General features: G+C 43.2%; 1 protein-coding gene across 1 annotated transcript; it reads right to left on the minus strand.

Moving 5' to 3' along the window:
• Nucleotides 1-19,123: 19,123 nt before the first annotated feature.
• Nucleotides 19,124-38,735, minus strand: LOC126459557 (prostaglandin reductase 1-like). Its single transcript, XM_050095868.1, has 3 exons — nucleotides 38,535-38,735; nucleotides 23,973-24,320; nucleotides 19,124-19,576 (listed from the first exon to the last, which is right to left on the minus strand). Exons 1-3 carry the CDS (start codon nucleotides 38,733-38,735, stop codon nucleotides 19,124-19,126), a joined length of 1,002 nt encoding a protein of 333 aa, XP_049951825.1.
• Nucleotides 38,736-72,089: the final 33,354 nt, after the last annotated feature.

Genomic DNA, 72,089 nt, shown 5'->3' on the forward strand with positions numbered 1-72,089 from the left:
CAGAAATTTTTATGGTGCACAAAAGACTATCACATCATAATTGAAGGAAGGTTGCTCCGCTCGCTCTGCGAGAGAAGGGAAATGTGAAAGCGAAAATGGGAAAGAAAAAATGCCTTCTGCATTGGTGAGCATCTGAATAGTATCGTAAAATTCCGACAAGTACTAAAGTCCCAGGAAGCAAATGGGACTCATACATACAGGTCACTGGCAACCTCTGCGATCCGAAAGATTGTATTTGAAGCATTTAACCGTTAATTATGATGTTCAGCATATTTCCAAATATACTCCTGTAGTCACAGTGTTGTCTCATTTTAAAGTGTTCAATTTCTATGTAAGAATAATAGTCGAGGAAAGTAGCATGCCTATTCTGCACAATAAACGATGCTGTGTGGCCCATGATCCACGTTGCAGCGTTGTTTTTTGCTCGTGGATATCTCAGTTTTTGTGGCTGAATGATCTCTAAAAGATCGACACCACAGGGCGTTGTACGGTCTATCACCGACAATCGTTGACGAAGAAATGTAGTAATTTCTTCTGCATGTCCGCACGTGAACCTATGAAGAAGCGTATCGACCCTTCCTTCCGCATGTGTCACAGTTGGGCGTTGGATGAAGGCCAATTTTATGTAGCTTTTCATTCGTTGCTACTTTATCGTTGACTGTTAGATACCAGTCGGCTATGACGCGTGACGGTAACACGTCGCTGTGCACATTCCGCCATACTATACTCCAATGTGTATGTGGATGTTTTTCGTCGAGACGATTCCTGTGGTTTGTTGTCGTGAGAAGGCCATAAAGCTTCCTGTTCGTCAGGCTTCCGTTATCGACGATGTTGTGTCGAATGTAGCTCATTTCCATGTAGTACAGTCGCACATGTCGGTAAGAAAGTGGAATGCCGGCGATATTAACGGGTGGGTCAAGGCTATGAGGCTTCCACCGCTGAATGAGGTTTGTGATGATACTGGTCCTCCGGGTACGGAACTCCTTCCTGATGCGATTTAGGAGCAGGGTGACACATTTTTTGTGTACTTTTATGAGGTTAAGGCCACCTTTGAACGAAGGTAAGGTTAAGGTATCGAATTTGAAAATGTGCCCCCTAAAAAGAAACCAACATAACGCTTGTTGTATACTCTTGGCTAGATGGTCGAAGATTGGAAGAATTTGCGCCAAATAAGTCATCTTGCTCGTAATGGCGATCTCGATGGTCTTAACTTTCTGTAGTATGTTCAAGTCACGGTCGGAGTGAAGTATCAAAGCAGCACGTAATTTATTAAGCATGTGTGACCAGTTCTTCGTGAGGAATTTGTCTGGTTTGGCCTCAAAAGTAACACCGAGGGTTGTGTGAGAATCCTTGACCTTGCACCAGGTAACATGGGATATGTCTCCGATACCGCCACCGATCTGCAAAGCTGTGGTTTTAGTTCTATTGAGTATTGCTCCTGAAAGAAACGTGAATGTTTGTAAAAGAGTTTCCGCTGACAGAAGTTGTTGCGATGATGACACAGTAACGCATACATCGTCAGCATACGCAATGCATGGGATAGTGATAGACTCGGCGCTAAGTCCGATCCCGCTATGCGCCAAGTTGTTCAGGAGCGGCTCCACTGCAATGGCGTACAAAATCATTGACAGAGGACATCCTTGGCGGACGGATTGCTCAATGGAAACTTCTTTTAAAATGGCCATTAATGAGAATCCGTGAAGAGGCGTTTGGAGTAAGTTTGCGAATTAATTCTATGAGATGAAGTCCAAAACCTAGTTTCTTCATGCTTTTAAAGAGGAAGTCATGACGTACACGGTCATAAGCCTTCTCAAAATCTAGAAAGATCAGAGCGCCCTGTCCTTTGGTTTCAGCATACGAACAGATGATGTCCCTCAAATCGCAGGCTGCTGAGATTGCACTTCGGCCTTGCACTGCACTGTACTGGTAACTGCCCAAAACCTTGTACATAACGGTTTGCATCCTTAGCTTAATCGATCTGGTGATGATTTTGAAATCGGCATTCAGGAGTGTGATGGGTCGCATGTTTTCGACCTTCCTGCTGTTCCCTTTTTTCGGTAAGGGCAGGATGATACCTTCCGTAAATGCCTTGGGTATAACTTCCAGGTGCCAGAGTTTATTCGCTATCTCGAGGAGCGTCGGACCGAGGAGGTTCCAGTAACGCTGGTAAAACTCAGCGCTGAGACCGTCGGGTCCTGGTGACTTCCCTTTCTTTGTACTGTGGACCGCCAGTCGGATTTCGTCCTCTGTGAAAAGAGATTCCAGATTTGCAGTATCCTGTTGCGACAAGCGACAGCTCAAGGCCCTAAGAAAATCGTCGCACGAGTGTTCATCAACGGCTTGCTTCTTGTAAAGTTGACTATAATAGTCGTAGACGTGCGAGATGATGTCACGTTGCTTCGTGATGGCATTCTCAGCGTCATCAACGACGGCTTCAATCAACATGGCTTTACACCGTTTCGTCGTTCTCAGGATGTGGTACAGAGAGGCCCGTTCTTCGGCGGCAACGTCCTTGGGGTGGGCTCGCACGATGATGCCTTGCATTCGTTGGCGTTGTATCGCCGTGATTTTCGCTTTATATCGTTTGATCTTTATGTCGATATCGCCAGAAGGATTGTTAGCTCGACTGTACAGTTCTCTCAAACAGCGATAATAAAACTCAATAGTCTGTTTCTGCCAAAAGCTTTTTTGTCGGGCGTAACTCATGAGGGTGAGGCGTAATTTAGGCTTAGCACACTGAGTCCACCACTGGAGAGCGCCATCGTAGCGACGTCGTTGCCGCTGGAGCTGTTGCCACGTTATGTTCACCTCCTCTTCAAGTTGGGCATCCTGCAGAAGGCTGACGTTCAATTTCCAGTAGCCTTTCCCGCGGTATATTTGCTGGCGTTGTAGGTTAAGGTAACACTGATACGCACAATGGTCGTAGATGTTGACAGGAGCTATGTCACAGTTCACAGCGTGTCGCTGGAGGGCCTCGGACACATAGATCCTATCCAACCGACTGGCAGGAATGACTGGTTACGAAGGTGTACGCTACCCGTTCACCGTGCAGTTGTTGCCATGTATCGTGAAGTCGCATGCCATGAATTAAATGTTCAAGTTCGATACATCTGTTCGTGTTAGGAGTTTGGCCTCTGTCGTTAAGCACACAATTAAAGTCACCACCGAGGATGAGATGTGCACGATAAGCGCTAAGAAGAATGGGAACCTCGTTTTTATGAAATGTTGAGCGATCTCTCTTATGAGTGCTACCTGAGGGAGCGTACACGTTAACAATCTGCACACCATTCACTCGAAGAGAAATGCCACGACCACTAGGCAGCCGCTGCACATCCGTAAATGGTATACCGTCGCGCAGAAGTATGGCAGTGCCTACAGCATCCTGGAGATTGATGTTATCAATGAGAACGTAACCGGGCACTTCTAAGACTGTGACTACCTCCTGTAGGAGGGCAATGTCAACGCTGGTACCATACAAGAAATCAGTTAGTGAAGGGAGTTTCACCGCACTTTGAATTCTATTGACGTTAAGTGTGGTAACGTTGTAGGTTTGGCTATCGCACATGATGGTTCAGAGGACAATGAGCTCTGTGTTGGATCGTTCTTCTCGACGTCTTTGAATCAAACTCGTTGGGAACGTCTGGAGTACTCAGAGAGTGGAAATGTCGCAGCGCGATGATCATGCGCGAGAGCAGCTACTGCTGCATCTCTTCGTCCTGCTGCCACCACGGCTCATTGCTGTCGGGGTGCTCTGCGGTGCGCGCGCCGCCCTGCCCGCCACCGCCGGCTGAGTCTGTCAATGTGGTCGCGTCCGCCTGACCACCACGCGGGGCTGCGACTGACGTCATCGAGTTCCTGCGGGAGCGCTGCTGCAGCTGCTCGCTACTCTGTTCGCTCTTCCTCTTAGCCGTTACGGTACTCTGTTCCCTCTCAGCGCTCAGTAGTGCCTTCAGGTGTTTGGTCTGTTCACGAATGCGTTCTTGCCTCGCGGTGTCCTCGCAGCGCACGGAGCAAGAAGATTGAGGTTCAGTCTCGCTGCCACTTTCTGACTTGTGTACGGGTCTCAAATCATCCGACTTTTCCTCTTTGCTACTATTCCCTTTGCTTCTCCTTCGGCGGCCTTTCTTCGTTTCTGCTGCAGTCTCTACCGATAGGGGCGGTTCAGGCAAACTGATCTGCACCCGCTCCTGTATCTCACACGGCTTAGTTTCAGAGGTGGCTGGCGCATCGTTGTTATCCAGCGGTAACTGCCCCGGTGAGGATGACGGTGCCGGATCGACGTCCGTCCTACCACAAATATCTTGGGCACTGCATTCCACCTGAACTGGCATCTCCGCCTCGCTAACACGTTCCGGCTGCCGAGGTGGTGGTACCGTCCCCGCGACTACCTCACTCAATAGCGGAACAAGCTTTTCACTACCGTCTGCAGGACGTTCCCGTGGAAGTTGAAATGGACGTCGACGTGTACAGTTCATCCGCAGATGTTCTGTTGAATGGCAGATCGAACAGGTAGGGGGTTGTCCAATGTAAGTTACCTGTGCACGACAACCGCCAATGGCAACATACGAAGGTATATGCTTTTTTAAGTCCACACGTACACTTCGCACCCCGCTGTTAACTTGGTAGCGATATGCACTCGACCATTTTTCATTGGTAACCGACAAAACAACGCCGTACAGTGACAGAGAACGTGCTATCAGGTCATTAGGGCACTCAGGTGGCACATTAAATACCTTGACGGTTCTCACTCCGTATCCCGAAGGCACGATTTGGACATTGCTAATACTGCCATCATTATGACGAAATGGTCTCACACCAGCGTGCTCCTCAACGAATTTCTCATAAGTGTCACTCGAAATAAACTTGATAAATAACGAGTACTGCACAAAGTCCAACTGGAACGTGTCGACTATATCTTCCGGCAATTTCAGATCCTCAAAAATCCACTCATGGATTTCGAAAGCCGTCGGTCGCAAGGCAGCACGATCGAAAACACACTGAACGCTGTTCGCTCTGTTAATTGCCGACATCTTACTTACAACAGTGGTACAGAAACAAACGTTAACAGCGCTCGCACACGCTGCGCAGCTCTCCACCGCAGCACTGCTCGCGACGTAAACATTGGCCCGCGCTACCGCCCGTCACCGCGCGATGTGCACTGGCCGAGTGCCTGAGCACGACTGTGTCGATAACGCAGGCTTAGAAATCTGAAGCTAAGACCGTCCCAGAGTCGACGAAGCCTTTGGTTGAGACCGTCCAGTCGGCTCCAAACCAAAGGACCCCGATCAACTCTGGGAAAGATGGTTCAAATTGCGTGCTCTGCTTGCACCCCGCACGCAAAGCCAGCAGTCTGCACCACCTGATCCAGCCGTCTGTACGAAATGACGATCGCATCATGACCTATGGTACAGGCGTCTCTGGGGCCGACGTGACTTTCTTCCCAGCCCTGAACATTATCTGCCCAAGGAGCCCCATACCTTGCGTAACATTGGAGCTGCCGATAACAAGTAAACTCCTCCCTTCGTGTGCCTGCTCTGAACCTGCAGAAGGAGCAGCCACCTTTCTACTCACAGGGTGAATGGGTGAGGCCAGGCGGCCAGTCTTCTCATTGGCCCTGCGACTCGAGCAACGCGACCCTGCTGTTGGAGCGGATCCACCTTATCGTGTACAATAGGAGGTGCCTCGGAAGGTGAGCCCGTTGGCAAACCAAGTGAAACCTGAGGTGTCCCAAGGGATGCGCCAAATTCTCCGCCACCGGTATACCCCGAGGCAGCAGCTTGAAGGTGACTGACCGTAGCCAAAATAGCATTCAGCTGTTGACGAAATGCGGCCAGTTCCTCCTGCATCCGCACATATCATGCACACATCATAGCCATCCCGAAGAAGTAAATTGTAAGGAAAGACGGAATCCTATATGCAACTTGCCCCCCCCCCCCCCCCCCCTCCTGAGGTGTCACCAATGCACGCTGATGCGTTGGTGAGCTATGTAGCTAGCTGTTCAGTGAGCAACTACTGCACAACAGACTCAGTGAATTTACACTTATAAGAACGCGAAATTAAAACGCTTAAACATACGAAATGTAATAAATATACTACGAGGAAAACAAAAAAGAAGATAAACACTTAACTTGCCGCTCTGTAGTTGTGTAACAGCCGAGAGCTGGAGTCTGACAGACTGGCTTACTAACGAAAGGACGGTTGCTATCAAACCTAAACAAAGCAGCAGCAACTGCGCTACACACAGAATAAATTTACACTTAAGAAATGGGAGATTAAACCTCCTGAACAGAAAGACACGCACGAAATTGAATAAATATGCTACGAGGAATATATAGAACACATAAACACTTAACTTGCTGAATGACATTTTCACTCTGCAGCGCAGTGTGCGCTGATATGAAACTTCCTGGCAGATTGAAAGTCTGTGCCGGACCGAGAATCGAACTCGGGACCGATGCCTTTCGCGGGCCAGTGCTCTATCAACTGAGCTAACCAGGCACGACTCACGCCCGCTCGTCACAGCTTTACTTCTGCCAGTACCTCGCCTCCTACCTTCCAAAATTAACAGAAGCTCTCCTGCGAACCTTGCAGAACTGCTGCTCTATAGACGCGTATCAGCCGAGAGCTGGAGCCTGGCTGATTGACTTTCAGTAACGGCCAGAAGAAATTTCAATTATTAAATTGAATTTCGTGTTCTTCCTTCTTTTCGACTGAAATTTTGGAAAATGAGAAAAATGTAAGAGCAAAGTTTGATGAAGGATGCATGAAAATGGCTGTGAGCAAAGTTATGTCTAACAAACTGGCTGTGAATTAGGCGGCTTAAGGTTTTCAACAGTCTGAAAAGAGAAAGATCGCCATCGAAGAGAAGAGAATGAAAGTAGAAAAAAGTAAAATTAGAATGAGAGTTAATGAAAGCTCATCTTATGTCGGGTGCTCCAAAATAAAATAAACACGCAAAAGGTGGCCGTGGAAGTTCAATTACAAAGCGTCGAAGGTGACTGAAATGTACTGGAAATAATGAATCAGTAGAAGAGACTGAAATGTGCATTATGTGCTTGGAGTCATGAAGAGACTGAAACATGCTTTATATGGATGTAGTCATTTGAGGAAGACCGAGTGCTGTATACCAATTGTAGAGGCTGGGCACATTTTGGATTTTCTATTTCATTTGCGATCTCTGGAGAACAGTGAGGTAAACATTGGTGAACTGAACTGAAATAGTAATTTACGTGTTCTATTACTATTCAATATACGGGGTGATCAAAAAGTCAGTATAAATTTGAAACCCTAATAAACCACAGAATAATGTAGATAGAGAGGTAAAAATTGACACACATGCTTGGAATGATATGGGGTTTTATTAAAACAAAGTTCACAAAATGTCCGACAGATGGCGCTGGACAGCAAAACTGCTGCCGTGACGGGTGAGAGGTACGCCGATATGTTACAGAATCGCACCATCCCCAGCCTGGCTGATAAACACCTGCTGGAACGTACGATGTTTATGCAGGATGGCGCTCCACTCCATATTGCTAGACGCGTGAAAGATCTCTTGTGCGCGTCGTTTGATGATGATCGTGTGCTCAGCCGCCACTTTCGTCATGCTTGGCCTCCCAGGTCCCCAGACCTCAGTCCGTGCGATTATTGGCTTTCGGGTTACCTGAAGTCGCACGTGTATAATGATCGACCGACGTCTCTAGGGATGCTGAAAGACAACATCCGACGCCAGTGCCTTACCATAACTCCGGACATGCTTTACATTGCTGTTCACAACATTATTTCTCGACTACAGCTATTGTTGAGAAATGATGGTGGACATATTAAGCATTTCCTGTAAAGAACATCATCTTTGCTTTGTCTTATTTTGTTATGCTAATTATTGCTTTCTGATCAGATGAAGCGCCATCTGTCGGACATTTTTTGAACGTTTGTATTTTTTTGGTTCTAATAAAACCCCATGTCATTCCAAGCATGTGTGTCAATTTGTACCTCTCTATCTACATTATTTCGTGATTTACTCAGTTTTCAAATTTGTACTGACTTCCTGATCACCCGGTATGTCAGTGCAGTATACCATTAGGAACCGATGTTACCACAGAAAACGTAATGCCCAATACAGCAAGAGACTTTTCACTTTCCATGGAAGTAAGTGGTGTAAATAAAAAATGAAAATCATTTCACAGTGCTATTTATAGAATATATCTTGAGGTAAGAGACAGCAAGACACTTTCTACAGGCTTTGTAATTCTGGCTCTTTTATTTTCGATGTAATTAAGTGCTATAAATAAAAAATAATAATCTTTGCACGGTAATCCTTATAGAATGTCTTTTGAGGGAGGAGAACCGTATATTAACACCTCGATTAACCACCACAGTTACACAGAAAATTCAAAAAACCCAAGCCGACCGATACTGCATAAGTCTCCCCTATTGCACGAAAAGATCTGTAATGGTAACCGGACAGCTCTCCAGTGTCAGAAAATCGGCACCAAGAAACTGTGCCGGCCGGGGTGGCCGAGCGGTTCTAGGCGCTACAGTCCGGAACCGCGCGACCGCTACGGTCGCAGGTTCGAATCCTGCCTCGGGCATGGATGTGTGTGATGTCCTTAGGTTAGTTAGGTTTAAGTAGTTCTAAGTTCTAGGGGACTGATGACCTCAGAAGTTAAGTCCCATAGTACTCAGAGCCATTTGAACCATTTTTTGAACCAAGAAACTGTTCAGGTGCGAACTTAGCAAGAATATAACGTAAAATCGACTGTTCCAAATATTTTTTCCCTGCACTCTATAGCGCAGAACCAATATCTTCTTGCGAACAGCACTGAGAGAATAGAAAAAATTACTGTTGAGATACGGAAAAGCGCGAGTATAAGGAAGAACGATGGATGTATTCAAAAGACAGAGGAACACACACCGGAGGGCGAGATGAAATCGTTTGCATTTCGTGTTTGCCACATGTACAGCCCCAACAGTGCAGCCGTTTTTTAAAAGGGGAAGCCTGAGGCCTACTTATGTTTATGCATTCACCACAGGTAGTGTACTGCCATTAAGCGCGTTTCGAAGTGCGGTGGTGGTTGTTGGTGCAAGGGACGGCTACGTCGTTGTCATCACGGCTGGGAGGCTCTCGGTGTAATTAAACTGGCAGATCCGCCTTAAGCACCAGGTGCAGGCTGGCTGTTAGCAGGGACTTAGTCAGCATGGCCTGCGATTATCTCGCTGTTACTGCCGTAATGAGAGGCGGGGTTCGTACGCAAACGGAGTGCCCCCAACTTCAACCGTTCACTTCATTAATCTGATTAAAGGAACTCTTCAGAGTATCGTCTTCGGCCTATTATGTTTCTCTAGTCACGTACGGACCCTGTGCTTTCATTGTTGAAAGCAACCGATGGACTAAATAGAACTAATTTAGCAAATGAATTTACTTATTTATTCAAACAAATGTCTTTCCATCTCCTCTCAGAGATTGCTTCCAGTTTTCTGTCCACGTTTGTTTTGGTTCAGTGGTCCATTTAATTACAAATAAACAGCTATTTACTATTGCTTAGAACACTAATTTTTCCCAGTCACCGCTCTTCATCCGGATTAATCACGTTTCTGCCTTTTATTCACGTCTTTCCTGCACGATATTTCAACTGCGTGAGTCGCAGTCTTCTTCAGGTGCTGTCCGATACTGATTGCACTGTGGAACGAGTCCGGTATTTATGCCTATGCTGTGCTAGGCGTTCCCTCTGCGGTCCGCGCCGTGTCTGGAGCTCTGTCCGTGGTGTGCGCCGACCAATAGCAACGGCTATAGTGTTTTCTTCTAGCCGCGGTTGTTCCTAACGCTGTGTGCGAATTTTGTGGTTATTATCCGTTGTCAGTACAGCTGAATTAAGTTGTGAATGGCGTCCAAGCTGTGCTAGACGTTTTATCTTTCGATTATCGTCATTTGAGTCCTTCCGTGAATTAGGACGTTCTGTTACCGTGCTGTGTCGTGTTAGGCGTCCCGTCCGGAGTTCTTACCCGCCAGGTGCGGCTGCAGTGTTATTTTCAGGCCGATTGTGTTCATTGTCGCTCCAGACTCGGAAGAGGGTCCTCAGATACTTTATCTGTTGTCTGGGGTGCCATTTCACGTACGTCCTTAGTTACATGCACTGGGCTTTTATCTCTCATTCCATCTTCATACTTGTGTTCCTTGGAGACTCGATGTTGCCTACGTTGCATCTTCAGGAGATCGAGTGCTAGGTTCCAAGCTGAACTCAGCTGGAAACCGATGTCCCGGTTAATGAGATTCTCCGTAGCCTTGATCTCAATAGATTCTTTGATGACGCTGTCCCAGTATCTCGATGTTTGTGTTAAAGTCTTGGGGTCATTATACTTCATGGAATGACTGAGTTGTAAGAAATGCTCGGCAATCGCTGACTTGGCTGCCTGCCTCAGTGTTGTGTGCCTTTGGTACCCTTTGCACCTGATGTCAACGGTCCTGGTCGTCTAGTCGATGTATGCCGTACCACATTCATATGGTACGTGGTAAACGCCCGGTTTCTGTAGACGCAGGTCACCCTTCACGCTCCCTAGCAGAGTCATAATCTTGGTAGCTGCATGGAACAGGCTTTTAACATTATGTTTGCGGAGAACTATGCTGATTTTGGCAGATATCGGTCCAACATATGGCAAATGTGCAACCTTTTGCGTTTCTTCTTCACCTCTCGTGGGGAAACAGGGCGCAGCGCCTTTTGAAGCTCTCGAGACTGGTTACTCTTCTCGGCAGAAACTCGACTAATCAAGATGATAACGCCTCGCCGGGAAAGCTTGAAGAATTCTAACGCTCTTGATCTGCGTTCCGAGTGTATCAAGAAATACTGTGGTGCTGCTAAGACTGGTATGAAAACTGCATTTCCGTAGTATCTTCTTGCAGGTGTAATTGTTCCACATTACTTACGCAATTAACGCTATTTTGTTTTATTTTACGTTCCAGAGACTTTCATTTTTACATTATTAGCTTATGTAGCTCAAGAGGATGAGAATTTCCATGTCTTATCATGCTCTGAGGTTCAAATGGCTCTGAGCACTATGGGACTCAACATCTTAGGTCATAAGTCCCCTAGAACTTAGAACTACTTAAACCTAACTAACCTAAGGACATCACACACACCCATGCCCGAGGCAGGATACTCTTCAGCTGCCAACGGTTTCTCCAGTCAGACTTCATCGAACCATCAATCGTCATTGTGAATGAATTTTGATGGAAGTCTCATCTCTGTAGGCACTTAAACCTACCGCTGTTCCAACTGTTTAATACTGAACAGGTGTTACATGCAGTTGTCTTCACAAAATTTGAGACAAATCTGTCCAGGCCACTGACATAAGGTAATGTAGACTTCAAACTGTGCAACTACTCATTGTTCACATACGCAGAACATTACAAGAATTACAGGAAAGGTGAATACAAGGAAAAAACTCCTAACCACTACTGAGGATTAAGCGTCAGAGATATGGAGTTTTAGGCTTACAATTACTCATTTAATCCTGTATTAAGCTATCAGTCATCAACTAACTTGGAAATAATTATATGTGGTGTCTGTGAGCCCTTACTTCTAGTGTTTGGTAACCACGGTTCGTCAGTAACATTACCTGACGTTATGATGCATTACTACACAAGTAGTGCAATAAATAGCTAATCAAGTATTGCTTTAGAAATGTCTGACCCTGATGATAACATAGTCTTTAATAAATTGTTTCCAACCAATTCTTTGTCTCTAAACATCGGAAGGACACACTACTCGCAAGTTCAGAACTTTTACATTTCCACTCATCACATGTCTGAAATATGATTACAACCAGATAGAAGCGAGTCGCTGTATTAAATTTTTGGAATTACAACTTGATCAGAAGTTCAGTTGGGGTAAGCATGTCACAGAACTTCTGAAATGCCTAAGGAAATTATGATTAGTAGTGCATATTCTGTCAGACATAAGTCACATAAAAATTAAAAATAGACTCTTGGCCTCTGCTATCTTTCATTCCATAACGTCATAGGACATCATATTTTGAGATAATCATCCAGTCAACCGAAAATTCTTCGACTCTTACAGCATGTAAAGCGAATTGTTTGTGGTGTGAATTATGAAACGTACTGAAAGATACTTACACGACACACGGAATACTGCTTCTTCCAAGTGTATTTCTTACCGTCTTAGTGAAACTTTCGATAACTAATATATCTCTTTTTCAAATCAACATCTCAGCTAGTGGAAGCGACAATAGAAATAAGAACAAACTACTTAAAGGTTTAAAGTCACTTACTTCGGTTGAGAATGTGGCCTTTATTCAGAAACACAGATGCTCATTAACTAGCCAGCAGTCGCGGAAAGCTTTGCTACTAAAAAATTCAATATAGCATGGGGCGTAAAAGATTTATTGGCGGCTATTTCCTTCTAGTCCATTGACGAACTGATCAATTCATTGTTATTAATTTAAAAATGTAAAGTGAGTAACACTTTGATCTTACGCTGCCACATGTTCAGTGCAGTAAAGTGGTCTCTTTAAGAAAGTGTTGTAAAATTATGTTATGCACTTGAGTGTGTAAGCTCGTATACATTTGTAGCAGTTTAGTATTATCTTGTAAACGCAAACAGGTTCCAAATATTTGTGTTATTCTACTTTATTGACTGTTGAGTGTCATTTAAATCATGCACACACACACACACACACACACAGACAAACCACACCTGTTTGTAGTATTTATGCGAAATGTTCCTCTCCAGACTTAAACAAGCCGTAGCACTGTATTTACATATCTCAGGATGATGACTTCCGTTTCCCTGAGCGCTCTGTTTCATTTTAAAAAGAAATTTCCACTTTCTGATTCTGCGCTATTTATATACAGGGTGTAACAGGTGTAAATGCACACATTTCTGTTGCTGAATGAGGACGGTTTATTGGACAACACTACATAATTATCGCTAGTAAAACTCGTTTTTGTTTAGGTCGGTTAATACCTCCAAGTATATGTGGCGAGTGCAAGATATTAATGTCTTTTTTCCCTCTGGACAGCCGGTCGGGCGTGGAGAGTGGACTGGTTGACGCAAAGCGTAGTCCACTTACTGGTGGAGCTACGACTGTGCAGGAAACAACAGGTCGTAAAGTTTGTGACGTGTTTGTGGGAATATTGTTCAATGTGGAGAAAAAACAACCATCACACTTATATGTGTACACCTGGAGATACCACCTACAAACATGTATCCACTTGCACTCATTACACCCTACATGTATGTGGTGAACCAGAACTCATTGGCAAATTGCCAGAGGTCGTTTAGGGACAGTCTTACGTTCTGAGTATTTTCTTATGAGAGACAGATGGTCTGCTGTGGCTCGTTATGGTATAAATGTATGTACCAAAAAGAAAAACGAAATAAGAAGAAAGGTAGGATGCTGTGAGCACCCACTTGGGTATGCGTAGATTCGAGGATTGCCGAGGCACACACGTATCAATGTGGATGATGTAGAATATGTTTAGATGTAGATGCAGTTGTAGTCAGTCGGTAAACCAAGAGCTGTTCTGAGGCTGCCAGTGACATATCTCGTAATTTAATGTGGATGTAATCACTTAGAACTTGAGTTAATTCCTTTCATTTTATATTGTTATTACTGCTTTGTCCGCCCCCGGTAGCTGAGTGGTCAGCGCGACAGAATGTCAGTCCTAAGGGCCTGGGTTCGATTTCCGGCTGGGTCTGAGATTTTCTCTGCTCAGAGACTAGGTGTTGTGTTGTCCTATTCATCATTACTTCAACTTCATCGACGCGCAAGTCGCCTAAGAGGCGTCAAATCGAAAGACTTGCACCCGGCGTACGGTCTACCTGACGGGAGGCCCTAGTCACACGACATTGACGTAACTTCTTTTCTGTGCCATCCATATTTTTCAACTGTTCTGTTTTATTTCCAGATTAATATTGCCAATGATTGCTGTTAACATGATTGACTACCACATACGTAATGAAAAACATTGTATGTCACCATGATAAACACGTATGTACGACCTGTTTAGAGTTTCCAGGTAACAGGTCTAAAATTCGTAGAAGTAAATAAATTGAACTGAAGAAAAAAAGATGGGTTTACCAAATGTAACGGAATAGCGGTACAACGGCGCTACGCTGAGATGTTCCCAGACCGACGGCACCCACATCACAGTTCTTCTACACCTGTACATGGGCGTCTGCGAGGAAATGAGTTCTTCACTGCTACAATGGAAGTTACTACCTATGTGAGATACGCCAAAACCTGATGTGGAAGAGAATGTGTTACACGAGATTGATGACAGCCGGCCCTGGTGGCCGAGCGGTTCTGGGCGCTTCAGTCAGGAACCACGTGACTGCTACGGTCGCAAGTTCGAATCCTGCCTCGGGCATGGATGTGTGTGATGTCCTTAGGTTAGTTAGGTTTAAGTAGTTCTAAGTTCTAGGGGACTTATGACCTCCGATGTTAAGTCCTATAGTGCTCAGAGCCATTTGACCCATTTTTTGATTGATGACAATCCCGTGTCTCGTATTAGGAGGGTTGTGCGAACTCTGAACCCAACCCAGTCAGCTGTTTCGAGAGCCTTACATGAAATGAAACAGTACCTGTATTATCCACAGAAGGAGTAATCATTGCAGCCAGCGGACTTGCCATTTCTAGTGGCACCTACAAAAGGTCCCTACAGCACTGTAAAGGAAACCCCCGTTTTCCTGCTTTCGTGTTGTTTATAGGAGAGTCCATGTTTAGAAGAGAGGGTAAGTTCAGCCATAGGAATATTCATGCACGATATGATGGAAATCCACACGCTCTGCTGTGTCGATCCTATCAGCAGATGTTTGCTGTGAATCTTTGGTCTATTATTATCAACGATTTTGTGATTGGATCTCGCCTACTTCCTGGTACAATGAACGGAGTCATGTGCAAAGCGTTCCTCCAACAAATCCTCTGATATTTCGTAGACGATGTGACGCTGGGAATTCATCAGATTTCAGCATCACTGGGCGCAGGCACACTTTTCAATCCACGTTACATATAACAGTGAAGTATAGTTTGGATGACAATGGATTGGTCACGGTGTTCCATGACAATTTAAGTCAAGAGACATGACAGCAACGGACGTGTTCTTCTCAGGGTATGTGAAGATCCTCCTGGTTTACGAGACTGAGGCTGATACTCAAACGGATGGATTATCGCAGCCGCGGAAGTAGCGAACGAGGCTTCTAGGATTATTGAGCTTGTAATACAGTCGAGGAAGCGTCGCAGTACACTCTGCCGTGATCATGGTGGTCGACATTTTGAACAACATCTGTAAAGAAAAAGTTCTGCATTTGCTACTAGCGTTACTGAACAATGACAGAATAGACTGAACACGCTGTGATTAAAATGTACATGTTTCGTCTGTGTGTTGTTGAATTACTCCATGTTTTGGGTTGTAAGTTTTGATTATTGCATGTTATAGGCCTCTTCATTGTTCTACTGGTATTTTCACAGAAAAAAGGTGACTGCGGTCAAACAGCGAATGATTTATAATTACGATGTTGCAGTGCCTGTGTTATTCTGATTACGAAGCAAAGTTCTGATTACGATGCATGCATGTCCAAAGAAACTTTGCATCGTAAGCAGAATAATAGAGTACCGGGCAAGCGACTTTCATGTACAACATCTGACCTGTGCGGGAATATGCATAATGGACGTACGAGTACGGGTCGTGGACGCATGGTTGACGACATATGAAAGTTTGGGTCTGCCCGTGAGTCGTGCAAGGTTGGCCAAACTCTAAGGCAACCGCTCGCGGTAAGGGGAAAATCCGGGTTTGAGTCCCGTTTCGGCACAAATTTCCCCCGTCGTCAGCCCATTTTACAGCTGGTGGTTGTCCTTATTCACAACTGCGAACACATTTACTGTAATTAATGTAAATTATAATTACTTTATTACTCTGTAATGAATCGAAGGAGAACGTTGGTCCCATATACCAAATTAATGAGAAGGTGTCCGTGAACCACCCTGAAAGTTGGTCAGCGAAGTTCTCGTTTAGATTGTACATGCGGTTAGTCGAATTCCACAGAAAACTACGACATTCTATAGGTGATGTTTTGAAAAAGAAATTGAAGATACATTGTACATGTGGTAAGTCGAATTCCACAGAAAACTTCGACGTGTTATAGGTGATGCTTTGAAAAAGTAATTGAAGATACGAACCCATATCCTGAAAAGGTCACTCAGTGATGCAACAAACATTAATTCCTATACCTGCCGCGCTCTATAGCAATGGATGATATATCCGAACACGAGTTCTTATCCTCCGTTTTTTTCTCGACACACACTTTGTAAACCCCCGAAGTCTATCCGAAGACTTAGATATACAATCACGAAAAGTATTCGTAAATTGCGAAAACGGGACAGCCACAAGTATACAATGTCCTGGAGACAAATGAAAATTTGTGCTGGACCGGGACTCAAACTCAGATTTCCCACTTTATGTGAGCAGTCGGCTCAAAAAGTTCGGCTACCCGAGAACGCTTCACAGACAAACCCAAATTTCCATACGCGCCAGTGTCTGCTTCTCATAGTGCTCGCACAATGATGGGATTGCCGCCCAGGGGTAGACATATTTCGGTTCTCTCGTCAGGCTGCCTTGGCTTTGGCGTGAAATATATTACTGGGATGTCTATATTTCATTGTGTAAAGTTCGATGTACATGCATGTCTGAAGGAAAACAGCATCGAACCTTACAGGAACTGCCAAATTCTGCGCTAATTTGTTACATGGATAAACCGTCAACAAGGAATTCGCATACATTTTGAAGGTATAAAACCGTTTTCTTAAGAATACCAATGCTGTTCGTGGAGAAGAATGAAACCGGAATTTACCTACATATGGTGCTAACCGTCAGTGCAGGACTCGTGAGAGCGCGTCTACAGCGCCATCTGCTTCCTGTAACGGCTGACGACGAATGTCAATACACTGTAACCTAACTTCCATACTTCGGTATCTGTTACAAATCTGTAAGCATGTCGACTTTTGTGCCTAAGAATTACGATTTGCGAATAGCTTTGGTTTTTTGTTATCATTTCAAGAAAATTACTGCAGAATCGCATCGAATGCTTGTCGAAGTTTTCGGCGATCATGCTCTCGGGAAAACAATGTGTTCCGAGTGGTTCAAAAAATTCAACAGCGGTGATTTTGAGCTCTATGACCTGATTCCTTTCCCATATCTCCTCCTATTCCTCGAACTTATCCTCTTACTCTACACCTCCTGCTGCCTTGATCCCCCTCATCCTCTGGTTGCTCCTCTCCTCTCCAACCCCTGCCCTCTGCTGTGCCTTCACTGTTGTGTCCCTCCTATCCTCCATCTCTACACCCTTCATCTCCTTTCCCAAGGTGGCTTCCAACAACTCCCCCCCCCCCCCCCCCAGATGATGCCCTCTCTCCCTCCATTTATCCCTCCTATCAACTCTAATCCTCACCTCCCCTCCTTTCCTCTGTCCTTTCACCCAGACTCCCTCTTCCCCCCTTCCAAACCTGTTTTTTCCTCACCCCCCCCCTCTCTGCCTCCCTTCTCTCCCCTGAGTCCTTTCTGCTCTCCCCTCCACCGCCTTTCTCACTCCATCTCACATCCGCCCAGCCCCCCTTTTTTAAGTCCCCTTCCTCCATCCGCTCCCCCATTTTTCTTTTCCTCTCCTCCCCCCTTTTCCCATCCCCCCTCCCCCAATCTCCCACCGTGACAAATGTATAGTGCTGTCATAAGTGAGTGTTCAGTGTTGTGCGTTCCCTGCAAACAGCCGCCATACTGTCGCTAGTTGTGTTTTTTTATCTCGTGCGAACAGAAACCAGACTGTCGCCATGTTTTTTTAATTTTTCCTGTCTACTTCTTCATCCGCATCGTCCCGGCAGTGTTTTTATATTTTAAATTCCACAACTTACCGCCATTTTACAGTTTATTACAATGCCAACGTTTTATCGCCTGCTTTTCTTGTTTGTTTCTACTCTCATTATGTTTTTTAACTTTTCTTTAGGCTGCAGAACAGCATATTACGCTGCTGCCAGCCCCCCCCCCCCCGCTCTGAGGGGGGGGGGGGGGGAGGAATTGAAATATAATAAAGAAAAAGAAATGATTTTGAGGTGAGAAACGACGAGCGCGGGAAACCACCGAAAACCTCGAAGCAACGAATTGCAGGCCTTATTGGTCCAAGATGATACCCAAACTCAACAGGAACTCATGTAAGAAGTAGTTTCTCTTCAGTTTAAAGCTATGGGCAAGTTTCAGAAAGTGGGAAAAAGGGTTCTGCATGAACTGAATGAAAGACAGTAAGTAAATCGAAAGACCAATCGTGAAATGCTGCAAGCTAGATACAAAAGAAAGTGGTTTCTCCATCGAATAGTGACAGGTGATGAAAATGGATATATTTTGAGAATCCTAAACTTCGTAAATCATGGATGAATCCAGGCAAACCATCGACATTCGCTGCAAGACAAAATCACTTTGGAAAGAAGATAATTCTCTGTGTTTTGAGAGATCAGAAGAGTGTCATCCGTTATGAGCTGCTGAAATCTGGTGAATCCGTTAACACCGATGGCTACCAACAGCAAATGATCGACTTAAATCGAGCATTACGTGAAAAAACACCGGAATTCGGATAAAGGCAAAACAAAGTCATATTTTTCCATAATAACGTTCCGTCAAACACATCAAAACGGATCTGGGAAAGGATCGAGGCGTTCATTTGGGAAATATTAGGGCATGCGGTTATTCTCCGTCTGATTATCACCTATTTGCAACACAGGAACACGCTCTCGCGGACCAATGCTTCAGTTCGTATGAAAATGTATGAAAATGGCTTGCTGACTGGTTCGCTTCAAAAGCAGAACTGTTTTTTTTTTTTTTTTTGTCGTGGAAGTGTCGGAGAGGTTTGAGAATATAAACAGTAGTGGAGATAATTTTTAGATAAAATATTACTTATCAGTTTCAAACATGAGACGTGTGATTATTGGAACCAAATTCCGGTTTCATACTTGTGCACCTGGTATAGCTGCACTTCATTCAAGTGTAGAGTGTCATGTTTCCAAAAGACTTGCGTGCTTTACATGGTATTTCAAATAATCGTATCCATTTAGTTATAATAAAGAATAATCACACTTTTACAACGGCTTTTCCTAAGTTTTCTCCCCTCAGCATGCCGATGAACGCTCGTGGTGTGTTCTGGAAGCCGTCCCTGACGGTCTCCCGGTACTTGAGCTTTCCCTCCCTGATCCACTGCGCCATCTCCGTGAAGGCCTGGTCCCAGCGACCCCACCATCGACTGACCATGAAGCCCTCCATCCTAAGCTCCCTGCCAATCATGTGCATGTGGATGGCGGGCATCGTGGGGAGCTTTGACTCGTTGTAGCTGGAGATGAATCCACACAGGGAGATGCGACCGCCCTTCCTCATGTTGCTGATCACTACGTCGAACTGCTCCCCTCCCACGTTGTCGAAGAAGACGTCGACGCCGCCAGGAGCCGCCTCCTTCAAGGCCTTGTCCAAGTTTGCCGTCTTGTAGTTGATGGCGTGGTCGAAACCTAGTTCTTCCTTCAGCCACTTAACCTGTGAACATAGGAAAAGAGATTGCACGTGTTACTTACTAGCTACTTAGCTATTCTGAAGTACTCTGGGGTTTTAGAGGATGACTGTATGAAATTTACAAGGAACACGGTAAAATTTCACTTATCGGTGGGCACAGCACCTCGCCAAGTTTTTAACTCACGTCGTATGCGCTCAATAAAGGATCCTTTTGTGACGCGGCGAACATCAAAACGTGCGTGCAGTTTATTCGAGGTGCTGTTCCAGGCCAACGACACCGGTTCGCTGTTACCTGGGTTGCCAATATGCGGGAGCGAATTAATTCGATGTGACAATACAAGGAGGACGATTTGTCTAGTTGAACATGTAACACATCAGCATCAGTAGCAAGTAGAAACCAAACTTTACCCAGGTTTCAGCTAAAATAATTTGGCCTTCTTCAGAAGCGAGTGACACTAAACTACTGCATGTCATTCGCTTCTGAAGACGGCCAAATTATTTGAGCTGAAACGTGGGTAAAGTGTGGTTTCTATTTGCAACTGAGGCTGACGTGTTAAATGATCAGTTATCACAGTTGCTGACAGGGCTGCACAATGTTAAAAATTCTTAAATTTGTCTAGTTTTTCCTACACGCATTTCCACTAGAGAAGAGCCATGCAACTACTTCAAAGCCCATATTACGAGTCAAGATTTGGTGAGAAGCTCTATCAACCGATATGTCATTTTCCAGAATACTTCAGAATTTTCACCTAGTTATCTAGTGAACTTATAAACAACTACGTATAAGGAAAATCAGATACATGAATGTCCTATTTCTTTCAGAAAAGAAAGCAGCTTTAATGTATGTGTAAATATACTGTATTCGAACATTATAATGTACCTCGAAGAAAACGATTTATTGACACACAGTCAGCACCGATTCAGAAAATATCGTTCTTGTAAAATATAACCAGCTCTTTACATTCATGAAGTAATAAGTGCTATCGACAGGGGATGTCAAATTGATTCCAGAAGGCTTTCGACACCATTTCTCACAAGAATCTTCTAACTAAACTGCGTGCCTTCGGAGTATCGCCTCGGTTGTGCGACTGGATTCGTGATTTCCTGTCAGAAAGATCACAGTTCGTAGTAATAGACGGAAAGTCATCGAGTAAAACAGAAGTAATATCCGGCGTTCCCCAAGGAAGTATTATAGGCCCTCTGTTGTTCCTGATCTATATTAACCACATAGGAGACAATCTGAGTAGCCGTCTAAGATTGTTTAGAGATTATGCTGTCATTTACCGTCTTCTAAAGTCATCAGATGATCAAAACGACTTGAAAAATGATTTAGATAAGATATCTGTATGGTGCGAAAAGTAGCAATTGACCCGAATAAGGACAATTGTGAAGTTATTCACATGATTACTAAAAGAAATCAGCTAAATTTCGATTACGCGGTAAGTCACACAAATCTGAAGGCTGTAAAATCAACTAAATACTTAGGGATTATAATTGCAAATAACCTAAATTGGAACGATTACATAGATAATATTGTGGGTAGAGCAAATCGAAGACTACGATTCATTGGCAGAACACTTAGAAGATGCAACAGATCTATTAAAGAGATTGCTTACACCATGCTTGTCCTCCCTATTCTGGAGTATTACTATGTGGTGTGGGATCGGCATGAAATGGGACTGACGGATGACATCGAAAAAGTACAAAGAAGGTCAGCTCGTTTTGTATTATCGCGAAATATGGGAGATGGTGTCTCGGACATGAAACGTGAATTGGAGTGGCAATCATTAAAACAAAGGCGGTTTTCGTTGCGACAGCATCTTCTCATGAAATTTCACTCACCAGTTTTCGCCTCCGATTTCGGAAACATTCTGTTGGCACCCACCTGCATAGGGTGAAATGATCATTACGATAAAATAAGAGAAATCACGGCTCGCACAGAAAAATTTAAGTGCTCGTTTTTCCCGCGTGCCGTTCGAGAGTGGAACGGTAGCGAGACAGCATGAATGTGGTTCATTGAACCCTCTGCCAGGCACTTTATTGCGAATAGCACAGTAATCTGTAGATGTAGAAATACATTAGCACATTACTTTCTATCAGTCAACCGATATGTGGTATATCAGAAATAATATGCTCAAAGCAAAGGGGCCTGGCGGGGAGGGGGGGGGGGGGAGGGGTGGAGTAGGGAAGGAGGGGGGAGGACGCGCCATCGAGGAATTATCAGAATGGAATGGAAATCAGTAGATCTGATGTACATGCACATACAAACAAATATTACGGTTTCAGTAGAGCTCAATGATTTAGTCAAGAAAAGGAGCTTCACAAATTGAGCAAGTCAATAACACGTTGGTCTACTTCTGCTTCTAAAATTCTGTGCAACTGGCGCAATAGATAGTAAAAATCTCGAGATGGTTGTAAGTCCCTGCCCTTAACGCTCCGAATATTCTCAATTGGGCAGAGATTCGGCGAATGTAGAGTTTTCCAAGCTCGAAAGACAAGTAGAAACTGTAGCCGTGCGCAGGCGGTCATTATCTTGCTGTAAGGTAATCCCAGGTTGGCTTGTCATTTACGACAGCAAAAGAGAGCGTAGAATGTCGTCGACGTACTGCTGTGCTGCAAGGGTGCCGCGGATGACCACGAAAGGGTTGCTGCTATAAAACGAAATGGTGGTCCGGACCAACACACCTGGCTGCCGACTTGTAAGGTGGGCGACAGTCATGTTACTACCCTACCGTTGTCTGGAGAGTCTCCACACACGTCTTTCCTCGTCGTCGATGCTGACATGGAAGTGGGACTCATTACTGAATACAATTCTAATCTAGTCACAGAAATTCGAAGCCTAAGACATATTTGTAGAGGTCCTGGAGGGTGATAGGAAACCAGAATGACTGTCGCCAGGTGTACCTCTAAACGAGCAGTGATGTTCTGAGACTCCACTTCTTTTCGCATCAGGGCCTCTGGTTGTCATCTGCGACACCATTACACCAAAGAAGTACACCTACAGTTTTGTACATCCTGTACTGTTGTAAAGCGATCGTCGGTTTAAATTTCAGCAATATAATGCCCTACCAGCTCAAGGCGAGAGTTTCTACTGCTTGTCTTTGAGCCTGCCAAATCCTACCTTCACCAGAAAGATCGCTGACTCCATCCCCAATTAAAACCGTATGGAGCATTGTGGGCAGGGCCCTCCAACCAGCTCCAGATTTTGACGATAGAACTTTCCAATTGGACATAATTTGGCATGATATCGCTCAGGAGGACATCCAATAACTCTATCAATCAGTGCCAAGCCAAATAAGTGCTGGTGTAAGGGCCAGATTTAGACCAACGAACTGTCTTGTTCCATTTTTGAAAACGTGTGCATGTTACCGTTATTTCATAGGAAACTGCTGCTAGTCTTCTATTAGTGATGAGTGTGGTGGTCAGACCTGGGCCATCAGAACCTTGAGTAAACCTGCCCTTACATTCCCCTGCAGTCCATCATCAGGCCCTGACTGTTCCACAGTTCGACCAGCCGTCCAAACAGAAACGCGCAATGAGGCTCTTGTTAAACTTTTGTCTGGTGCTGATAATGCTGACTTCATGCAATCTCTGTGTTCGTGACGCAGTTCACGAGCCTTATATGCATACCTGTTAGCCATATCTGAATTTCAACGTTTCTCCTTTTCTGTTACTCTATGGATTAGGAAGTTTAGCTCATCTCGTGATTGCGCAATGCGATTAAAATCTGTGGGACCCACTAAGTTTGAGAAGCTTTAGACGAGAATATTTGTGTGAATGGGACGGGGAGGGGACAGAGTTGAGAGAAAAAACAATGAAGCCATTGACATTCGTTATTCGTGGCGAAGCTGACACAGCTTTCATTGGCATTAGGTTGTGGTCCTAGACATCTTTCTGTACCTATCGTTTCGCCTCCTTCTGCGAATCTCATCCTCAGAGACCATCAACATCTAGCCGATTAATTTTCAGATGTTAACTTTCCATCACCTGACAGTGCGAACCTGAGAGCATGAACACCTAGCCAATTAATTTTCAAACGTTAACTTGTGTAGATCGCTGCAACTTTCCACCACCCGACAGTGCGAGTTTGCTTTCCTTTGCGTTATTGCATGACATGACAACTCGGTCTTTGTTATCAATAAACAGTGGCAATTTTGGGTAGTTCATTGAGTTTATGTTTGATAACTGACTTTGTCTTCGCAGTCTCTGACGATGTGTCGTGCTTTAGGGGACACCTTGGAAGATGGCCTAATTTCCGTAGAAACGATTTCACTAAGGACAGACGAAGGCAGTGACTGAATGAAATATCTGACAATGAAAAGGAGTTGATATTCGTTGGACGTGAGCCATCGTGATGCAGGAGAATGAGTGGAGGAACAAAAATTAGGACAGAAGGACTGAGAAGCAGCGAAGTGATTACCTTTAGGTCAGAGCCCGCTATACCGATGACCTTGCAGCCCTTGATGCGGGCTATCTGCCCCACTATGGAGCCCACAGCACCTGCTGCGCCATTCACGACCACCGTTTCCCCCGGCTTGGGATGGCAGATGTCGAGCAGTCCGAAGTAGGCGGTGGCTCCCGGCATTCCCAGCACACCCAGCGAGAGCGACAGTGGCAGGTCACCGATGTCGGGCACCAGCATTGGCGGCAGGATGTCGTCAGCCGCCGGCGTTGGGTCCACCACTGTGCGGTCGCGGCAGCCCCAGTAACCGACCACGTGACGTCCCACTGGGTAGTCCAATGATCGGCTCTCTAAGATGCGCGCTACCTGCAACATAGTGCAAACGTTAACCCATGTAGCAGTCTGTTTTATATTGGCCTTGGCAAGATTAGGGCCTTCAGGCAATCTTTTACACTTAACTAGGTATTCTGGACATTTTACAAGACATTCATTACGATGTGGCGATCCTCTTTTCAAAAAGTTCAAAAACTGTATACAGAACATTAAACTTCACGTCATTTCAGTTGTTATGGATTGTCTTGGGTCAACCTTAGCTACAAGCCCAAAATAAAAATAAGAGAAAAGAGATGGGGAAATGAATTTACTAGCTGAAAGGCGTCCATCACAAACGTCTCCTACATCAATTACCTTTACACGAGTTATACAGGGGTTGGAAAAGAAATTATGTTAACACTGTGAGAAATGTATGCCTGAATATATACACTACTGGCCATTCAAATTGCTACACCATAAAGATGACGTGCTACAGATGCAAAATTTAACCGACAGGAAGAAGATGCCATCATATGCAAATTATTAGCTTTTCAGAGCATTCACACAGGGTTGGATTGGATTGTTTGGGGGAAGAGACCAAACAGCGAGGTCATCGGTCTCATCGGATTAGGAAAGAACAGGGAAGGAAGTCGGCCGTGCCCTATCAAAGGAACCATCCCGGAATTTTCCTGGAGCGATTTAGGGACATCACGGAAAACCTAAATCAGGATGGCCGGACACGGGATTGAACCGTCGTCCTCCCGAATGCGAGTCCAGTGTGCTAACCACTGCGCTACCTCGCTCGGTCAGGCAGGGTTGGCGCCGGTGGCGACACCTATAACGTGCTGACATGAGGAAAGTTTTCAACCGATTGCTTATACACAAAGAGCAGTTGACCGGCGTTGCCTGGTGAAACGTTGTTGTGATGCCTCGTGTAAGGAGGAGAAATGCGTACCATCACGTTTCCGACTTTGATAAAGGTCGGATTGTAACCTATCGCGATTGCGGTTTATCGTATCGTGACACTGCTGCTCGCGTTGGTCGAGATCCAATGACTGTTAGCAGAATATGGAATCGGTGGGTTCAGGAGGGTAAAACGGAACGCCGTGCTGGATCCCAACGGCCTCGTATCGCTAGCAGTCGAGATGACAGGCGTCTTATCCGCATGGTTGTAACGGATCGAGCAGCCAGGTCTCGATCCCTGAGTCAGCAGATGGGGACGTTTACAAGACAACAACCATCTGCACGAACAGTTTGACGACGTTTGCAGCAGCATGGACTATCAGCTCGGAGACCATGGCTGTGGTTACCCTTGGCGCTGGATCACAGACAGGAGCGCCTGCGATGGTGTACTCAACGACGAACCTGGGTGCACGAATGGCAAAACGTCATTTTTTCGGATGAATCCAGGTTCTGTTTACAGCATCATGATGGTCGCATTCATGTTTGGTGACATCGCAGTGAACGCACATTAGAATCGTGTATTCATCGTCGCCATACTGGAGTATCACCCGGCGTGATGATATGGGGTGCCACTGGTTACACGTCTCGGTCACCTCTTGTTTGCATTGATGGCACTTTGAACAGTGGACGTTACATTTCAGATGTGTTACGGCCCGCGGCTCTTCCTTTCATTCGATCCCTGCGAAACCCTACATTTCAGCACCATAATGCACGACCACATGTTGCAAGTCCTGTATGGGCCTTTCTGGATACAGAAAATGTTCGACTGCTGCCCTGGCCAGCACATTCTCCAGACCTCTTACCAATTGAAAGCGTCTGGTCAACGTTGGCCGAGCAACTGGCTCGTCACAATACGCCAGTCACTACTCTTGATGAACTGTGGTATCGTGTTGAAGCTGCATGGGCAGCTGTACCTGTACACGCCATCCAAGCTCTGTTTGACTCAATGTCCAGGCGAATCAAGGCCGTTATTAGGGCCAGAGGTGGTTGTTCTGGGTACTGATTTCTCAGGATCTACGCACCCAAATTGCGTGAAAATATAATCACATGTCAGTTCTAGTATAATATATTTGTCCAATGAATACCCGTTTATCATCTGCATTTCTTCTTGGTGTAGAAATTTTAATGGCCAGTAGTGTATGCAGATTGCATCCTGACCTGGAGGTTTCGCTGTTGTATGTGATCTCAGACACCACCTGTGCAATGTTGTGAGTACGTTGGTAGTATCATATGGCGGAGCACTCAGTCTTTATATTATATTTGTTCTAGACTGACGTCATTGTATACAGGTGTTGGACAAAAAGTGGAAACACTGCAGAAGATAACCAAGCCTGCAACTTGTGTTTGAAGACGACGAGGCGGAGATTACTGTTTAATGTCCCGTCATGAGGTCATTAAAGACGGAGCAGAAACTCGGATCAGGGAAGGTTAGAGAAGGAAATCAGCTGCGCCACTTCAAGGCAACCATCCCGGGATGTGCGTGAAGCGTTTTAGAGAAATGACGGAAAACCTAAATGAGGGCGGCCGAACCCAGGTTTAAACCGTCGTCCTACCAAATGTGCATCCAGTGTGCTAAGCACTGCGGCACTTCGCCCGTTTGTTGTATTTTACCATAAAAGGAACCTGTACAATGTCCTCAATACGTTTCAAATGTAAATAGTGGTAAGATTAGTGTTCCGCGCAACTGCGAATGCATTAGGTCAGAGCTGAGCGAATTCGAACATAGAAAAATTGTTGGTGCTCGAATGGTAGGTACTCCTATAAAAAAGGTAGCCCAAATGTTTGGTATTTAGTCAGACATCGTATAGAAGATATGTAAGCCTAGGTAAGTCAAAACAAGGACGAAAGTGTGTGTTGTGTGATAGTCACAAACGGTAATAGAGGAGGATTGTGACGAAAATTATAAGAAGACGACAGCTACAGAACCCAATGTTATACTCGCAAAACCTGTCAGCACCTAAACACAAAGAAGGGAGCTCTATAAGAAGAAAACTGTATAGCCAGTTGAAAATCCAATACCGTTCACGGTGATACAGATGCTCATAAAAGTACAGCGTTGTGTTAAAGCCGTAAAGCGTGGTCTTTGCATCAATGGAAGAAGGTCATTTTTTGCTTCCCAGGAATGAAACATTTCAGCCAAACCACGGTATTCAATGATCCCTATGGCTACTCAACAAAGTCGCATTACTTACTAGGGTTGTACGATGTTTAGGCTGATCATGTCGATCTCATGCTACACTGTTTCTTCCCAAATGATCACGCTGTGTTCCAAGACGACGTGGCCCATTTTGACCCAGCCCATTCCGCCCAGGAATAGTTTAGTGAGCTCGAAAATGAGCTGCCACATCTTCCCTGGGTACCACACTCATCAAATCTGAATATTATTGAACCATTGTGGTCTCCTATGAAGAGAAGGGTCGCTATCCACCGCCATCATCGCCACAAGATTTTGTCGCAATTTGGAGAAAGAAAGGTAATAGATTTCTCTGCGAACCGTACAGAAACTATTTTTATCCATTCCACGACGAATGAAAGTTGTTTTCAGTGTCAACGGGTTTCCTATATCGTATTAGTCGTCGTAACGTGTTGCGTTTACCGTGTTGCCATATTTTTGTCGGTATCCTGTGAGCCTCAGCCGAGATGCAAAAATACTTAATGCATGGATTGCATCTACAAGCAATGCTGCAGTACTTGGCTGCAAAGCGAAAGTACACTGACACGCCAACGAAACTGATAATGGCATGAGTATTCAAATACAGAGATATGTAAATAGGCAGAATACGGCGACGTGGTCGGCAAGGCCTATATAAGACAACGAGTGTCTGGCGCAGTTGTTAGATCGGTTACTGCTCCTACAGTAGCAGGTTATCAAGACTGAGGTGAGTTTGAACGTCGTGTTATAGTCGGCTCACGAGCGATTCGACACAGCATCTCCGAAGTGGCGATGAGGTAGGAACTTTCCCGTATAACCATTTCACGAGTGTATCGTGAATATCAGGAATCCGGGAAAACATCAAATCTCCGACATCGCTGCTGCCGGAGAAAAATCCTGCAACAACGGGACCAACGATAACTAAAGAGAATCGATCAACGTGACAGAAGGGCGACACTTCCACAAATTGCTGTAGATTTCAGTGCTGGGCCATCAACAAGTCTCAGCGTGCGAAACATTCAGCGAAACATTCTCGATAAAGACTTCCGAATGCGAAGGGCAACTCGTGTATCCTTGATAACTGCACGACACAATACTTTACGCCCCTCCTCGGCCCGTCAACACCGACATTGGAGTGTTGATGAAAGGAAGCGTATTACCTCGTTGGACGAGTCGCATTTCAAATTGTATCGAGTGGATGGACACTTACGTGTATGAAGACAACCTCATGAATCCATGGACCCTGCATGTCAGCAGGGGAGTGTTCAAGCTGGTGGAGGCTCTGTAATGGTGTGGGGCGTTTGCAATTGGAGTGAGATGGGATCCCTGATACGTCTAGATACAGGTGACACATACGGAAACATCCTGTCTGATCACCTGCATCCATTCATGTCTATTGAGGACTCCGACGGACTTGGGAATTTCCAGCAGGACAGTACATCACCGCACACTTTCAGAATTGCTGCTGAGTGGCTCCAGAAACACTCTTCCCAGTAAACTTTTCCGCTGACCAACTAACACACCAGACATGAACAATATTCAGCATATCTTGGATGCCTTGGAATGTGGTGTTCTCCATCACCTCGTGCTCTTGAGGATTTATGAACAGCACTGCCAGATTCACTGTGATAGTTCCCTCCAGAACTACTTCAGGCGTTAGTCGAGTCCATGCTACGTCGTGTTGCGGCACTTCATCACGCTCGCGGGGAGACCTACACGATGTTAGGCAAGTGTACTAGTTTATTTGGATCTTCAGAGAATATTGGCAAAATCTTGAACGCTGTGTCTTCTAATATTGTAGCTCGGTAATTACTACATGTATTTCGTTTATATTTCTTAAAGACTCATATAAATTCTGCAACTGTCCACAGCTTCGTGATTTATCATTTTCTCCAACACTTATTGTATAAATGAAGAACTGTAAGGTTCAAAAACAGTCCACCCCCGCCCCATATTCAAGTACCTCTGCGTTTATGCCGTAAGGTCTCGTTGTCTTCCGGCTTTTTGTTTCACTCAAGGCCTCGTTTAGCAAACCTTTATCAAAAATTATTTGCAAGTTGTGAGGCCAAAAGGTGACGGTCCCACCACATGTCTAGCATGGCTGCGGGGTGGCATCCCATGCTAAAGACTTCAATCTTTACTTATATTCTTCGAAGAAAGCAGCCGAACGAATTATAATAGAAAGGAAAAATATACTCTTACAAATAAATTTCTAAAAAGAAAAAATGGAGTCACCCCTAGTGCAAATGTCGTTCGAGCTGCCACGCGGTATCTCGTTACGGGGAATGGAGAACCCGGGAAATTAATGCGGATGCGTGGGAAAAGCGAGAAAACCACAACGGAATAACATGCAATAATTACTTCACCAGGGGATGTTTTCTAACTACAAATAAAATAAGATTTGACTGCAAAATATTCAGTCCTTGTTTTCCATTCATTTCCACTGACGTGTCCAAAATTTGCGCCAAACCACGAGTATTGCAGTTATTCCACACAGAGGTCTTTACGGTGGGCAACCGCAACAGTATGTGTCCATTTTTAGAACACGAAGAAACGGCTACAGTTATTGAACAAGTCTTATCTAATTGCTTACGGCTGGTTTTGGAATAATGTAACTCCATCTTCCGGATATACAGTAACGATAGAAACAATACATTACAGTTCTGGATAAGCAGTTATTCAACAAATGAAAATGTAACAGAAAACTGATGACTGGGAATCACTCACATAAAGCGTAAAAAAACTGAGGTTGTCTTCCACCCTATGCTTTTTGTGGGACAAGAGTTCCGAGTCCTACTTTATACACATATCAAATAAACATTTGCGTCGCATCGGTTCCGAGAGTCCCGGAACCTCTACAGAAAATGGAACAGAGATCAACATAAACATCATTTCCACACTTTTTATTTGCTCATGAAAACTACATATTGCACTTTGTACCACAATACAGCGAGAGATTCAGAGGTCGTGGTTCAGCTTGCTGTACACACAGGTACCTCTAATACCGAGTAGCACGCTCTCTTGCATTGATGCATGCCTGTATTTGTCGTGTCTTACTATTCACAAGTTCATCAAGGCACTGTTGGTCCAGATTGTCCCACTTCTCAACAGCAATTCGGCGTAGATCCCTCACAGTGGTTGGAGGGTCCCGTCGTCCATAAACAGCCATTTAAATCTATTCCTGGCATGTTCGATGGGCTTCAAATCTGGAGAACATGCTGGCCACTCTATTCGAACGATGTCGTTATCCTGATGGAAGTCATTCACAAGATGTGCACGTTGGGAGCGCGAACTATCGTCCATGAAGAGGAATGCGTTGCCAATTTGCTGCCGATATGGTTGCACTATCGGTCGGAGGATGGCATTCACGTATCGTAAAGCCGTTACGGCGCCTTCCATGACCACCAGCAGCGTACATCGGTCCCATATAATGCCACTCCAAAACAGCAGGGAAACTCCACCTTGCTCTACTCGTTGTACAGTGTGTCTAAGGCGTTCAGCCTGTCCAGGTTGCCCCAAAACAAGACTCCGACAAATGTCTGGTTGAAGGCATACGCGACACTCATCGGTGAAGAGAATGCGATGCCAATCTTGAGCAGTCCATTTGGCATGCTGTTGTGCCCATCTGCACCGCGCTGCATGATGTGGTTGCAAAGATGGACTTCGCCATGGACGTCAGAGTGGAGTTGCGCATTATGCAGCCTATTGCGCACAGTTAGAGTCGTAACACGACGTCCTGTGGCTGCACGCAAAGCATTATTCAACGTGGTGGCGTTGCTGTCAGGGTTCTTCTGAGCCATAATCCGTAGGTAGCTGTTATCCACTGCAGTAGTAGCCCTTGGTCGGAATGAGAGAGTCATGTCATCGACAATTCCTGTCTCTCTGTATCTCTTCCATGTCTGAACAACATCACTTTGGTTCACTCCGAAACGCCTGGACACTTCTCTTGAGAGCCCTTCCTGGCACAAAGTAACAATGCGGACGCGATCGAACTGCGGTGTTGACCATATAGGCATGATTGAATACAGACAACACGAGCCGTGTACCTCTTTTCAGGTGGAATGACTGGAACTGATCTGCTGTCGGACCCCTCCGTCTAATAAGCGCTGCTCATGCATGGTTGTTAACATCTTTGGGCAGGTTTACTGATATCTCTGAACAATCAAAGGGACTGTATCTGTGATACAACATCCACAGTCAGCGTATATCTTCAGGAGTTCTGGGAACCGGTGTGATGTATTACTTTTTTTTATGTGTGTTAAACAGGGAAACAAAGAACTTACAAAAATAGAAGAAAAATCTGTTACAAAAGCGCTATCCTCATAATCGCGGAACGCATAAGATTACGGCCCATAGAATATTCGAAAGACACTTGCACAGGATCCCGACACAACAACCTTTTTGTTTGTCTGGCTGTACCAACAGTAAAACAGTAAAGTCTCCACTCTCGCTCCCGCGAAACTATTGATGAACGTACAGATTTGTACCCAAAAATATTCTAGCTAATTACGAAATACTTTAGGTTGCCACTTAAGTAAGTTTTTTTAATGTTTCCTCAGTGTAGTAGCGTTTCCTCTTTTAAAGGTAACTTTGTAAACTGCTGTGATTTTTTGTATATAACTGGTTAATGTTGTAGTCACATGCCTTTCCATTTTATTTTTAGATATACAAGTTCTCTTCCTCTCTGGGTTTTAGAGCGTCCGCAATTTCTTGTTTGGTTCTCCCTCTCGAGGTTTTAATAACAATAGCTTCATACAACAAGTTTGTTTGAATCATACGTGGCTAGCGATCAAACTGGTCTCTCGTCGTAACCATTCGCGGCTTTTCCTGTTGGTGTGGCCAGACGATCAAGACGGCGGTTGTGTCGGGAATCTATGCAAGTGTCTTTCTCATATTGTGTGCTCTATTTCCTCTTTTGAATATTTCTCAGGTGTTTCACGGTTCTTCTAATAGTGGTTCAGCAACGCATTTTTGGCCGGCCGAAGTGGCCGTGCGGTTAAAGGCGCTGCAGTCTGGAACCGCAAGACCGCTACGGTCGCAGGTTCGAATCCTGCCTCCGGCATGGATGTTTGTGATGTCCTTAGGTTAGTTAGGTTTAACTAGTTCTAAGTTCTAGGGGACTAATGACCTCAGCAGTTGAGTCCCATAGTGCTCAGAGCCATTTGAACCATTTGAACGCATTTTTGCTTTTCCTTTGGTAACTTATTAAATAGGTTCCCTATGTATAAACTGAGGTTTGTAACTTTTGTTTCACAGTTAACATAGGGTGGAAGACAACCTCAATTCTTTTAAGCTTTATGTAATTCCCGGTCACCAATTTGCTGTTCCATTTTTATTTTTTGAATAGCTCTTTATCCACAACTGTTATATATTGTTTCCATCGTTATAGCTCTAACACATTCTTTTTACAAGGTTCCAGCTAAAAATGTTCGATTAACATACTTGCAGGTTGTGAGTCTGTCGTAAGTTCAATGAAATGCTTGGAGTGTATACTTATCTTTCTGGTTTCGACGACACAGCTCCAGCACTGTAGTGTTGATTGGGGTGCATAATATTAATTTCTTCACTACAGAAATCCCAGGAGACAACGTGAAAAGCTGGTGATTTTAAATAATTTACACCACCACATAGTTTACATTTCGTGTTAATGTTTGTATTGTTCCAGAACTTTCGTAGAATGAAAGCTCAAAGAAACTGACTTTACAGGTCAGGTACTGGAACTAACTGGAAACAACTGCCACTCTAATGCCACTACCCCGAGGTCTTGGGCTCTCCGCTTTCACAGTTTCTTAACAATATAAGTTCTTTGAAACTATTGTTCAACAAAGTCACATTAACTGAGTTACAAGTGAACAGCCCAGATGCAAAAGCTGCTAAATGCATTTTTTGTCGATTATAAGTTGAGCACATTGCTGCAGAAATTTTTTCTGCGCCTACATGATGGAACAGGTTTCAGGGTCAAAAACTCCCTGTAAACCATTCAAAATGGCTGTAGAAAATACCGTTCGGTTGAAAAAGCCACAAACTGCACGTTGTCTTCGGGTGCAAAGCCGACTAAATGTCCAACATTTGGAAAATCCGTCATGTTCAGCAGACATGGCAGTCGCCGTGCCACGTCCGGGTGCAAAGCACGCCAACTGACATCAGACTTACCGATCTAGACATTCAAAGCTAACTTCCAGTTTGTTACATTTGAAGGGATATTTTTCTTATTCAGATTTAGGTTGCCTGCGCTGTAGCGAAAGCATACATGACAATAAAGCTCCCGCTGCCGATGCACTGCTGGAATATACGCCGGTAAACGCAGTTCAGCAGAGGAAACAGCACAACATCCATCACAGCTGGTGCAGAACTTTCAAAGGCCAAGCTCGGAGACGTCAAAAATCTTTTGGAGCTCCACTTTGGTGGAGACTGGGTGACCAACGACAAAGTCAAATCCTACGCCGAGGTGTCAGATGAGCAGGAAGACCTTACAGGGTCTCTCCTGCCACTGCCAACCTTCAGAACGAGGAAGAAGCCGGAAGCGATTTTGATTTGATGGACAGTGTTGAGGTCGAAGCCACTTAAAAGCAATTTTCATCCAATTTCCATTTTGAGATTTTTTGTCACTGTTTTTATTAAGATGCAATTTTCCACCAATTTTATTTTTTTGTAAAATTTTGTCGAAGTCTTACTAAGATGCAATTTGGAGCTTGTTTTATTTTCTACAATATCATGTGATGTCAAAAGCACTATGATGTATTTTTTTAAAAGAAAACATATTGTTGAAAATTAATTATTGTTCTCTTTTTAACGTTAAATAAGTCAGTTTTTCCTGGTAAAGTAATGTCACCTTCGTACTTTTATATAATTTGTATAATTTTCAGACTGTTCTTTGTAATAAAACGCATTCTGTTTACATCACCAACTAACGCGTTTCGTAACCTAATGTTTGTTTCGTTACATTTGCAAAGACTGCTAACTGAATAAATTGTCTGCAGAAACCGCTAAGTCAGAATTTCACCTAAGATTTTAACATATAACACATAATTGCAGATTTCAGCCATTAATACCACGGAATTAACTAGTTTTTACTTATTTTTAGAAAAGAAATGAGATTTTGACTTTAATGTTTTTGATGCGACTGGTTTTTCGCCATTACCTCAATTTGGCTTATCAATCAGTAAGCGGCTTACGCATCTGGGCTAATGAATTAAAATCGGTTGTTTCACAAGAAATTACAGTTGCAGTTTTGAAGTAATAGATGACTCATTAAAACAAATGTGATTTCTAAAATTGCTTTTAAAATTAACATGGAAATTCTGCTTGAGAAATATGACTCCCAATACTTGACAGAAAATAATTAATTTCCATTAATTACTGTAGGAATTTTCATGCTAAATTATTTTTGGAATACTGTGCATGATGTGGACATAGCTTTGATATTCAAATTTTACATAATAATCTAGTTTTGACCAAATTATCGAAATAATAGTTCGCTGATGACAAAAAAGCTCTATAACTGATAATTACAGAATTAATAACAATGCATCTGATTTGCGTCTTTATAGGAACTAATCTCTTGAGAATGAATGTAATTATCAGTGCACCAGCTGGCCAGAAATGTACGCAAAACATTAATTGTCACGTTTTGTGAAATAATTATATTTTGATAATTTTCCTTTTATTGTTTGCAGTGAGTTTAAAAGTAACGTTTATACATGATTATTGTTTGATAGTTACACAAATGGATAGTTAATTTTTCAGTAAACTTGTCCTATCACACACTGTATGCGAGAGTATGGGATTATATTATTCGGAAACTAGTCGTAAACAATGAAGTATTATTGGTTCTGTAGCTGTTGCATTGGTCTTCATTTTGTAAAAACTGAAGTTATAGCTTATCAAAACAGAACAATTCGTTGTACAAGTTGCAATGCGTGAAATATTATTGAAATGTTATATTGCTTTTGTTCCTCAGTAGTCAATAATTTCATTTACAAAATGATCTGATGGGCGCTTGTACTCATCCCGAACATATAATGAGGTAAGGGGAGTTGGCGCTACAAATGGTTCAAATGGCTCTAAGCACTATGGGACTTACCATTTGAAATCATCAGACCCCCTGGCACTAAAGACTAACTCTGTATATTACTTTGAGCCGGCGCCGAAATCTTTGGTGTCCCAAAATCTTAGCAGACTTACGTTTATGATTACTTCTCGTTCTTAATTTCTGTCGTGTGCAGGCAGTATTTGTTGTAAATAGAAAATATTATAGTGGTCTTGTGAGTAACACAATCTCAGGAGGACATCTTCAGGTGTTTTTCTCGTCTCAAATTCAAATTTGATGCAATAATACGACGCATTTAGCTTAATTACAGTAACTTTTCTGTTCTTGTAAGTTTCTAATAACCAATATGAGAAGAATATTATGTGAAAAGACTGCTTTCCTAATGCAGTATTATGCTTAATACAGGCTGACGAAACTGATGTTGGATCTGCATCCTCTTCCCGAAAATGCAACGAACATTATCATATTGTGCTATGTTTGCCAAACTTCCCTTCTCACAGCGTTCACCCAGACGCCTTTTCGAGTTGGACTGATAGGAAATCTAAAGTCAAATGACAGAAATAAAAACCACAACAGTAAAAATAAATAGGACACTGAAAATTTATGTACATGAAAGAATATATTAATATCAGAAGGAAAGATGCTGCTCACCATATAGAGGAGGTGCTGAGTCGTAGACAGTCACAACAAAAAGACTCTCACAATTATAGCTTTCGGCCGTTAAATCCTTCATCAGCAATAGACAGACATATGCGCACACGCACACACAGACAGACAGACACACACACACACACACACACACACACACACACACACACACACACACACAAACTCAAGGAAATGCAACTCACACAAACACGACCGTGGTCTCAGGCAACTGAAACCACATTGCGAGCAACATCACCAGCGTATGATGGGAGTGGCGACTGGGTGGTGGTGAGGAGGACGCTGGAGCGGGTAGGGGGAGAGATAGTATGGTGTGGGTGGAGGACATTGAAGTGCTGGAGGTTAGACTGAGGGCAGGTAAGAGGTTGGGGGCGGGGGGGGGGGGGGGGGAGTAGCGGAAAAGCAGAGAAATAAAAAGATTGGGTGTGGCGGTGGAATGACAGCTGTGTAGTGCTGGAATGGGAACAAGGAAGGGGCTGGATGGGTAAGAACAGTGACTAATGAAGGTTGAGGCCAGGAGGGTTATGGGAACGTAGATGTATTGCAGGGAAAGTTTCCAGCTGCACAATTCAGAGAAGTTGGTGCTGATGGGAAGTATTCTTGAAGACTACAGTCATTTGTGTGAGTTGGATTTGCGCGTGTGTGCGTGTGTGTCTTTTTTTTTTTTGGTTCAACTGCTTAATAGAGCTACAGTGCGGAACGTTGTTGTTGGAATCAGATGCTAATCTAGGGTCCTAGTTAAGACTTTTATGCTGTTAACATAATTGTTCCCAGGAGAAATCAAGATACGCAACTTAATGTGGTTGTTATTCAGAGACTAATTATAATAACAGACTTACATTTTTGATGAACTTAAGTACTCGGAAGTTTACATAAATTACCTTTACATAAATTAATCCTCCTTTAAAGAAAAGAGCCCACCACAACGCACTGAAACATAATTAATGGAGAAATAACTCTATTTCCGAAAATGCAAACATTACTGTGATACATAATCGAGAAACTTCACAACACTTTCAAATGAAAATAAAATGTTCTTAAAAAATTGTTAACACATTCTTTTTACACTGTCACCGAACTTAAATAAGACACAATATATACAATTATACATTGCACGAGGTCAGATGTGTTCAAACAAACAAAATTTTTATAACTCTGTGATGTTTACGTTGACAGTACCAAGCATTTAAAATTCCATATTATAGAGTTAAAACGTATAAGCTCTGCGGTTGACACGTTGTGGGTGGTGGTGGTGGTGGTGGTGGTTAGTGTTTAACGTCCCGTCGACAACGAGGTCATTAGAGACGGAGCGCAAGCTCGGGGTAGGGAAGGATTGGGAAGGAAGTCGGCCGTGCCCTTTCAAAGGAACCATCCCGGCATTTGCCTGAAACGATTTACGGAAATCACGGAAAACCTAAATCAGGATGGCCGGAGACGGGATTGAACCGTCGTCCTCCCGAATTACACGTTGTGGGTAATAGCAGACTTTGTAGAGGAAATACCACACACTTGACATAGTTTTTGAATTGTCACTCTCTGCCTTACGTCCTCATTTTATTTCGGGCGTATAAGCGACGTCAGCACAGAAACTATGGTGGCAGCTGGAGCTAACGTCGGTAAACAACATTTGTGCATTCTATCAGTCCTTATGAGTAGGCACTGTTAAGTAATTGACGTGTGACCATCGCGTGCCAATGTTGTTGTGTCAAAAACTGCAACGGAACAAGAGTTCTAAATCAAGTATTGACGACATTATCCAGAATGTTTTGATGAGAGGAAAGTGTCAGCAACTCATGTCCCACTCACCTTGACTCCCGAGCAAAAGCAACGAGTGGACGTCAACCGCAAAGCGATTGAAATGCAAAACGCGGACAATTCTTTTCTGAAAAAATCATGATGTGGACGAAACTTCCTGTTATCAACCTACCAGAAAGCGACTAAGTGCAGAAATTCACAAACAGGGTTAACGCTTTGACGTCATAACAGACACTCAAGCCAATGTGACCCGTCAGTTAATCATCCCAAAGAGGGACTACCCTCGTAGTTTCACTTGGTTGTATTAACGTTCTGTGCGTTACACTAAAGTGAGTTGGGGGGAGGGGTACGCATAATAACCAAGGCATTAAAACCGCATTGTTAAGTTTCCAACATTTTTTATTAATCCAGTCGTGAAACTTTTTGAGCTTATCGTGTGTTCTGAGGCAGTTCTTCGGTGGGGAATAAAGTCTTCCTCTTACAGAAGAGAATAAAAATCAAATCGTAGTTTAATAAGTTTTAACAGTGCACCCTACGATAATACTAGTGGTACCCGATGTAATTAAGTATGTAGTTCATGATGTTTTATGGAGGTTTCTCTTTTCGGAAATCGTTTTACACTGTTAAAACATTATCACTGTGTTTTCTCATATATATTTTGTACTGTACGTGATGCACATACCTGCGCCCCAACCATGGTGCTGCCAACCTTGTGCTTATGAGTGCTGGACCGCTGAAACGGGTCCACGCTTATGTATTCGGCTTCACACAATATTTGACCATCCTGAAGCGCTGGAAGCTCTTCGGTCTCGATCTTGAAGTCGGTGATTTTTGGCTCTCCCTCGAACAGGCTCGCGATGACGATCTTCCGCGCCTTTGGCATTGCTCTCGGTTTCTGGCCGTAAGCTTGGTTTTCTAAGGAAGCCAACTGTTTGCTGGAAAAGACGAGTGTTGCGTCTGTTGATGCAGCGACTTTGCTCCTAGTAGCTCTCTGAGCCTTATCACTTTTTATTCTGATGTCTTCTGTGATACGGCGAAGAGATAATGTTCCTAGCTGCAGATAAGACCATAGTCACAAACAAACACTCGCGCAGAGTACGCCAGCCACGTCACCTCCGTACAGAAAAGCCATTCGGCAGTTGTATCATTCAAAATAAGCTAGTATTCTGTCTGTCGTTCGCTGTATTTATTTCAAATTTCTGATCAAGAGAAGTCTATTAGTATCAAAGGTAGGCCTTAATTTGAGAAAGAAACTTCTGATAACGTACGTTTGCAGCACTGCACCGTATGGCAGTGAAAAACCGGAATAGAAGAGAATCGAAGCGTTTGAGATGTGGTGCTATAGGAGAATAGTGAAAATTAGGTGACCTAATAAGGTAAGGAACGGAGAGCTTCTCCGGAGAATTGGCGAGGAAGGCAATATATTGAAAACACTGACAAGAAGAAGGGACAAGATGGTAGTGTAACACCAAGATCGATTACATATAATTTTATGTATGTAACTATGAAATGTTTGTTCTTTACTGATTAACGTCTTTGAATTACCAGAGGGAAGTGGAAGGTTGTGAGGGATATTTTGAAAAACCTTTAAGTGTATTTAAATAATGAAACTTTATAAAATGTGCCTGTTCATAAATGAGAAATTATGTGTAGAAAACTGGTTCATACTTAGGGAATTTGTATTACAAGGAGGGAAAAGGTGTTGGGAACGCCCTCCGCTACGGAAGTGGTGTGGCTCGAGGGAAAAGGTGGAAATGTTGGTAAAGCTGGGTGGCAAAAGAGAGAGCACATTACGCAGTCAGTGGCCAGCAGTTGTACAGTCAACACAACAGGTGCCATGCGGGGCATTCAGGAACCGATTTATGATGGAATGGCCTCGGCTGTGGTTTCTGCTGTGAAATGGTGCTCTCGCATTTTGGAATGGCTCTAAAATGATTAATACGTCGCCAAGAAGATTTGAATAGAGCATTAAACCGCCAGAGGTGTGACCAGATAGCCGCCACGTGCTGGCTATCACTATTGCGCCACTGCTTCACCAACTTTGTAAATCAGATATGTATACCAGTATGAACCAATATGCTTGTGTGTGAGTGTTTTTCAATAACAGTTTGAACGTTAAAAATTCGTGTTTGAACATTGAAACTGTCCTGTTCATGAAACCAAGCAGGGTCCTATCCTAAACGTGCTTAAGAACGAGTTTTCTGTGTATAAAGAACCACTAACATGTTTCTATTTGAATGTCCCTAAATTACAGTGTTAAAGCATATAAATGTTGCTAATTAAATTACTTATTTCACAGGTGAAGAGAGAGGCACATAATTTGCAACTTACAAAAAAACTTTATTTTGCTTTGAATTGTTTCTACTTATAATTTTCCTAAGTTTTTGTGCTAAAGGACCCATATGTTATTAGTTAAAATCACTTGTTTCAAAAGTAAAGAAAGAAGCACACAATTTTGAACCCACTTGAAACTTAACTTTACCTTGAACTTATTTCTGAAGTTAATTAAGAATATTGTTAGTGTAAATTGCTATAAAGCATTGAAAGATAAATAATCTGAAGTGGGGTTGGAAATCAGCATTAGTGTGATGCAAATTGTTTATGAAATGTGTGCATAGTTTGCTTATAATGGAGGTGATTGTTTAATCTTTTCTGGTATGAGAAAGTTAATCAAAATAGTAGTTTTGATAATGAAATATAAAACATTACCAGAGTAGAATGAATATAAAAAGTGTATGTACAGTGTCATTTAATTGCATTTGTGATGTTTATGTGTTAGTTAAATCAGGACTCCGTTCATACACAAATTTGGTCTTGTGATGCCTTTGATAACATCAAACATGAATCGGTTAATGGTTGAGATTACAATTATTATTATTTATAGATGTATGGGGCTATATGTGATTGCTAACTAGGCGAATGATAACTACCGCTATTCACTGTTCAGTTCATCTGGTAGTTGTGTGTGTTCATTGCACTCTACAAAGAAAGAAGTATCGAAAGTTTCCTTTCGTAAAGTTATAGTTCAATTCTTTGAACTTAATATTCTAAATTATTATGCCTAATTAGGTTGGCGGCCGTATATTCATTCTTTTACGTGAACTTAATTACTTTCTTAACATCCAAAATTAAAGTCTTTCAGTTTTTCTTCTAACTGCAATTTGTACGAAATCATAGTTCTATACCCTCTGTCCACTAAGTCAACACGGTCAAACTATGCAAAACTTCTCGCAGAGGGTAACGCTAGTTGCAGTGAAGTGTTATACTCAACGCGGAATTATACACGACATACAATTGCGTTGTCGTAGGACATCTGTTAAGGCACCAGTGAATAACTTCCATGGTACTAGAGGGAGCTACAGAGCCGGCCGGAGTGGCAGAGCGGTTCTAGGCGCTATAGTCTGGAACTGCGCGACCGTTACGGTCGCAGGTTCGAATCCTGTCTCGGGCATGGATGTGTGTGATGTCCTTAGGTTAGTTAGGTTTAAGTAGTTCTAAGTTCTAGGGGACTGATGACCTGAGCAGTTATGTCCCATAGTGCTCAGAGCCATTTGAACCGTTTTTGTAGCTACAGAGGGTAATAACTTTAGGGGAAGACAGAGATTGGAATATAGGCATCAAATAATTGAGGGCATAGGTTGAAAGTGCTACTCTAAGATGAAGAGGTTGGTACGGGAGGGGAATTCGTGGCAGACCGCATCAAATCAGTGAAAACACCGATAGAAGAAAAAGGCGCTGTGAACGTAGCCTTTAAGAGCCCATAAACTCCGACCACACACACACACACACACACACACACACTCACTCACAGACAAACACCACTCAGTAGCAATGATGGCGGCATGGCAGAACACACCAGTGTGCTTTCACTAGCCGTCATTGTCCTCGCCAAGTTCAAAGGCGGCCAAGTTAGACCGGCTGCGGTGGCAGCGCTGCGAAACGAGCGCCCTGGCAGGTGTCGCTAGGCGCCACCTGTGCTCTGTGGCGCTGAGGACAGGATGAGGTCGTTGGACATCGCAACACAAGGACGCTGGAGGCACCGCAGAACAAGTGGACTGGGTGGACTTGAGCGCAAGCCTGGGCTGCTATGGTTGGGTCGGCAGCCGATATGAAAAGCGTGTTGGCCGATGAGTAGCAGTACGGTGCGCCCGGTAGAGTTAGCTGTAGACCTGCCTGCCTGCCTGTCTTTCCTGCCTTGTAAAGGCGCAGGAGAACTTCGAGCACGCAGAAGACTGATCATTGAAATGTGTTCTCCTCGTACTATTGCCGGCCGCCGTGGCCGAGCGGTTCTAGGCACTTCAGTCCGTAACCGCGATACTGATAAGGTCGCAGGTTCGAATCCTGCCTCGGGCATGGTTGTGTGTGATGTCCTTAGGTTAGTTAGGTTTAAGTAGTTCTAAGTTCTAGGGGACTGATGACCTCAGAAGTTAAGTCCCATAGTGCTCAGAGCCATTTTCTTCGTATTATTGTTGTTTACAACTTTCAGCATAAAACTGGCATCATGCCGCTTCTTGGCACAGACCGTGAGGAAACTTAGCAGTGAGTCAGGCTTCTCTCGTGATAAATTAACAGAACGATGCAAACATAATGTGTTCTGCACCTCTCTCTAACGTGTTTATACGACGGTAGCCCACAAAATAATGCACCGCATTTTCTTTCTCGCAGCTGAAAATAATTCTACGAATTCGAAACGTTACGTATGTATTATTTGAAGTCCCCTGAGTGAGCGCGCCAAGTTTGTGTCACTTCCGGCAGATAGCGTAGCTGCAGGACAGTTTCAAAGTGGCTTCTCCAGGTTTTCTACGGTACAAACAACGTGCCGTCATTGAATTTCTCACTGCAGAGAAAGAAAGTGTGGGATATATTCACAAACGCTTGTGCAAGGTCTGTGCAGAATCTACTGTCGAAAGAAGTATGGCTTCTTTAAAAAAAAAAAAAAATCGTCAGGTTAGCTTGAACGCCATCCCGACTTCCAAAAATTATTCGTTTTTTTGTAGTTTATTTATTTATTTGTTTATTATCATTACATCGTTACAACATAACATCTTTAAACAATATATGAACAGAAATGTAATTGTGAGTCGCACGTCAATATTAAACAGAATCGAAATCCTTTAAAGAAAACAGAATTTAAAAACAAAAACACAAAAGGTTGAAAAATGTGACAAATTATTCACAGAGTGCTTTGGTAACAATCCTTGAAGTGTGAATGAGTTAAGAAATTTAAACATTGAAACAAGTGTATCATTTATTAAAGTACTGGAAAATGGAAAACTCTAATGAAAAATGGAAAACAAAATGGATACTTCTAGCGAAACATCCTCTGATAACCACACAATAACGCAACTGATAAACTGTTGGCAAATTGTTCACTGTACTTCGGTGAACGTTGCAGTCGTTGATGACCTTCCCACAGGCAGGCCATGTACTGCACGGCGTCACTCTGATGTAATTCAAAAATAGTGTAGACAGTATGTCCCAGTAGCAGGGCCACAGCGTTGCTCTTCGTTCTTGAATGCAGTTTAAAGTCATGAAAGAGAATCCACGTTGGTGTCACACTGGAAGGTGCAGTTTGGTTGATAAGCCCCACCATCAATCGGCATAACTCCCATGCTTTCCACACGTAGCGTCACTCTATACGGAGGTCTCTGGTGTCGGCATCTCCACACTGACTGCATTCGTTCGTTTGTCTGCGAGTCGCTGCTTACTCAGGAAGGTGTCATTGACTGCTCTGTACCACAGCGAACTGATGTCCGATGGCAGGAATGGGTTGTTGATATTAGCCCATACCTGCTTCCAGACGACCGTTAGCATCCGTATTTACAGTTTGTGCGCTGGTGAGTCGCTGGCCACGAAGGGTGACGTCACCAGAAAGCGGTTCGGCGGGGCTCCACTATTTGCGGCAGTTTGGGAGACCATCCACTGCTGTCACACCTGACAGCCCTGACCTAGCCCGCCCGGACTTCCACTTGTCTGGTCCATTAATAGCTGCCATTCTTAGAAGACATTTTGAGGACGATGAGGAGGTGATTCACACAGTGAAGCACTGGCTCGACCACAAGGACAAGGATTGGTACCGACAGGGCATACACGCCCTTGTTTCGCGCTGGAGGCAGGTCTTAGATCGGGATGGAGATTACGTGGAAAAATAGGGTGTGTAAATAAAACACTATTCTTTCAAGTGTCTAATTCTCGTTATGTTCAATAAAGAATTGTTGAAGAAACAAATGCGGTGCATTATTTTCTGGGAAACCCTCGTAAATGTAATCTACAGTTCATGCAATCCTCAGTCTCTTTGTATAATTTCTATTTTGGTTTTCCACATTTCCCTTCCTTACTTTACCTTCTGTGTTAAAGAGTGAGTGACTGTGTATATCTCTTTCGTATTTCAATAGCAGTTAACAGCGCAGCACTTCGCTGCACTTACATGGTGGTTCATTATTCTGGGAGCGTGCTAAAGCAGTTGGCGCTCGGCGGTTTTGGAATATACGTCGTAACTTTAAGAGTGAGACTAGAGACTTCTTCTTAGATTGTGTTAGTCCTCATACTATCAGAAGTATTCTAATCCAGTTTGTTTCACAATGTAACCTCAGAACGATATTTAATAGCTTATTTAGGGAAGATTTTCTTAATTTTTTCTTAGACTTACGTTGTCTTACCAGAACATCTGGTATGGAGATGCTTTCAGCAACGATATCCGAAGGTTTTGAGAGAATTATTTCTATTGAGGGAGAATGTGCGTGTGAATCTACTATCATATGAATCTAGTTTCATTTATTGTAGTAAATCCATTTTCGTTTCTGTTTTATGAGTGACTTCACAACTTTCTTTTGCATGGTAAAACACTCGGCCATAAATTGTTTCTGTGTGCCCTCAGAGCCATCCAGTCGTATTTTGTGTAGTGATCTCGCTTGACAGTAAGTATTCGGTGTAGGTGAATGTTTTCGTGTGATTTTATTGTGTTAAACTCTGATGCTCGAGTACCGGCTTTGTTCATACAGCTAACGTGCAGAGATGTGTCCGTTGAGCCCTCGGCTCATCATAGTTATCGTTTCCTAGCTTTCGTCACAGTCCATCTGGATTACTATTATCGTGGCACTTAATTATCTCACAAATATTGAGGAAATTTACGAGATTTCGATTTTTTACACGTTGCACAGTTATGGTTCTTTTGCGCAAAGAGTTGCTCTGTGTGTGAAGAGCATTTCATTTCTGCTGCCACCTGAACTCACTGAAAGGCACGAGCTTCGTGGTCTCCTGCCATGTGGTGAAGGGCTGACTTCCAACAGTCTGTTTTCCTTTCCTGTGATCTTAGTGTGCGTGTAAATTCATCCTGTTCTTCCGCCATTTTGTGGTAATTATGTACATGAAATGCCTCAATGTCCAAGCTACTGCTCGTTGGAACGATATCACTACCTAAATGCGGGCAATGGTAACTTTAATTTCTTGTATGGTGTCTCAAATCGTTTCTTCGTATGAAAGTGAATCGTTAAAAGCTGACGACTGTTTCTCAAGCAAGCCTTTCCTTGTTAGAATAAGCATAGTATACCCAACATGGTGTTTTCCTATGCGCAACAGTTCTGGCACGCCAGCTCTTCTCTCGGTGCTCAGTTAGAATTTGGTATACTTTCCCAACACTTCACCTCTTGTTACCTTTAGCCGGAAGGAATGTTCTTCATGCATGATTTGACTTTAACTAATCAACTGAAGAAAGCAATTTAGAATATAGAACCACTGTGGCTCAAAGCAGTGAATAATTCGTTGTTTTATAACGAATGTCCCCAAGATAGTTGGAGACGACGCTAAATAATTAATTAATGTGAACGAGCAGGGTGTCCAGAGTTCCCAATATACATTTCAATCCCCAGTATATTTCTGACTATACAACAGACACCGTTTAACAACAGGGCGAACCAGAAAGCACCTTCGAGTAGGGTGGATTTCACTGAAAGCCAGTATTTTTTATTTATTTTTTTATTTTTTATTTAGTTTTTTATTTAGTTATCTGTATTTTTGAGTCATTAGTTTTCTGACTAGTTTGACGCTGCCCGCCACAAATCCCTCTCCTGTGTCAATCTCTTCATATCAAAGTAGCACTTGCAACCTATGTCCCCAATTAATTGGTGGATGTATTCCAATCCCTATCTTCCTCTACAGTTTTTACCCTATACAGCTCTCTCTAGTCAAATGCAAGTTGTTCTCTGATGTTCTATCACCCTGTCCCTTCATCTTGTCAGTGTTTTCCCTATATTCCTGTCCTTAATTTTTCTGCGGAGAACGACCTCACCTTATGAGTCCACCTAATGTTCGTCTGTGGCACCGCAGTTCTTTGAGTCTCTTCTTTTCCGGTTTTTCCACAGTCAGTGTTTCACTACCATACAAGGCTGTGCTCCAAAAGTACAGTCTCAGAAATTTCTTCCTCATATTAATGTCTATATTCGATGTTAGCAGTCTTCTCTTGGGCAGGAATGCCGTTTTTGGCACTGCTGGGTCCATTTTTTCGTCCTCCTTGCTCCGTCCGTCATTGGTTTTTTTACTACCTAGGTAGCTGAATTTCTTACTTTCATCTACTTCGTGACCATCAGTCCTGTTATCAAGTTTCTCGCTGTTCTCATTTCTGCTGTTTCTCAAGACTTTCGTCGATCTTCGTTTCATTCTCAATCCATATTTGTACCCATTATACTGTTTCACTCTCTTCAACAGATCATATAATTCTTCTTCACTTTCCCTGAAGACTGCGTTGTCATCAGCTAATCTTATCATTGACTTCCTTTCACTCTTGAATCTTTCTCCCTTTTGTCGTTACTTCTTCGCTGCGTAGATTGAACAGTAGGGCCGAAAGACTACATATCTGTCTTACACCGTTTTTAATTCGAGCTCTTCTTTCTTGGTCACCCGCTCCTATTGTTCCCTCTTAGTACTTGTACATATTATGCAGTATGATTTGCCTAAAACTTTCACCGCAAATATTACAGAAACGGGAAGTTCTATTGATATTCGGTTTCCACGGATTACTAGTCAGGGGTTCGTATTGTAAACCAATACAAAGATTTTAATAATACTTTTTTTTAAATGCGTATTTTTTTACAAACCTATAGTTATTTAAATGGAACAAAGCCTATTGATATTTACGAACCAAAAGTAGGATAAATTAGAATTTCAGTATTGTCTCATGCAGGATTTTAGTACGAGTCTTTTACAAGATGTCGTATTTTGAGAAGTTCCTACTTCGACACTTGTAAAATACCTGTGGCAGCAGAACAACACAACTTCATGCACTATTTATGTGGATTCTGAGGAGTAACGAGACAATCGGCCATCACAGGTTGTGTTCAAAATGTTCACCGGCAGTGACAGTACACCCTTTCCGTGTGGTATGAAACGACTGCTGCACACGTGCTACCATTCAGCGGAGATTTTCGAGCAGGCTGCAGTAATACCTCGCTGCACATCATGGAGTTTAGTTGGTACATTCTTGTATACAGCATCTTTCAGCTCAGCTCGCAGAAAAGCTCTACAAGAGTCAAGTCCGTGGAACGGGCTGGACAGGTTACAAGTCTTCTCCGTCCAGTCCAACGATTTGGAAGCAATTCGGGGAGACTTGCTGTAGTACTTCGTGCACTATGGGCTGGACAGGCATCATGTTGCTACATCAGGTTCCTCCTAGTCTGGCAAAGGAACATCTTCTAACATCCGTTGAAGATGGTCTGTTAGGGTGGTGCGTTATTTGTGGATGTTCAGTGTTCTGTCTAGGGAAAACGGGCCAGTGAGCTGACGATTTACTATCCCACACCACACGTTTACACTCCGTGAATTTCCATCTGACGAAGGCAACACGGATTGTCAACAGACCAATAGTGCTTGTTTCCCCTGTTTACCTGACCATGATAGGTAGATGTGGTTTCATCACTAAACAAGGTACATGATACATCTGGAGTATCCTGTTCCAGTGCCGACGTACAGAAGTTAACACGCTACTCATTATCGTTTCCGTGCAGCTCTTGACGGAGAGAGATGTGAGACAGATGGAAGCTATGTCGACGGAGAATGTTGCGTGGCACACTTGCCTAACTCGTACCATTTCCTCGTGCGGTTGCAACAGCAGCAAGAAGATTAATTTACTCCTCTTCTGTCTTACTTGTTTCCTAGTCTAGGTTTTACACTGCCACTGTCACATAATTGATTGAAGAGGTTAAATAATTGCCGAGACGGTTGACGTGTACTGGGATATGTTGCCGCAAACACTGTACATGAACTAACTGTATTCTTCTCACACTCTCCATACACCATGAGCATGTCGGCGTTTTCTGCACTGGTAAATCCTATCGTCCACTCACGACCTACTACTTTGACTGTAAACACGCTAATTGACTAGCAAGTCCCGTTGCACTCAATGAACACGCAGGCAGACTGTAAGCAAGCATAACAACATCGTACTTAGCAAAAGCGCAAACTGAATGGCACAAACAAGTGTCGACGTGAGAAATTTTCAAGATATGATGTAAACGGCTTGCACTAGAATCCTGCAACAAATAAATACCACTGACAATCTAATGTACCCTACTTTTAGTCTATTAATGTCAATAGGCACTGCTTCATTTCAAAAACAGTATGCCTGCACAAAAAATGCACTCCCAAATGATCACTACAATCTCTTTACGGGCTAGAAGTACAAGTCTGTGAAAACCGCACATCAATAGCACTTTCTGTTTGCACAATACGTATGTTGCAAGTTTTAGGTCATTCGCTCTCCATGTTACCCGACTTTCCCCATTGCTTACTCCCACTTTTCTTATAATTTTTAACACCTTGCACCATTTTGCATTGTCGAACGCTTTTTCTAGGTCGACATATCCTATGAGCTTGCGTTGATTTTCGTTCACTCTTGCTTCCATTATCCACCCTAGCGCGAGAACTGTCTCTCTCGAACTGTTAGCTTCCCTAAAGCAAAACTGATCGTCATTTAACAGACCCTCAGCTTTCTTTTCCATTCTTTTGTATGTTATCCTTGTCAACAGCTTGAATGTAAGAGCCGTAAAGCTGTCTGTACGTTAATTCTCATAGTTTCCGGCTCTTGCTATCTTCGGAATTGTGTGGACGATGTTTTTCCGAAAGTCTGACGGTGTATTGCCAGTCTCATACATTTTACACACCAAAGCGAACAGTAGTTTTGTTGCCACGTTTTCCAAGCATGCCTCCTCCACCTGCGAAGAGAATACTCGCTATTAACTAGCTGAAATTTATTGCAGAACTCAATCTTTCTCCTCTCTCATTTCTGTTACCAACCCCACATTCTCCCGTAGCCCTTCCATCTACTCCTTTCCCTAGAACCGCGTTCCAGTCCTCTATGACCATGAGGTTTTCATCTCCCTATACTTACTGTTTTACGCATCGAGTATTCTCATACAGTTTCTCTATCTCTTCATCTTCTGCTTGCGATGTCGGCATTTATACTTGAACTATTATTGCCGGTCATGGTTTGCAGTCGATTCTGAAGAGAACAATCGCATCACCGAACTGTTCGCAGTAGAGCACACTCTGCGCTATCTTACTGTTCATAACGAATACTACTCCCTTTTATAGCATTTTCTGCTGCTGTTCATATTATTCTACACTCATCTTACCAGGAACCTTTGTCTTTTTTCCATTTAACTTTATTGATACCTAGTATATCTAGGTTGAGACTTTGTACTTCCCTTTTCAAATTTTCTATCTTCCCTACCACGTTCAAACTTTTGACATTCCGTGCCTCGACTCCTATAATTATCCTTTCATTGGTTATTCGAGTTTTTTCTCGTAGTCACCTCACCCTCGACAGTCCCCTTCCGGAGATTCGAATGGGGGACGATCCCGGAACCTTTTGCCAATGTAGAGTGCATCATGACACTTTTGAATTACAGGCCACTTGTCCTGTGTATACACATTAAGTGTCTTTAATGAAGTGGTTTCCACTGCCTGGGTAGCAGCTGTATACTAGACAGCCGGTAAGGAAAGTTAGCTGGCCGAGCGGTAGAATCACATCACCCCGGACCCTGTTTGCTGTATTCCTCTCCATCATATCTACTCCAGGAAGGTACAGCTTAAGGCGGGATATTGAGCTGTTATACAGTGCTTCCGTAATCTTATCGTGCAAATTGCCAAATATATCTTTGTTGTGATCGATGGCTTGGACAGAGGAAAGCGCAAATTTACACTGATGAGCCCCTAAACATCATGACCACTGCCCATCGCGACGCTTGATGCCGCCTGGTGGCGATGCGGGCAAATGGTTCAAATGGCTCTCACCAGGTCATCAGTCCCCTACAACTCAGAACTACTTAAACCTAACCAACCTAAGGACATCACGCACATCCATGCATGAGGCAGGATTCGAACCTGTGACCGTATCGGTCGCGTGGTTCCAGACTGTAGCGCCTAGAACCGCTCGGCCACCCCGGCCGTCCCATGCGGGCAGGAGACGCGGTAACAAAAGTATGTAAGCGCAACAGATACCGACGGAGTATCACCCCAGTGAAGATATGGGCTACAAATGGGGAAATCCAATCAGATGAGCGACTTTGACAAATGTCAGATAATTATTTCACGGAGCCTGCGAACGAATATTTCTTAATACGGGGAAGTTGGTAGAATGTTCACGTGTCACTATCGCAAGCATCTACGATTTACGGAAAGATGTAGAGGGACAGTGGAACTACCACTAGGCGCTAGATGGTTGGACGTTCACGACTCTTCACAGAACGTGGGGTTAGGAGGTTTGGCTGATCTGTAAAGTAGGGTAAATGGTGATTTGTGGCATCTCTGCTGAAAGTGCACAATGCTGATGCACGCACAAGTACTTCGGAGCACATCGTTCGTCGTACGTGTTGAACGTGGAGCTCCGCAGCATACCACCTCTACGTGTTCCCATGTTGACCCAATACATCATCAATTACGGTTGCAGTGGGCAAGGAACCATCGGGATTCGAAAAAATGGCTCTGAGCACTATGGGACTTAACATCTGAGGTCATCAGTCCCCTAGAACTTAGAACTACTTAAACCTAAGGACATCACACACATCCATGTCCGAGGCAGGACCGCGCGGTTCCACACTGAAGCGCCTAGAACCGCTCGGCCACACCGGCCGGCTCGGGATTCGACATCCGATCAGTGGAACCGTGTCGGCTCTTCGTGTAGATCAGTTTTTGTTACGATTGGTCGATGGTCGCCTCCACGAACGCCGTCATCGAGGTGAATGCCGGCTCGAAACGTGCAACTCGCCACGGACGCAGGTTTGTTGGAGCAGTGTTATGCTATGGAAGACATTTCCCTGGGCTTGCATGGGATCTGTGGTACTAATCGAAGACACGGTGATAGCTCCGAATCACCTGCCTCCCTTCATGCCAGATCTCTTCCCCGATCCGGCCTCCGTGGCCGAGCGGTTCTAGGCGCTTCAGTCCGGAACCACGCAGCTGCTACCGTCGCAGGTTCGAATCCTGCCTCAGGTATGGATGCGTGTGATGTCCTTGGGTTGGTTAGGTTTAAGTAGTTCTAAGTCTTGGCGACTGATGACCTCAGATGTTAAATCCTATAGTGCTTAGAGCTATTTGAGCCCGACGCCGATGTAATCTTTCAACAGTAAAATTGTCCGTGTCTCGGAGCCAGAGCGGTGCTAAGTGGTCTGCGAAGCATTATAGTGAACTCCCGTTAATGTCTCGCCAATCAAATACGCCTGATGTAAATCCTGTGGAAACCACCTGGGTCGATGTCGGCTCTATCACCGAGTACGCCAAAATAAGTGGCCGTTTATTTCGTTTCAAAGATGGACAAACAAGTTATTAAACATGTGGTCATAATATTTTGGCTCCTCAGTGTATTTCTGTTTACATACTGTTCTAGTCAGTGCTTATGCGATTAAAGATTATTGCGTGCGTGATCGGTCCTGTTATAAAATTGTGGGCGTTTCTATGTACAGTGTGTTGTTTATTCAGTGAAGCTGTGACGTAGTACTCAGCGAACTGAGTTATTTTATTGTACTTGCCTGGCGACGTGAGCACGTACGACCGCTAGATTGCTAGATTGCCCTGGTGTCACTTTCACAAGCCTTACTTACTGTAGCAAAACTCTTAATGAAGACTTCATCACCAACCAGGTAACTACAAGGCGTCTTTTCCTTATGCTGTGTCATTCTTAGGTTGTTGCATGCTAATTTCTCTTTTAGAGAGAAGCTCTTCTGCAAGTCTGCAAACTACCGTCAGTTACTTTTCTGCCCAAATCGCAAAACCCATCCACTACTCTTGGTGTCTCATCTCCTGATTTAATCCTAAGCACTGCATGATTTAAGACAGCTACATTCCAACTACGCTGTGTTACGTTTCCTGATATTGATCTTATAACACCTTACAAGACATTCATTGCATCCACTGTCCGCCCCCGGTAGCTGAGTGGTCAGCACGACGGAATGTCAATCCTACGGGCCCGGGTTCGATTCCCGGCTGGGTCGGAGAATTTCTACGCTCAGGGTCTGGGTGTTGTGTTGTCCTAATTATCATAATTTCATCACCATCGACGCGCAAGTCACCGAAGTGGCGTCAAATCGAAAGACTTGCACCCGGCGAAAGGTCTACCCGACGGGAGGCCCTAGTCACACGACTTTTTTTTTTATTATTGCATCCACTGGTCTTAAAAGTTCTTTGACGTCTCTGACAGTAGTGCAACGTCACTGACAAACCTCGAAGTTTTTATTTCTGCTTCCTGAACCTTAAATCCATTTCCAATGTGCTTCCTAGTTATACAACTTGCTGAGTGTACAGACCACATAACGTCGGAGACGGGGCACTAGCCTCATTTCATTCTCAACTAAATAAACGCTTAACTTTTAACGGACTTTGAGTCTTATAACTGTTGTTTGATTACTGCGTAAGTCCTAGCTAACTTGCCACTCCCTATATTCTACCCCTGCCACCATCAGCACTTCATGAGTGTATTTCAGACAACACTGTCAACAGCTTTCTCTAAATCAACAAATCCTATAAACTTATGTTTCTATATCTTCAGACTGTCTTCTAACCTACCTCATAGAGTCAGTATGGCTTTGGGTGTTCCTCCATTTCCCCGGAACAGAAACAGTTATTTCCTGAGGTCGGGTTCTATCAGATTTTCATTATTCTTCATTTTTTTTCAGTCAGGAATTAGTGAACTGATGTTTCGCTGATACTCCTACCTGTCAGCACTTGCCTACTGTGGAAGCATTACATTCTGTTTGAACTCTGAGGGTTTTTCGCCAGTCTCATATGTTTTACACTGAAGATGGAATAGTTTTGTCATGGCTAACTCTCCTAAACTTTTCAGTAATTTCAAGAGAATGTCGTCTAAGCTAGGACCGTTGTTTGCATTCAGTTCTTTTGTGGCTGTGTCAAATAGTATCGTATCTAACATCTCACCTTTTGTACTTCATGTTACCCTTCTATAAAACTGCCTTTAAGTACATTTTCTTTCTATAGCCATTCTATACATTCCTTCCACCTTTCTACTTTCCCTTCACTTCTTAGCGCGGAAATAAAAGCCAAATATGCAGGATCCCAAAATAAAAGTCCTTGTAAAACTTCAGAACAGTCGTTTTACTTGACCAGTACTGGGGATATTGTGTCAGCATGTTGTGTTTGTAGCTATGTTATAAGCGTCTGAAGAAGTTTCGCCTTCGGCTGTTATTCGCTACATACACAGTTTCAAAAAGTATTTCTCAATAGCGGTACAATCCCTTATAAAATTCACATCTTATTTGCGACTTGTGGACTTGTCTGCAAAGACAGTAACTGGCTGAATTAAGTCATCAAATAAAATAAATACCTGATGTCTTTTTCTGCCCCATTGTCCGCAGTTGGGCGCATAGAAGTAGTATAGGCTAATTGCTGTGTTTAGCAACCGTAATAAAAGTCTTATTCAGATCAGATGCATTTCGCTTCATTTTAAAGCATCTTCAGTGTTCACTGTAACAATATGTTATTTCCTCTTGCAATTTCGTTTGTTGTGATTATCAACAGTTCGCACTCTTTTGTTATTACTAAAAACAATTTTATTATATTTACGCTTTTTGTTGCTTATCCCATTCTTCTTCATCTTCTACGTGTATTTGTTAAGTATTTGCATGTGCGCAACAGTGCTCTGCATAGACACTTCTGTCCGCTGACCTTTTTAGTCAGTTTGCGTATTATGTTTTGTTATCGTGGGATACGTTCGCGTTTTGTTTGTTTTGATAGTGGGCGAGGCGTCTGCTATCGATCTATTAGAGTTTATTCTTTTCGACTAGGAAGGGAGAATGGGATACAAAGATAGCCGGTCTGTGTGTGTGTGTGTGTGTGTGTGTGTGTGTGTCTGAGAGAGAGAGAGAGAGAGAGAGAGAGAGAGAGAGAGGGGGGGGGGCGGGGAGGGGGAGATAGGGAGAGATTACATGTGTTATTAATGTACTTTTTTCTCTAATCCTTTTTTAATCTTTTTAATAAAAAATAATTACAGGATAAACACCTCTCCTCAGAAAAAAATATAAATAAAAATGAATAAATAAAAAATAGGATAATATTGCCCAAAAAAGAAGTAGATTAATAAAAAAATTAACGTCTCCCCGTCTCTCTCTCTCTCTCTCTCTCTCTCTCTCACACACACACACACACACACACACACACACTCACACACAAACACACAGACACAAAAATGGTTCAAATGGCTCTGAGCACTATGCGACTTAACTTCTGAGGTCGTAAGTCGCCTAGAACTTAGAAGTAATTAAACCCAACTAACCTAAGGACATCACACACATCCATGCGCGAGGCACGACTCGAACCTGCGACCGTAGCGGTCGCCCGGCCCCGACTGTAGCGCCCAGAACCGCACGGCCATTCCGGCCGGCAAACACACACGCACACACACACAAATGCTATCTGTCTCTCCTCCTAGTTGGAAAATATAAACACTAACAGATCAACAGCAAGCAGACGCCTCTGCCACTTTCAAAACAAACAAAACACTAACGCATCCCACAGTAACGAAACGTAACAAACAACGTGATGATGTGGGTCGGCGGGTTTTAATTATGTAGAAGGGTTGGTTGTTTGTACAGTTCGTCGTCTTTCTCACGTGAGCCTGACAACTAATTTTGTATACTTGGAAGGAGAGACACTATTGGTCGTATTTTTTTGTTTTATTAAACGCAAAATCGATTTTCGGTCACTTAGTGACCATCTTCAGTGCTGTAGTATATAATTTAAATTTGTAGGCACTGGTGTCAACAAGCTTACAGCGAGTTTATGTGATCGCTGTAAGCTTGTTGACACCAGTGCCTACCAATTTAAATTATATATTACAGCACTGAAGAAAATCGATTTTGCGTTTAATAAAACAAAAAAAAAATACGACCAATGTTGTCTCTCCTTCAAAGTATACCCATTATACGGTCGTGGTGCACAGGACCCCCCATGGAGTCGCCAATCAATAAACTAATTTTGTGCTCAGCCAGATAGCGATGGAGAACATACTGATCTTAGTTTCCAGTCTGCACGGCCACATTTGGTCCAGCCTACTGAAAGAAATGTTTCTATTCTCTTTCCAATTAGCGGGATCAAGACTATGAGTATAAACGAAAGTATAGCGTTTCAGTTCACACATATTGAGTAAAGTCTCTCACATACAACAGTTTGAAACTCACTATGTTCAGTTGACAGTAAATATTTCTATTCTAAATAGCACAACTAGCTACTTTTATGGTACGTTCCTACCAGATTGTCTTTCGGCCTGATTAATAATACTCAGATAAATGTTTGAAATAAATACTCACAGCAAACGTGGAAATAATATTCACCACTTGCCAAGCGGATTTGTAATTATCACGGACGGCACACTAACAGTTCCTTTAGCGAACTGTAAGAGATCCAGTACGGTGTGCAGTCCTCGCGAGTTCACTATCCGCTTTTATCGCAAATACGAGATTTGTCACAGTCCGTCTCTGACGTCGTCTGAGGCAGAACGCGATCAGACGTTTAACAGGTGTGGATCTTACAGCTGCTGACTGCGAAGTGAACCTCTTTCCTGCCTTTCGGGCTGTATTTATGTATGTGCCGCAGTGGACGGCCTAGAGAACATCTGTTGTTACATGCCAATGCAAATACATACATGCATACTTACATACATACATTAATCCTTGTTCCATAGACGATGACTATGACATTTTGTAATAACGTGGAACGTGTCACTTTAATATAAACTTTCTTTACACAAAATAATTAATTAATTAATTAATTATTTTTTACAGTTACTACTTCATATCTAAGAATTCATTTATTGAGTAGAAGGAGTTGTCATTCAGAAATTCTTTTAATTTGCTTTTAAATGTTGGTTGGCTATCTGTCAGACTTTTATTATTACTTGGTAAATGACCAAAGATTTTTGTGGCAGCATAATTCACCCCTTTCTGTGCCAAAGTGAGCTTTTATTCCAGAATAGTTAATATATCTTTGGTGTGACGTCATAAGCGAGTGACTGCGTGAGAGATCGCTCTCCAAGTTTTTATATATTTTTAGGTTTCAGATACATATTTTAACGGTTTTTGTGACAATATTTACTATATAAGTGACGTATTAGTGGTTTCTTCATTCACCTCTGCCTTTCTTGTGTTGTGACCTGATATTTGTGAGTGTTTCGTATCGAGCAACGTAACCTCTTACCCGTGTTTACATTCCGCGCTGACCAGTTGCAGCTGTAGCGGCGCATCGAAAGCTAAGTACTAATTAATTGTTTGTGTATAGTGGTTTATTTAGGAACTTTAGTAGTCTTCAACCGGAGTTCTTTGTGTTTTCTGGTGAAATAATTTCAGAAGAACCTTTTGGGAACTGTTTTCAGCTTCGTTACTGTGTCATTAGACGTTTACTTCTCTTTCTGTATTAGTCTTTTGTTATATTCACATTTGTTGTTTATTAATACTGTTAATAATAGTAGTTACTTCCCTTGTAGAGTAAGTTTGTGATTATTGTAGTCAGGTTTTTAACATCTTCTTATTGTAGTAGCGGAACTTAGAAAAAGTAAAATTTTACTATGAGTGAGAAGTGTGGGCTTTGCCGTAGGTTCGTGAGTAGTGGATTGCGGTGTGAGACTTGTTCGAAGTATTTTCACTGGGGGGAATGCAGTGGGGAAACCAGTGGGCAATCTGGTGAGATCCTCTCGTGGAACTGCAGGTTATGTAGCAAGAGTAAGTTGATAGAGGAGCAGGAGCGTAAGATCTGTGCCCTTCAGGTGCAGTTGAAAAACGCACAGGAGGAGCTAGATAGGATGAGGAGGGAGAAAGGGGTTGGTGAATGGGAGCTGGCTGTTGGCAAGAGATCTGCTAGGAGAAGGAGATTTTCAGATAGTTTTACTATTGGTGTTTGTAATAGATATGACCAACTGTCAGAGTCTAGTGGAGAGGAATCTCTAGTAGCTGTAGATGTAGGAAGTATGCAGCAGACCTCAGCAGTTACGGTTGCTAGGACAGTTGCAAAGTCTAAGAGAAAGAAGAAGGTTCTGCTGTTAGGTAGTTCTCATGGTAGAGGTGTAGGCCAGCAGTTGCAGGAAGTTTTGGGGAGTGAGTACCAGGTCACCAGCATTGTGAAACCTAATGCAGGATTGGCTCAGGTGACTGTTAACATAGGGGGGTTATGTAGGGATTTTACTAAAGAGGATCAGGTAGTGATTGTGGGTGGGGCTGGTAATAGTATTGGTAGGGATGGGGAGTATAACATAGATGGTGACCTGGGAAAGATAGCCACTCAGACTGGCAACACGAATGTGCATTTCGTGGAACTGTTTCAGCGTCACGATCGGCCTCATCTTAATACAGCCGTCAGGCGTAATAACATGAGACTTGGGGGTGCGCTGATGACAGAAAGCATGGGTCACATTTCAGTGGTGTCGGTGGAGTCTATCAGCAGGACGGGTTTCACTAGACATGGCCTGCACCTCAACAGGTATGGGAAGGGGAGGTTGGCAAAGCTTATAGGTGACAGCGTAGGTGGGGTTGGTGGGATCGCTCATGGGAAAATTCCTGCAGTAGTGGGTGTTAGAGATTGAAGTCAGCTGATAGGTATTCCTGCTTAAGGGAAGTCTCTCTAACAAAGGAACCACTTTTGACAAAGCTTAGGTATCCGAGTAATGAGGGAATTAGTATACTTCATCAAAATATACAAGGTATTAGAGATAAAGTTAGTGAACTGCTTATGGATGTTGACTCTGAAATTATTGGTATATCTGGACACTTCTTAAATAAGGAGATAATTCAGAGGCTTCCTTTACCAGAATACAGGTTGGCTGGCAGCTTTTCGAGGAGCTCTTTGCGGTGTGGGGGAGTAGCCATGTATGTGAAAAACGGTATCCCATTTGGGTCAATTGATGTTTCAAAGAACTGCACTGAAAAGGTGTTTGAATGTTGTGCCGGTGTGGTTAAATATAACGGAGCTAAACTTCTAACTGTTGTTATTTATAGATCCCCAGACTCAGATTTCACAACATTTTTGCTAAAGCTAGAGGAGGTTCTTGGTTCACTTTATAGGAAATACAAAAAGTTCATTATATGTGGTGACTTCAATATTAATTGTATAAGTGATTGTGCAAGGAAAAGAATGCTGGTAGACCTCTTTAATTCATATAATCTTATGCAAACCGTATTCTTTCCAACGAGAGTGCAAGGGAACAGTAGAACAACAGTAGACCACATTTTTGTTCATTCCTCATTACTAGAAGGGCATTCTGTTAGCAAAAAGGTGAATGACCTTTCAGATCATGATGCACAAATTTTAACTCTAAAAGATTTTTGTGCTGCAACACGTGTTAAATATAGTCATCAGCTGTTTAGGAAAGCTGATCCAGTTGCTGTAGAGACCTTTGTAAACCTTATCAAGGAATAAGAGTTGCAAGATGTTTATAGCGCTGATACAGTGGATGATAAATATAATGCTTTTCTCAAGACTTTTCTCATGTTCTTTGAAAGTTGCTTTCCGTTTGAACGTTAAAAACAGGGCACTAGCACAAACAGGCAGCCTGGGTGGCTGACTAGAGGGATAAGAATGTCTTGTAGAACAAAGTGGGAATTATATCAAAACGTTAGAAACATCAAAATCTAAATGCAGCAGCCCATTACAAAGAGTATTGTAAGGTGCTTAAAAATGTTATTAGGAAGGCAAAAAGTATGTGGTATGCAGATAGAATAGCTAAGTCTCAGGATAAAATTAAAATCATATGGTCAGTCGTAAAGGAAGTGGCTGGTCTGCAGAGACAGGTCGAGGATATAGAATCAGTGCATAGTGGGAATGTCCGTGGTATTGATAAGTCGCATATATGCACAGTATTTAATAATCACTTTCTGAATATAGCAAGTGAACTAAATAGAAACTTAGTCCCAACAGGGAATCATATAGCGCTCTTAGAAAAAAGTGTTCCGAGACCGTTACCTGAAATGCTCCTCCATGATACTGACAAGAGGAAGATTGAGTTAATAATTAAATCACTAAAGACCAAGAACTCTCATGGATATGACGGATTATCTAGCAGAATACTGAAGTATTGTTCTATGTATGTTAGCCTAGTACTTAGCCATATCTGTAACTTTTCCTTTAGGAGTGGTCGGTTTCCTGACCGATTAAAGTATTTGGTAGTGAAGCCACTTTATAAAAAGGGGGACATTGATAATGTAGACAATTTTAGACCTATTTCTATGCCATCGGTGTTAGCTAAAGTTATCGAGAAGGTTGTATATACAAGGTTACTGGAGCATTTAAATTCACATAATTTGCTGTCAAATGTTCAGTTTGGTTTTAGAAATGGTTTAACAACTGAAAATGCCATATTCTCTTTTCTCTGTGAGGTTTTGGACGGATTAAATAAAAGGTTGCGAACGCTAGGTGTTTTCTTTGATTTAACGAAGGCTTTCGACTGTGTTGACCACAAAATATTACTGCAGAAATTGGAGCATTATGGAGTAAGGGGAGTAGCTTACAATGGGTTCGCCTCTTACTTTAAGAACAGAAAGCAGAAGGTAATTCTCCGCAATATTGAGAGTGGTAGTGATGTTCAGTCCCAATGGGCACTGTTAAGTGGGGCGTTCCCCAAGGGTCGCTGCTGGGGCCACTGCTGTTTCTTATTTATGTAAATGATATGCCTTGTTGTATTACAGGTGATTCAAAAATATTTCTGTTTGCTGATGATACCAGCTTGATAGTGAAGGATCTTTTGTGTAATATTGAAACAGTAACAAATAATGTAGTTCATGAAATAAGTTCATGGCTTGTGGAAAATAATTTGATGCTAAATCACAGTAAGACTCAGTTTTTACAGTTTAAAAATTCACAATTCAACAACAATCGATATTTTGATCAGACAGAATGGGCATATTATAAACGAGACAGAACAGTACAAGTTCCTAGGGGTTCGGATAGGTAGTAAGCTGTTGTGGAAAGCCCATGTACAGGATCTTGTTCAGAAACTAAATGCTGCTTTATTTACTATAAGAACAGTATCTGAAATAAATGACACTTCAACACGAAAAGTAGTCTACTTCGCATATTTTCATACGCTTATGTCGTATGGTATTATTTTTTGGGGTAATTCTTCTGATACAGAAAGGGTATTTTTGGCTCAAAAACGGGCTGTTCGAGCTATATGTGGTGTAATTTCAGGAACCTCTTGTCGACCCCTATTCAATAGTCTGGGAATTCTGACATGCCCTCACAGTATATATTTTCTTTAATGTCGTTTGTTGTTAGCAACATTAGCCTGTTCCCAAGAGTTAGCAGCTTTCACTCAGTTAATACTAGGCAGAAATCAAATCTGCATGTGGAATGCACTTTCTTGACTCTTGTGCAGAAAGGGTTCAATAAGCTACCACAAGAACTCAAAAATCTTAGCAGTAGCCCAAACTCTTTTAAGTCTAAACTGAAGAGTTTCCTCTTGGCTCACTCCTTCTATTCTGTCGAGGAGCTCCTGGAAGAGCTAAAAAATTAATCAAATTCTAGTGTTACATTGTTGAGTTTCTTTATTTAAACTTACGACTTGTCACCTGAATGTGTTTTTTTTTATATATTTCATTTTATCTGTTTCTAATATCGTGTTGTAATTGCATGTATTGACTCGTTACATGACCATGGACATTTCTCCTTAATTTGGTCCCATGGAACAATAAATAAATAAAAATAAATAATTTTTTCTTCTAGTGTTGTAGCTATGCACTTTGCTGTTACTTTTGAATTGGGATGGGTTGTTAATGACAAATTTCATAAGTGAATATGTATATTGCGAAGGTACTGTGAATATCCCTCTTTCCTTAAATAAATGCCTGCAAGGTGATCTTGTGTGGCCTCCAGCTGTTATTCTGATTACATGGTTTTGTGTAATGAATACTTTCTCCCTTAATGACAAATTGCCCCAAAATATGATGCCATAGGGAAGCAGTGAATGAAAATAGGCATAGTAGGCTAAATTACTGATATTATTTATCACCAAAATTTGCAATAACCCTAATAGCGTAAATAGCTGAACCTAACCGTTTCAGCAGATCATCGATGTGTTTCTTCCAATTTAATTTCTCATCGATGCACACACCCAGAAATTCTAAGTATTCTACCTTAGCAACAGACTTCCGTTCATAGTCTATACTTATCAATGGTGTTATGCCATATACTGTACAGAATTTTGTAAACTGTGTTTTCTCAAAATTTAGTGGGAGACCACTTGCAGAGAACCACTTAATAATTTTCTGAAAGACATTATTTGCAATTTCCCCAGCTGATTCTTGCTTCCTGGGTGTTATTACTATACTTGTATCATCAAAAGAACTAACTTTACATTTTCATGAATACCAAAAGGAAAGTCGTTAATATACATTAAGAACAATAAGGGACCCAAGACTGAACCCTGTGGGACACCATTCTTGATACGTCCCCCGTTAGAGGACTTTGCTGGTTTTTGTAGAATATCTGCACTGTTAATTTCAACCTTCTGCATTCTTCCAGTTAAGTATGAATTAAACCATTTGTGCACTGTCCCACTCATATCACAGTACATAAGCTTACCTATAAGAATTTCATGATTCACACAATCAAAAGCCTTTGAGAAATCACAAAATATCCCAGTGGGTGGTGTTCAGTTATTCACTGAATTTATTGTTAGACCAGTGAAAGAAAATATAGCATTTTCTGTTGGAAAGCCTTTCTGAAAACCAAATTGACATTCTGTTAGCACTTCATTTTTACAAATATGTGATACTACTCTTGAATACATTAATTTTTCAAGAATTTTGGATAAATCTGTCAGAAGTGAGATTGGGCAGTAGTTGTCAGGATCAGATCTATCCCCTTTTTATGCAATGGTTTAACAACAGCATATTTCACTCTATCTGGAAAAATTCCCTGTTTCAGTGAGTTACTACATATGTCGCTGAGAATTATACTTGGGAACAAGAATTTTAGTACTCTGTTGGAAATGCTGTCAATTCCATGTGAGCTTTTACTTTTGAGAGAATTTATTATTTTTCTAATTTCAGTAGGAGAAGTGGGTTGAATTTCAATTTTATCAAATTGTGTAGGTACTGCCTCGTCCATATATTACCTTGCATTTTCTAATGAATAGCTGGACCTATTTTCACGCACAGCTCTGAAAGCAGCCACATTTTGAATTTAAATTATGGGATTTCCGGTCCACCTATTGTACAAATAAGTATTCTTTTACTGCGCAAAAGTGTTTCAACATATCTGAACCGCCATAAGAGTACCATCATTATGGTCGGATTCTGCAAAATGCTAGTTTCTGGAGGACATTTTTTGCATTACTAAACAGGTTGCCATAGCTGTTTAGTAGTACCTGTTCTCATTAGGCATACACACAGAAATACGTATTAGGATTTTGCTGTACCACACTCTCATGCTGAAACTTCGAACTTCAATGTACATATTGCTGCTATCCGATTAGTCCCTATTCGTGCTCACCTTAACACAGCAGTAACTTAAAGGTTTTTTATGCAGTGCGGGATTGCAGCATGAGAGTCTGACTCGGTATTAACATGTACAGATTTTAGTGTGTCTTTTCAACAACAGATGACCATGCATATGTGGACAAATACCACGAATGTAACTATGGCAAGCTATACAGTAGTATAGAGGAGGTCCTACAGAACCGAAAATTCTAGAGAGAAAGACCTAAATAAAAGTATCCAGTAATGGCACAAATGTGTCGAAACATGTTTACACTAATATGTCGAAACACGATTAGTCGCTAATAAGAATACTTCGAGAATGAATCTTTCACAATGCAGTGCAATGTCCTCTATTTCGAAACTTCCTGGCAGATGAAACTGTGTGTCGACCTGCAGACGTAGCCGCGATTCAATCCTCCAGGAAGTTTCGGAAGAACAGTACCCCATGTAATTTTCACTCCAATCAATTTCTGGTCCTCATCATCCTTCCGTCGATATTAGTATATCAACATCAGTGGTTTTTTTTTGTTTCTAGAGTAAAGTACACGTAAAGTCTAGTAGCTGTTAAGTAAACATCTCATTGGAGAGATGGAAAGTCAAGCAGCCTTTCACAGTTCGAAGCCTGTTTTACACGAGTGACTTTCTGGTCGAAATCGACTATCCGTCGGACGTTTCACACAAAAAAACTCCTCTCCAACAGGCTGTGAAGGCCCAACGATACCGACCTGCCGCCGTGTCATCCTCAGCCCACAGGCGTCATCGGATGCGGATATAGAGGGGCATGTGGTCGGCACACCGCTCTCCCGGACGTATGTCACTTTACGAGAAGTATCACATGCTTGCGTGTAAACCAGCAGCAAACCACGTCGCGGGTGAGACAGTGACGTCAATAATCAATTGACTGCCCAGTGTGGTGTTCTGAAAATTTGAGCATGCTGCAGGCTGCGCATGCGCTTAAACAAAGCGTTGTGGCGTGGTCAGCTAAGATCACAAGTTAACCTGCAGTCTATCTCACTCCTGTTATAGTAAAGGATTTTGTGCTTTTATCTTTTTAATTGCATTAGCTTTGTTTTGTTTTCGTGACAAGTTATTAAGGTTGCGCAACGTCCTGCTATTTTTCCTACTAGCGTTATCCTATAAGAAACACGAAATATCGGAAAGCAAGGAATTTATGTCTTACAGTACCAGGACAAAAATATTATACGCCACTCATGAATAAGAAAATAAATAGATAAATACACGAAAGTATTCGCAGTTGCGGATACGAACAACCATCGGCTGTGCAAGCGGATGACGACAGAGGAAATTTCTTGTGAACCGGGATTCGAACCCGGATTTCCCGATTTATGCTATCTCTCGCCTTAACCAATTCTTTTGTTTTTTTAATTCATTTTTTCCGTTATTGTTTGTCGCATGTTCAGCCATGCACTCAGTATTTTTTTTTTTTTTTTAAGTACAGAAAGTGACTAACCTAATTCCTGTACGGGGGAGGACACTTTCAACTGAGAATCGCTGCCTGCTATTAGCGGATAAATACGATATTGCAGTGCTTGTGCTGTTAAGAATAGCGATGCAGTGTTCCTTGGACATGCATGCATTCGTGTATTTCAAAATATTACTCATCGAAATCGTTTGAACAGTGAGAAAAGCAGAGCTGTTTAACGAGAGAACTTAATTATCGATGTTCTTTCGCACCCAGAAAGAAAAGCAGGTACAAAGTATAGACCAACCTGGTCAGAGAGAAGACGTAACAGCAAAACACGCAGCACTTGAAGAAGGCAGCTCGATGGGTCATCGAAATTTTGGTGCATGAAATAGGAACAGCGGTGCGACAGAACACCCGAAAGTAGTACAATTAACTAATGGTTCAAATGGCTCTGAGCACTATTGGACTTAAGATCGGAGGTCATCAGTCCCATAGAACTTAGAATTACTTAAACCTAACTAACCTGCGGACATCACACACATCCATGCCCGAGGCAGGATTCGAACCTGCGACCGTAGCGGTCGCACGGTTCCAGACTGAAGCGCCTAGAACCGCTCGGCCACGCCAGCCGGCCATTAAGAAATAAACTCTATTAGCATTGCCTGTTGTTAATTCTCTTACAACGTTTAGATAATTTAGTAAAAAGAAAAGTCCCTCATAAGTTCTCTTTCAACGATCAAATTCTAGACTGCACAGCGGACACCTCTCGCTATAGACGCAATTTATGCGCTGATGTGTAAACGAAAACAGCCATTCGTGACTGGAGACACACAGTACAGGATTAAAACGATACGGACTCTGCAGCAGACTCACTTGTAACGAGTAGTCGACTTATGCAACTAGATTGCTCGTGTTAACAGGCGTTAAGGAGGGTGTAACGGAGGACGCGACAGTAAAGAAAATGTGTGTGGCAGTGAGAGAGAGGGCAGGGCGTAAGATTAGGCACAGTAACGCGGACGCTACGCCAGCGGCAGCAGGCATGCATGAAATGTTGAGCAGCAACTTCAGGCCGCCGGACTTATTCAGAAAGCTGGAATAATTGATGACGGTGTTAACTGCGGGCCGGCTCTGAGGTCAGGCTACAACGGCCGACTTGGCTCAGGCGCTGCTTGCAGCAGCGGAATGCCGGGGGATAGAAACCGCCTGTGAGTCAGAGCCCTGTCCCAAGCGCCTATTTCTCCCATCAGTTTGTAGGACAACGTGAACATAGAGTGTAACACGATACAGCCTCCGAATAAAATAACAGGGAAAATGCAAGTCACGAAATACACTCCTGGAAATTGAAATAAGAACACCGTGAATTCATTGTCCCAGGAAGGGGAAACTTTATTGACACATTCCTGGGGTCAGATACATCACATGATCACACTGACAGAACCACAGGCACATAGACACAGGCAACAGAGCATGCACAATGTCGGCACTAGTACAGTGTATATCCACCTTTCGCAGCAATGCAGGCTGCTATTCTCCCATGGAGACGATCGTAGAGATGCTGGATGTAGTCCTGTGGAACGGCTTGCCATGCCACTTCCACCTGGCGCCTCAGTTGGACCAGCGTTCGTGCTGGACGTGCAGACCGCGTGAGACGACGCTTCATCCAGTCCCAAACATGCTCAATGGGGGACAGATCCGGAGATCTTGCTGGCCAGGGTAGTTGACTTACACCTTCTAAGCACGTTGGGTGGCACGGGATACATGCGGACGTTCATTGTCCTGTTGGAACAGCAAGTTCCCTTGACGGTCTAGGAATGGTAGAACGATGGGTTCGATGACGGTTTGGATGTACCGTGCACTATTCAGTGTCCCCTCGACGATCACCAGTGGTGGACGGCCAGTGTAGGAGATCGCTCCCCACACCATGATGCCGGGTGTTGGCCCTGTGTGCCTCGGTCGTATGCAGTCCTGATTGTGGCGCTCACCTGCACGGCGCCAAACACGCATACGACCATCATTGGCACCAAGGCAGAAGCGACTCTCATCGCTGAAGACGACACGTCTCCATTCGTCCCTCCATTCACGCCTGTCGCGACACCACTGGAGGCGGGCTGCACGATGTTGGGGCGTGAGCGGAAGACGGCCTAACGGTGTGCGGGACCGTAGCCCAGCTTCATGGAGACGGTTGCGAATGGTCCTCGCCGATACCCCAGGAGCAACAGTGTCCCTAATTTGCTGGGAAGTGGCGGTGCGGTCCCCTACGGCACTGCGTAGGATCCTACGGTCTTGGCGTGCATCCGTGCGTCGCTGCGGTCCGGTCCCAGGTCGACGGGCACGTGCACCTTCCGCCGACCACTGGCGACAACATCGATGTACTGTGGAGACCTCACGCCCCACGTGTTGAGCAATTCGGCGGTACGTCCACCCGGCCTCCCGCATGCCCACTATACGCCCTCGCTCAAACTCCGTCAACTGCACATACGGTTCACGTCCACGCTGTCGCGGCATGCTACCAGTGTTAAAGACTGCGATGGAGCTCCGTATGCCACGGCAAACTGGCTGACACTGACGGCGGCGGTGCACAAATGCTGCGCAGCTAGCGCCATTCGACGGCCAACACCGCGGTTCCTGGTGTGTCCGCTGTGCCGTGCGTGTGATCATTGCTTGTACAGCCCTCTCGCAGTGTCCGGAGCAAGTATGGTGGGTCTGACACACCGGTGTCAATGTGTTCTTTTTTCCATTTCCAGGAGTGTACTTTGGAAATTATGATCCAGTACCGTATTAGTGAGGTGGGAGGTTCCTAGAAGTGTATTTTAATATTCAGCAATACGGAATTGTGTAGAGGTTATACGACTCTATGAAGTAGTGTAACACAGAACTTCTTTTCTGTTAAACTCCGTTTCGCGTGAATTCGATGGGAGTCGCTAATTTTTCTATGATGGAGCAGAAAGCGCACGTGCTCCAAATAATTGCTTTTACCGTAGCTTCAGAATCTTCTTCTATCTCTCCGCAACAGTGATTTCCGAAGTTTTAAAGTTCATCTCAGAGACCGTAAAAGTGACCCTGTCTTTTAATCTATCCAATACTAATAAAAAGGAAGCAGTATTGTAGTTAGAATTACACTTGCGATCGAACATTGCAGTAAGGAGAGACAACATTCCTTCGGAAATTCTAAGATCGTTGGGAGAGGTAGCAACCAAATGGCAGTTCAGAATCTGCTAGACTGAAGACACACCGCCCCGACATTGACAAGAAAATCAGTTCGAAAAGTCGAAGATAGCAAACGATATAAATAAGAGTGCAACCGTACAGTCAGATTAACAGCTCATTATTACAAGTGGCTTACAGGAATAATATGCAGAAGAACGATAGACAAAGTTTAGGATCTGTTAGAAGCAATCACTTCTGTTTTTAGAAAGGCAAAAGCACACGAGAGAGACTTCTGAGTTTACGAATTTACACAAATAAAAAAAAAAAAAGTTTGCATCTCCTCGGTTCCGAGAGTTCGGGAACATGTACAGAAAATTGAAACAGATATCAACATAATTATTTCCGCCCTTTTTATTGCTCACGAAAACTACACATTGCATGTTGTACCACCTTCAGAGGTGGTTGTGCAGATTGCTGTACACACCGGTACCTCTAATACCCAGTAGCACGTTCTCTTGCATTGATGCATGCCTGTGTTCGTCGAGGCGTAGCACCCACTAGTTCATCAAGGCACTGTTGGTCCAGATTGTCCCACTCCTCAAAGGCGATTCGGCGCAGATCCCTCAGAGTGGTTGATGGATCACGTCGTCCATAAACTGCCGTTTTCAGTCCGTCCCCGTAAGCTCAGTGGTCAGCCTGGGTTCGATTCCCAGCTGAGGCAGGACATTTCCTCCGCTCAGGGACTGGGTGTTGTATTGTCCTTATCTTCAGTAATTGGCAATCAATGCTGTACAATCGCACGGCACCGTTAGTTTCGTAGTTCACCAAAATATCAATAGATGGCAGTGTTATTTAACTCTTTCCTCAGTAGCAGAAACATCTTTGGAAGTTTGCATCAGAGACAGAACTAAATGGAGCAATATTGTCTTTACGGATACAAAGTAACATAGAATCTGCTTGGCTAAGATATACGGATTTATTGATTCGACTTTGTGAATTTAAAACTTTACGAAATTACTTTGTTTCATGGGATCGATTTCATTCATATATGATTCGTTCGATAGGCAAAATAGGAATTATTGACAAAGTGATCCTTACAAGCATTCCGTTCTCTATGAAAGAGGTACTGAACCTCAAAAAAGGGAGTGTGTGCAAAGACCCGTCTTTAACTGACCCATGATTAACTTCCACTGCGAAGCACAATCGTATATCTGTCACAGATACTCCAGAGTACGAATACACAACGATTCTAACAAAAGGTAAATAACGAATGTCGAAGAATCAAAAATTAGACAACTGTAGTAGTCAGAAAAAGAAACAAGTTAGAATCCATGAAAATTTCCTGAACACTGTATGACAATTGTAGTTTAGTGTGGTCGCTGTTGATATGGTTGCCAGCATCCTACACTTGTCGAAGACAGCTGGGTAAAACGTGAAGTTGCAATAGCTCCAGGAATAACAGGAAGCAGTTGAGCGATTTCTCATAGCCTTCAGTACACTGAGTTTACAGCTTGCCAGAAACTTTGCGCAACAACATTACTGAAATTCCGAGAGAGTTCACCGACAGTTTTCGTTCCTTCACTCTCTGTGAACCGGCGGGATTACAGGAAACGGCGTCTTTCGAGACATAATGGAGTTTCCTTGAACAGATCCTCCAATCGCGTTACTACCGCACCCTTAATGTACCACGAACTGGTGTCGTCATTCGGTTTCCACCTCCCCCGTCTGCGCCAATCCTTTCAACCCCTTCGCCTTTCTTCTTCACTCGAAGAAAGCGAAGTTATTACGTGCTCTCCGCGGATTACGGGTTCCCACGCACTAGGGACAAGTTTCGCGGGGCTCCATAGAAATTACCCCCGGTGAAAGTTTTCTAATCTGGCTAGCCGGGAGCAGCCGCATATTGCGCACGCCAACTTCACAATGGCCGCCCACTAAATTACCCCAGGCGCCGCTGTCCGCGGGGGTGGCCACCCCTCACAGCGCCAGGTGCTCCTTTAGGGTGCGGGGCGTCTTCACCGCGACGAGAGGATAATCCGCGAGAGGGGTGCTCTACACTTGTGGAGACTTGTCTTACAGAGCCAATGCCTTGGCGCTCTGGCGTGCGACAGAAACACGCCGAGGTCGGCGATACAGTTATCCCACACACAGGATAAACCACCACACATCTGATTCGCATGGAGTAGCACTCACGTTCGATGTGCTGCCTGTTTCGCCACAAATCTATATCGCTAAATGGCTAAAAGTCACACCTGGAACCCGTTGCGTGTTGCCTATGTAACAGCTGCCAGGGACAAGTAGCGAAATGAAAATTCTGGATAATATGAAATTTCTAGATAATATATATACAATGAAGCGCCAAAGAAACTGGTATACGCATGCATATTCAAATACCGTGATATGTAAAGAGGCAGAATACGGCGCTGCGATCGGAAATGCCTATATAGGACAACAAGTGTCTGGCGCGGTTTTAGATTGGTTTTAGATCGGTTACTGCTGCTACAACGGCAGGTTGTCAAGATTTAAGTGAGTTTGAACGTGGTGTTATAGTAGGCGCATGAGCGAAGGGACACAGAATCTCTGAAGTAGCGAAAAAGTGGCGATTTTCCAGTAAGACCATTTTACGAGTGCACCGTGAATATCAGGAATCCAGTAAAACACCAAATCTTTGTCATCGCTGCGGCCGGGGAAAAGATCTGCAAGAACGGGACCAACGACGACTGAAGAGAATCATTCAACGTGACGATAGTTCAGCCCACCAGCAAATTCCTACAGATTTCAATGCTGGGCCATCAACAAGTGTCAGCTTGCGAATAATTCAACGAAACATGATCGATGTAGGCTTTCGAAGCCGATAGCTCAATAGTATAACCTTGACGACTGCACGCTACAAAGCTTTACGCCTCGCCTATGCCCGTCAGCACCGAAATTGGATTGTTGATGAATGGAAACATGTTGTCTGGTCAGTGGAGTCTCATTTCAAATTTTATCGAGGGGATGGACGTGTACGAGTATGGAGACAACAACCTCATTAGTCCATGGACACTGCGTGTCAGCAGGAGATTGTTCAAGTTTGTAGGGTGTCTGTAATGGTGTGGGGCATATGCAGTTGGAGTGATATGGGACTGTTCATACGTCTACATACGACTCTGAAAGGTGACACGTACGTAAGCATCCTGCCTGATCACCTGCATCCATTCATGCCGATTATGCTTTCCGACGGACTTCAGCATTTCCGGCACGACATTGCGATACCTCACACGCCCAGAATTGCTAAAGAGTTGCTCCAGGAACACACTTCCCAGTTTAAACACTTCCGCTTGCCACCCAACTCCCCAGACATGAACATTATTGAGTATAACTGGGATGCCTTGTAACGTGCTGTTCAGAAGAGATCTCCACCCCACGTACTTTTACGTATTTATGGACAGCCCTCCAGGATTCATGGTTTCAATTCCCTCCAGCACTACTTCAGACATTAGTCGAGTCCACGCCATGTTGTGTTGCGGCACTTCTGTGTGCTCGCCGTGGGCCCTACACGATATTAAGCAGGTGTACCAGTTTCTTTGGCTCTTCGGTGTAAGTGATTAACATTGCAAGATCATTGGTTATGTAAATACGAGACAATCCATTGCAAATATGCGACGCACCTAAATTAATACCAGGTGTAACCGCAAGATAATTGAATGCAAACATGCAAACGAGCACTCATTGTATTGTTACATCGTCTCTCTCTCTCTCTCTCTTATTTGGTGTTAAAGTGTTTTCATATTAATGTAAGATGGGGTAGGTATTCTTTGGAGAAAAGGTGAAAGATATTGAACATACTGTTGGCGTTGCTATATTCCGCACGCTCATGCATGTGGCTTACATATACCGCGACGATAATCAGAGTTGCTACGCAGGCAAAAACATTAGTAAAAATGGGTACAGTTTTGCTTTAAATGATTTAACTACTTTATCCAAAATCGCCGCTAGCTCAAAGATAATTACAATTAGCATGAAACTATTACCTTTTTGCCCGGTAAATTAATTGTTACGAAGAGAGAGGCAGTATACCCACATACGTAGCAAAATGATTAGTACTCACGATAAATAATTTCATTTGGATCACATTTGCATCAGTTTCGTTAAGCATTTACTGCAAACTCGAAGATATCTTGAAGCAAACCTAAAACTTGTTGTCTACTCCATTTAAGTTCATCCATGCAATTCCGTAAAAATCCTGATAAAATGAACTTTGAAAATATTAATGCTTGAAAACTATTGTCAGTATTCAAAGCATTTATTATGTTAACTTGAGGGTATAGCTCAATATTTAATATTTTTAATAAATTCTACATAAGGGCTGTCTGTGCACCATTACGACAAAAGAAAGCCAGATGGGCAATCTTCTACAAACCTTACGCTAAATAATTATTTTCACTTGAATATTTCCACAGGGTAGGAGAGGTTGTGAATAAGAACAGGATAAATTCACTTTTTACCATGTATTGTAACAGAAAATACGTACATGAAATACTTAGTGCGTCAGAACAGCTAAGCGACTTAATTCTTCAAGACAAAGACAAAAGTAGCATAAGATCTTTGAACAGAGCCTTTATAACATTAATGAAACAAGATCCCCATGGTTACTAAGAATGTATTTACATTGTATGGTTATTCTTTGATGTTAAAACAAGTATTTTGTTAACATCTTTAACAA

This window comes from Schistocerca serialis, chromosome 1 (assembly GCF_023864345.2).
Source record: "Schistocerca serialis cubense isolate TAMUIC-IGC-003099 chromosome 1, iqSchSeri2.2, whole genome shotgun sequence".
Lineage (NCBI taxonomy): Eukaryota > Metazoa > Arthropoda > Insecta > Orthoptera > Acrididae > Schistocerca > Schistocerca serialis.

Excerpts from the sequence above, each read along its gene's own strand:
- LOC126459557 (XM_050095868.1), bottom strand. The coding sequence starts at position 38,735 with ATGCCAAAGGCGCGGAAGATCGTCATCGCGAGCCTGTTCGAGGGAGAG. Across the intron at positions 24,321-38,534 it reads GCACCATGGTTGGGGCGCAG|GTAGCGCGCATCTTAGAGAG; the intron begins GTATGTGCATCA and ends ACTATGTTGCAG. Across the intron at positions 19,577-23,972 it reads TAGCGGGCTCTGACCTAAAG|GTTAAGTGGCTGAAGGAAGA; the intron begins GTAATCACTTCG and ends CTATGTTCACAG.